The sequence below is a fragment of the Carya illinoinensis genome, chromosome 3 (genome assembly GCF_018687715.1).
Source record: "Carya illinoinensis cultivar Pawnee chromosome 3, C.illinoinensisPawnee_v1, whole genome shotgun sequence".
NCBI lineage: Eukaryota > Viridiplantae > Streptophyta > Magnoliopsida > Fagales > Juglandaceae > Carya > Carya illinoinensis.
In genome coordinates, this window is record NC_056754.1 from 56,314,592 (window position 1) to 56,386,680 (window position 72,089).

The 72,089-nt window shown below is 39.3% G+C and overlaps 3 protein-coding genes and 1 pseudogene across 8 annotated transcripts; 2 read left to right on the forward strand and 2 right to left on the reverse strand.

The window, feature by feature from the left end:
- The first annotated feature begins 14,892 nt into the window (after positions 1-14,892).
- LOC122304092 lies at positions 14,893-15,306 on the forward strand (annotated as a pseudogene).
- Positions 15,307-26,028: 10,722 nt separating this feature from the next.
- On the reverse strand, positions 26,029-27,514 carry LOC122305811. The gene has a single exon (XM_043118353.1). The coding sequence runs from the start codon at positions 27,164-27,166 to the stop codon at positions 26,231-26,233; it is 936 nt and encodes a 311-aa protein (XP_042974287.1). The 5' UTR covers positions 27,167-27,514; the 3' UTR covers positions 26,029-26,230.
- A 37,698-nt stretch (positions 27,515-65,212) lies between these two features.
- On the forward strand, positions 65,213-65,914 carry LOC122305015 (uncharacterized mitochondrial protein AtMg00810-like). The gene has a single exon (XM_043117277.1). It carries the CDS (start codon positions 65,213-65,215, stop codon positions 65,912-65,914), a length of 702 nt encoding a protein of 233 aa, XP_042973211.1.
- A 444-nt stretch (positions 65,915-66,358) lies between these two features.
- Positions 66,359-71,970, reverse strand: LOC122305521 (uncharacterized membrane protein At3g27390). Of its 6 annotated transcripts, none has more exons than XM_043118119.1 (10): positions 71,722-71,970; positions 71,232-71,340; positions 70,915-71,143; positions 70,386-70,522; positions 70,004-70,292; positions 69,707-69,813; positions 69,236-69,401; positions 68,926-69,121; positions 68,576-68,819; positions 66,359-67,342 (listed from the first exon to the last, which is right to left on the reverse strand). In XM_043118119.1, the coding sequence occupies exons 1-10, from the start codon at positions 71,813-71,815 to the stop codon at positions 67,279-67,281; spliced, it is 1,635 nt and encodes a 544-aa protein (XP_042974053.1). In that variant the 5' UTR covers positions 71,816-71,970; the 3' UTR covers positions 66,359-67,278. The 6 variants fall into 6 exon arrangements, with proteins under 6 accessions (XP_042974053.1, XP_042974050.1, XP_042974051.1 ...); XM_043118116.1 differs by lacking the exon at positions 66,359-67,342 and adding an exon at positions 68,019-68,305 and having other exon boundaries at positions 71,722-71,969; XM_043118117.1 differs by lacking the exon at positions 66,359-67,342 and adding an exon at positions 68,019-68,305 and having other exon boundaries at positions 70,915-71,107; positions 71,722-71,968.
- Positions 71,971-72,089: the final 119 nt, after the last annotated feature.

The following is a 72,089-nucleotide window of genomic DNA, read 5'->3' on the forward strand; positions in this document are numbered from 1 at the left end:
ATGAAAAGGGCTATACTATTTCAAGTATCCGAAGTGATAGGGGAAAAGAGTTTGTTAATAAAAATATTGAAACATTTTGTGATGAAAACGGTTTTATTCATAATTTTTCTGCTCCTCGAACTCCTCAACAAAATGGGGTAGTAGAGAGAAAAAATAGATCTTTTCAAGAGATGACAAGAACAATGCTCAATGAGAACAACTTACCTAGTTATTTTTTGGCCGAAGCGGTAAGTACTGCATGTTATGTTATAAATAGAGTTATGTTAAGGTCTAAATTAGATAAAACCCCCTATGAGCTTTGGAATGAGAAAAAGCCCAACATTGGTTACTTTCATGTATTTGGATGCAAATGTTTTATTTTGAATGACAGAGATAATTTAGGCAAGTTTGATGCAAAATCTGATGAAGGTATTTTTCTCGGGTATTCTACTAATAGTAAAGCTTATAGAGTATTCAACAAAAAGACTTTAACTGTACAAGAATCTATGCATGTAGTATTTGATGAATCTAATTCTCCACTCTCCAAGAAATCTATTGATGAAGAAACAGAAGGTATAAATAACACAGAAGGTCTCAATCTCAACAAAGAGAAAGCAATAGAGGAAGTTCAACATGGAGCCATCAGGAAAGATTATCAAAATTTAATACAAGATGCAACCAAACAGTGGAAATTTGTGAAAGATCATCCAGTGGAACAAATTTTGGGAGAACCTTCACAAGGTGTAAGTACTCGATCATCTCTTAGAAATATTTGTAATCATACTGCTTTTCTATCTCAAATTGAACCCAAAAATATTGATGACGCACTTCTTGATGAATCTTGGATTCTAGCTATGCAAGAAGAGTTGAATCAATTTGAAAGAAATGATGTTTGGACACTTGTTCCTAGACCCAAAAATTATACTATTATTGGAACAAAATGGGTTTTTAGAAACAAGAAAGATGAGTCTGGAGTCATTACTAGAAATAAGGCTCGACTTGTAGCCCAAGGTTTTAATCAAGAAGAAGGAATCGATTATGAAGAGACATATGCACCTGTCGCAAGATTAGAAGCTATTCGAATGCTACTTGCATATGCTTGTTATAAAGATTTAAACTTTTTCAAATGGATGTTAAAAGTGCTTTCTTAAATGGTTTTATAAATGAAGAGGTATATGTTGAGCAACCTCCAGGTTTTGAAAATCATATTTCCCCAAATCATGTTTTCAAACTCACAAAAGCACTATATGGACTTAAACAAGCTCCTAGAGCTTGGTACGAGAGACTCAGTGGTTTCTTGATTGAAAAAGGTTTTTCAAGAGGAAAAATCGACACAACTCTTTTCATTAAATATGAAAATGATGATATTCTTTTGATTCAGATTTATGTTGATGATATAATATTCGGTGCTACTAATGAAAATATGTGTCAAGTTTTTGCTAAGACTATGCAGGAAGAATTTGAGATGAGCATGATGGGTGAACTTACATTCTTTCTCGGATTGCAAATTAAGCAAGCAAAAAGTGAGACATTCATCAATCAATCAAAATATATTAAGGAATTACTGAAGAAGTTTGGGATGGAAAATGCTAAGGAAATTGGAACACCAATGAGCCCATCAACTAAACTTGATAAAGATGAATCCGGTAAGCCAGTTGACTCGAAAATATATCGAGGTATGATTGGTAGCTTATTATATTTAACAGCCAGTAGACCAGATATTATGTTTAGTGTGTGCTTATGTGCACGTTTTCAATCATCTCCAAAAGAATCACATTTAATTGCAGTTAAGCGCATTCTTAGATATCTTAGTGGTACAATTAACCTAGGGTTATGGTACCCTAAGCACACATCTTTCGATCTAATCAGCTACACAGATGCAGATTATGCTGGCTGTAAAATAGATCGAAAAAGCACTAGTGGAGCATGCCATTTCTTAGGTCATGCATTAGTTTCCTGGTTTAGTAAAAAACAAAATTCTGTTGCACTATCTACTGCTGAGGCAGAATATGTTGCTGCGGGTAGTTGTTGTGCTCAAGTTCTCTACATGAAGCAACAACTTAAAGATTTTAAACTCATGTATAATCACATTCCAATCAAATGTGATAATACAAGTGCTATAAATCTTTCAAAGAACCCAATACAACATTCTAGAACTAAGCATATTGAAATAAGGTATCATTTTCTTCGAGATCATGTGCAAAAAGGTGATATAATGTTAGAGTTCACAAACACACACGATCAGTTAGCAGATATTTTCACAAAACCTTTACCAGAAGATAGATTATGTATGATCAGAAGAGAAATATGTATGATGCATGCTATGAATATCTCTTAAAAGATAGACCAGAGTAAATAAAAATAGAGATAGATTTTTTTTAATACTTTTACATAAATTTGAGATTCTTAGCCTCATGTTTGAGACGCTCATACTCTTCATACAATATCATGTCATTCTTATTCATGGGAACCGGCAAGCGGAATGAAGAATCTAATAAAGATTTCAATTGTTTATTCTTCTGCCGAATGATTCCTTCCCTTGTGTGAGACTCTTGAACAATTTGTTGAAGTACAACAATTTTTTCTTTGAGCTTTTCAACTTCGTGATTTTTGGCTTGTAGCCGCTGAGAAAAAGCCACAATAGAGGAAGAGTAGCGAGTCCCAAGACTCACCAAGTCATAAATAGCATCAGAATCTGACTTATTAGTCAGATTATTATTTTCTTGCTGCAACATGGCACCAATGGTAGCTGCAGAAAGAACAGAAGGTTGAGATGCAGAATGCCTCATGGATGGATCTAGAGAAATGTTAGAAGAATGAGCCATTGAGAAAAGAATAGAAGGCTTAAAACGAGAATGCTGAAGGAATGCAGATGAGTTATAGAGATGAGATGAAAACTTGATGCGGATTGGATGAACTTCAGGACTGATTTTATAGAGATAGCATAAAGAATAAGACAAACTATTTTCTCTTCAAATCTTATTTAGTCAAAAGAAATACAAGATATGCTGGACACACATTGTCAAAAGTTTTCTTACTAAGCCAGCGAGATTAACAGTAGATTGTCCCTATTTTTCTAGTAAACGATGAACCTCTGCTGTTATCTGCCGATGTTGACCTTGTATCTGAACCCTTTCTCATTCCAGCTCCTCTATTCGTGGTTGCAGATCATGAGCATACCAATCTGCAAATTTTTTCAACTCTTGGTTTTCTTGCTTTAGCCTTTTATTCTCACTATCCTTATTAGCAAGCTTCTGTCGTAACTCAGATATTTGCATGTTAAGATGATCAATCTCACTCACCCTCGCCATTAACCTTCGAGACATGATCGTAACAGAGGCAGCATATTGATTACTGAGCATTCTTGATTCTGCAATAATCTCAGAATCAGCCTTACTAGAAAAACGGTTCACTGCTCCTATCATGGTATTGACGGCCTCAGGAGAGAAGATTGATGATTGATGCGTCAAGGGTTCCTGATTCAAGTCTGGAACATTAGTGGAAGAGAATTGCTCAGCCATTCTATCGTTGTGGAAAAACAGAACTCAGGTCAAGAAGTGATTATTTTTTTGGCATCCGATAGATGAAAATGATCATTTTTTTATAGAAACTCGGAGCCTTCAATTCCGTTTGTCAACAACATCAGGCGATTGTTTAAATCTTCAGCCGTATTAAATTCATAGAGTTAGGCCTCGAGGCTTTGCAGCACTTGTCGGGTCACGGACGGCTCCATTTTTCAACTATCTACAGTGACTATTAAACGCATCATTTTCTTCAGGTCCATTTACTTGTTGCGGATCCTTTTTAATGATGCCAAAAGGGGGAGAAGTGTTAGACTAGAACATTAACATCGTTTGAATTGCTAAACTTATTATATATATTTGGAATTATATTTATACTTTTGCTTGAAAAACTAACGCACATTCTCAGGGGGAGCTTAAGTATTAATTCAGGTTTCAGGTTCTATCAAGTATTTGTCATCATCAAAAAGGGGGAGATTGTTGAACCCAAGATTTCAAGTTTTGTGTAATTATATATTTACACATGGATTTTGATGATAACAAATGAATTCAAAGAATAAAGAAGTCTCAAGCTCAAGTTGTCTACACAATGGAGTCAAGCACATCAAGGAAACAAGCATGAGCAAGAAGGGAACAAGTTCACATTAAAATTATAGAGTAATGTTGTAAATCTCTTCAAAATTCGAAATTAGGATTAATGCTCAAAATTAATATTTTATCATAAAGCATTAAAATACATTTTCCACATGTGCATGAATATTTTTGAAAATTAAATTTGAAAATTTTGAAAGATGATTGATTGTCATCTTTTGCATGTGCATGCCTTGATTAAAGGGTTGAACTTTGAAAATATTGAAGATGATTGATTGTCATCTTTTGCATGTGCATGCCTTGATTAAAGGGTTGAACTTTGAAAATATTAAAGATGATTGATTGTCATCTTTCACATGTGCATGTTTTATTTGAATATTTTCAAAAGTGATTGATGCTTTTTTAGACTTATACAAAAAGTAAAAGATTAGGTTTGAATTTTTTGAAAATGAAAATATGCTCATTTTGTCATATGCCAAAAGTAAAAGATTAGGTTTGATTTTTTTGAAAAAGTGAATGATGTTGTCTTTGACAATTGAGAAAGAAGAACCTTTTATTTGAATTCTTTGAAAAAGTGAATGATGTTGTCTTTGACAATTGAAAAAGAAGAACCTTTTATTTGAATTTTTTGAAAAAGTGAATGATGTTGTCTTTGACATGTGAATCTTTTTAAATTTGAATATGAAGTCTCATATGCCTATAAATAGATCATTTGAGAGCTTCACATTCACAACACCAAGAGCATACAACATTCATTCAAAGCTTTCATTCTCTCTTCTCTAAACATTGAGCCTTAATCCTTGTTCATTTTGAGAGATATAGTTTGCGCTGTATTGTTCTTATTTCACTCGTTGAGGAGTGTTTTCTGATAACCTACCCACTATCAGCTTTTGTATCAGAAAAAGGGTGTATATAACCCTTGTGTGTGTAGAAAGTATTCTACACGAGGAATAGTTGAATGACCACGTGTAAGATGATTGCAAGTGTAGAGGGTGTTCTACACGGATCCTTTGTAGTGGTGTTGTTCAAAGGTGTAATAGGTTTCTATCTCCACCTGAAGGAGGTTGAATAGTGAATTTGGGAATCCTCAAGGGGTAGCTTGAGGCGAGGACGTAGGCAGTGGGGCCGAACCTCGTTAACATACTGAGTTTGCTTCTCTCTTACCCTTACTCTTTATATTTATTGTTATTTCATATTTTGTTTATATTTTATATTATATATTTGATTTATAATTGTTATTTTTTTTAATACAACTCAATTCACCCCCCCTCTTGTGTTAGTCATCTGGGCAACACTTCCCCTCCCTCCGGTGCACCACCCCACCCAAGCTCACCCCCAACCAGCCGGCCATTTGGTCGGAAAAAGCCCAGCAAAGCCGCACGGTTTTGGCTCCGATCCGCCGCCGTCGCTCCACCTCCGGCCACCATTTCTTCACGACTTCATCACCGACTCCTTGCCGTCCTAACCCACCCATTTCCGGCCTCCAACGACCACCGGAACAGCTCCTACGAGCTTAGTTTCCGTTTTGGGTAATCCGGCCATTTCCGGTGATTTCGCCGCCACCCACGGCCAACCACCACTTCCAATAGTTTCACAACCATCCCTAGACCACCCCCTATCAATCTCGTGTCCTAGTTTGTCCCCGTTCAAAAGTGGGGTTTTCAAACCCACGGCCACAGTGAATTTTCACTGTGACGTTGCTTTTCCGGCGCCGTTTGCGACGCCGCTTGTTTTCTAAAATTGCCATATAGCACTGTAAGTATTTTCCAAACTCTATTTTCAGATTTTAATATATATTGCTCATTCAATTATTTACTGTTGTTGGTTGTTGATTCCGGACTGAGTCCGAGGAGTTTCGGGGGTCGGATGGATGGAGGACGGAGTTGCCTGTTTATTTGATTTATGATTGTTGGTTTATTTTATTATGCATTGTTATGGCATTGCATGATGCATGCACGTGGATTTGTGGAATTGTGTGAAAAGCCTGTGTATTGGCGTGAGTGGTTTTACGGCTGCGTGTGTATCACGAGCCCAAGCCGGGATGGTTTATTATCTCGGTGGAGCTCCTCTGGTCACTCGGGAGCGGAATAAACTGAGTGATGTCCCCTGAGTTGTCGAGAGTGATGACGGGAGCGGGGCTAGGGGATGCTTGGCTACGAATGCGCCGGGCGCGGAACCGGGCATCGCCCTACTCACCGACTCCGTGGCCCTTCGCTGGCAAGGGCTAGAGGATGCTTGGCTACGCACGCGCGGGGCGCGGAACTGGGCATCGCTTGTTAAGTGTCACATGCGTGGTGGTACTCTACGGTGTGACACTGGAGCCAGGGTGTGCGGATGACCCCTAGGGGAGGTCATGGTGCACGCGGTTAAAATTGGATAATGGTTTGTGAGGCCAAATGGGACTTTTGGCGTGGGCCAGATGGACTTTTGGCGAGATATTGGGCCGGATGGACTTTTGGCGAGATATTGGGCCAAATGGACTTTTGGCGGCCAAATGTGACTTTTGGCGTGTTTTTTTTGGAAAGGATATGTTTTTGGGCCAAATGGGTTTTTGGCGTGTGTGAAAAACTGGTGTTTTACGGGCTTTGTGCATTGGGCATGTTTCATGCATCTTGTTTGAGTTTTATGTGTTTTTATCTGGTAGTGTTTGGGTTTTACTTACCTGCGGTACCATTTGTGGTTCCGTAGCTTTTGGTGCAGAGTTAGAGGACGAAGAGGAGGAGGCTGAGCCCGAGGATGCGGCTTCGCCGGGTTGCTGATGCTATCTTTTATATTTGTTAAAACTGTATTTGTGTTTTGTAATATTTTATCTATGTACGTTTTAAACAGCTTGTATTACGTTAAGAAAAATTCTGGTACTTAGTTATGACTTTCGTTATCCGCTGCGTGTTTTTCTGTACACATCTGTTGCCTTGCACACACTCGGCACCCGTTGATGGGATGGTGACCCGGGTTGTCACCATCCGGACGTCTCAATTTTTCCGTGTTCGGGCGTGGGGATTTGGGGGCGTCACAGGTGGTATCAGAGCGATTTGGCTCTGGGTAAAACCACATGTCCCGTAGGTAGTACCAGAATGTTTTTAAAGTTGTGTTTTGAAAATTATGTTGAGTATAGTTGTTTTATTTGTGTGAGCTTGCTTGCTTGTTTTTGTTTATTTAGTTATGTTTTGGCATGCTGGTTTCTTTTGTTTCTTGCTGTGGAGTGCTGTTTTGTTTTGTTGGTTTTATGATGGTTTTATTTGTTTTCTTAAAGGAGGGTCAAGAGTGGTGTTCTGACAGAAATATGGGGAGACCAGGGAGACCAAGGAAAAATACTCAGGAGCCACGGGACAATACCTCCAGGGATGACTCCATAGCCGAAGCAATTCGGCAGATGACGGAGTTTATGCAACAGAGTGCGAGGTCTCAACAGGCAGGGCCTTGGCCACCACAAGGACCTTGGCCACCACAAGGGGTCCCTTGGCCACCATCAAGAGGGCTTTGTCCACCATTAGGAGGGCCTTATCCACCGTCAGGAGAGCCTTGTCCGCAACAAGGAGGGTATTGGCCACAACCAGGAGGTCCCTGGCCATATCAGGGAGGGCTTTGGATGTATCCAGGAGGGTCCAGTAGCATGGTGCAAGCCGGATGCACCTATGAGCGCTTCCTAGCGCATCGGACTCCACACTTCACTGGAAATGAGGATCCACTTCAGGCGCAGCAAGTACTTTACGCCAGCTATCTCTTGCAAGGTACCGCTTCTGATTGGTGGGATACCAAGAGGGTGCTGTTGGAATCGAAACTGGGATCTTTCGCTGCGGTGACCTGGCAGCGTTTCAAGAAGGAGTTCAATGACCGCTTCTTTCCCGCATCGGTAAGGAAGCAGAAGGCAAGAGAGTTCTCCAATCTGGTCCAAGGGGGCGCGACAGTGGAGCTGTACGCCCGGAGGTTCATAGAACTTGAGCGGTTTGCTCCTCACCTTGTCGCCACTGAGGAGATGCGAGTAGATCGTTTCCAGGAGGGGCTGCGTCATGACATACGCCGTATGGTGGTCAGCCATCGGATATCCACTTTTCAGGAGTTAGTGGATGTGGCCACCCTTATAGAGCGGGAAAATAATCTGAGTATGGGCTCTCCTCCAGGGCAAAAGAGGCGGAGTTTTTCTGGTGAAGGAAGCAGCTCGGGTTCGCCTCAGAAGTTTGTTCAGCGGACCGGAACTCGACCTCAAGCATCCTCAAGTGTTCGCATGGGAGGACGTATGCCTGTTTGTGGAGCTTGTAATAGAGCTCATGAGGGCGAGTGTCGGACGAGTAGCGGACCCCAGTGTTATCGGTGCGGCCAAGTGGGACATATTGCTCGGGATTGCCCTGTCAGAGCTCAAGGAAGCCGTGGAGGTAGACACGGCGGAAGAACCAACCCGAGACAAGCAGTGCAAGCCCGGGTTTATGCTGTCACACCCGGAGAGGTGGATGATGAGGCACCAGTGACCCATGATGCTGGAGTAATCACAGGTATGGATTAATTTAATTTTTAAGTTGGATTTAATTTTTGGTGCATTTGGTTTCTTCGTTGTTTTTTGGATTTCATGGGTTGTGTGTTTGGTTCAGGAAGAGTCCGTTTGTATGAGTTTTATGCTTGTACTTTGTTTGATTCCGGTGCTTCACGGTCGTTTGTATCTTCCACGTTTGCTCGGGTGTGTAACTTGGTCACGGAACCGTTGCCGAAGGCTATGGTAGTGGCTCTACCCGATGGTGAGATGGTGTGGTGTTCCAAGATTGCCTTGGGATGCCCGTTAAATTTTGAGGGAAGATTCTTGGATGCTGATTTGGTGGTGTTCAAGCTGTTGGGTTTTGATATCATCCTCGGGATGGATTGGCTATACCGATATTCTGCGAGTATTAATTGCAGAAGTCGGATAATTAGCTTTCAGCTTCCAGATGGTGATTGTCTGGAATTTGCAGGGAGTAGATTAAAAGAAAAGCCAATGATTATATCGGCGATTCAGGCAAGACGGGAGATTGCATGGGGAGCGGATGCATTCTTGGTGCAGATGGTGTCCACGCCGTCTGAGAAGAAGTCTTTGGCAGACATTCCAGTTGTGGAAGAATTCCCCGATGTGTTTGTGGATGACTTGCCCGGACTACCCCCTGTTCGGGAGATGGAGTTTGTTATAGACTTGGAACCTGGAGCGGCTCCTGTGCATAAAGCTCCTTATCGCATGGCACCGGCTGAATTGAAAGAGTTGAAGACTCAGTTGCAAGAACTAGTAGAGAAGGGATTTATTCAGCCTAGTACGTCGCCGTGGGGTGCACCAGTTTTATTTGTTAAGAAGAAAGATGGAACCCTCCGTATGTGCATTGACTATCGGGAATTGAATAAGGTGACCATCAAAAATAAATACCCTCTCCCGCGGATTGATGATTTGTTTGACCAGCTTCAAGGAGCAGCCGTGTTCTCTAAGATTGATCTGAGGTCGGGATACTACCAGCTGAGAATCAGAGACCAGGATGTGCCTAAAACTGCTTTCAGGTCGAGGTATGGGCATTATGAATTTAAGGTGATGCCGTTTGGGTTAGCTAATGCCCCTGCAGCGTTCATGGATTTGATGAATCGAGTGTTTCAACCTTACCTGGATTCCTTTGTGGTAGTATTTATTGATGATATACTGATTTATTCCCGAGATGTTGAAGAGCATGTGTATCATCTTAGTCTGGTACTTGAGAGATTGAGAGAACACCAGCTATACGCCAAGCTCAGCAAGTGTGAGTTCTGGTTGGAAGAAGTTAAATTTCTTGGGCATGTAATTTCCCGGGGCGGAGTGGCAGTTGATCCTAGTAAGGTAGAAGCCATTTTGTCATGGCCACGCCCAACTACAGTGCGCGAGATCCGGAGTTTCTTGGGGCTCGCCGGTTACTACCGAAGATTTGTATAGGGTTTTGCTCGCCTATCTGGACCTCTCACAGCGTTGACTCGGAAGAATACAGAATTTGTGTGGTCAGAGAAGTGTGAGAGAAGCTTCCAGGAATTGAAGAACAGGTTGACAACGGCACTAGTGTTAGCACTCCCAGAACCGCATAAGCCTTTCGTAGTCTTCAGCGATGCGTCTAAGTTTGGCTTAGGTTGTGTCCTTATGCAGGAAGGATGGGTTGTATCCTATGCATCTCGACAGCTAAAGGACCATGAAAAGAATTATCCGACGCATGATCTAGAATTGGCTGCGATTGTTTTTGCCCTTAAGATCTGGCGGCACTTCTTGTATGGGGAAGCTTGTGAGGTATTTACTGATCATAAGAGCTTGAAGCATTTGTTTTCCCAGAAAAATCTGAATATGAGGTAGAGGCGTTGGCTGGAGCTAATCAGTGACTATCAGTGTGAGATCAAGTACCACCCGGGGAAGGCTAATATAGTTGCCGATGCTTTGAGCCGGAAGTCTCATTTGGAAGATGAAGCCGAACCGTCAGAATTGGAATCGTTGCTTTGTGGGATGAGAAGGCTTCTTATAGAGAGTTCGCAGCAAGTAGAGATTTTGTCTTCAGTTCTTGATATTCGGGTAACTGATTTTGAAGAATTGAAAGCTCTCCAAAGAAAGGATCCGAAGCTGCTGAACATCAGGAAAAGAGTCCAAAAATCTCGAGGGCCGTTGCACTATAGCCTGGATAGTGATGGGATACTTCGATTCCGAGATCGCAGAGTGGTCCCAAAGGACTCAGATTTCAAAGAACGGATCATGGCGGAAGCTCATGCGGCCCCGTATTCAGTTCATCCCGGCAGTACAAAGATGTATCGAGACTTGAAGAAAAATTACTGGTGGGATGGAATGAAGAAGGACGTTGCCTTATATGTGGAGAAATGCCACACGTGCCGTCAGGTAAAGGCCGAGCATCAGAGACCTGCAGGTATGCTCCAACCCCTCCCTATTCCTGAGTGGAAATGGGATGATATCACGATGGACTTCGTAGTGGGTTTGTCGAGAATGCCTAGTGGGAAGAATTCTGTTTGGGTGATCGTGGACCGGTTAACGAAGAGTGCTCATTTTCTGCCTGTTAACAACACCGACTCTTTGGGTAAGTTGACCCGTTTGTATGTCAAAGAGATAGTGCGACTACATGGCGTACCAAAGAGTATAGTGTCGGATCGAGACCCGAGGTTTACGTCGCAGTTCTGGAAGAGTTTGCAGGCAGCTTTGGGTACTAAGTTGAAGTTCAGTACTGCTTATCACCCGCAGACAGACGGCCAGTCAGAGCGTACCATTCAGACCCTGGAAGACATGTTGCGAGCATGTGTCTTGGAATTCCAAGGGAGTTGGGAAAATCATTTGCCGCTCATTGAGTTTGCCTACAATAACAGCTTCCATGCGACCATTCAGATGGCTCCCTATGAAGCTCTTTATGGGAAAAAGTGTAGGTCACCCTTGTGTTGGGATGAAGTTGGGGAGAGTAGGATAATTGGACCCGAAATAATTCAAGAAATGCAAAGCCAAGTCCAGATCATCAGAGACAAAATGGCGGTAGCTCAGAGTCGCCAGAAAAGCTACGCTGACACCCGGAGGAGAGAGTTGTCTTTTGAAGTTGGTAATTGGATTTATCTTAAAGTCTCTCCCATGAGAGGTGTTAAGCGTTTTGGTAAGAAAAGGAAACTAGATCCGAGGTACGTCGGCCCTTTTCAGATTCTGGAGAGAGTAGGGTCCGTCGCCTATAGGGTTGCTTTGCCAGATTATTTTGGGGATGTTCATGATGTCTTCCACGTATCATCCCTGAAGAAGAGCTTTGGACAACAAGAGCCTCGTTTCGTCGACCCAGCAGGTATTCAGTTGCAACCGGATCTCACTTACGAAGTTGTTCCGTTGCAGATTTTGGATTGGAAGGAGCAACAGTTGAGGTCCAAGACGATACCTTTAGTTAAAGTGGCTTGGGGAGATCCGTTAGCTCAAGACTTCTCTTGGGAGCGAGTAGCGGACATGAGGGAGCAGTACCCGTATTTGTTCGAATGATGAAGGTATGTATTTTAATCTTGATCTCAGTTGGTTTATGAGCGTTTGTGTGGCTTGCTTTAAGTTGGTGGTTGATTTGCAATTTCGAGGACGAAATTGTTTTTAAGGAGGGGAGGATGTGATGACCCGCTTTTAAGTGTATTTTTGCTGAAATAATTGTTTTTATTTTAATTAATATATCAGTTATTTATTTTAAATTATTTGCGTTTTAAAATTGGTTTTTAATTTAATTTAATTTAATTGATGTTGTGTTTTATTTCTTTTAGTTGTTTTGTGGTTTTAATCTCTTTTTGGCGGTTTAGTTTTGTTTTCCGGATGAGGATTAGATCTCCTCTTTTCCCTACACTTCTTTTCTTTTTTCCTTTCTTTTTCTTTTTCCTCTTTCTTTTTTCCTTCTTCTTTTCTTTTTCCTTTCTTTTTCTTTTTTTCTTTTTTCTTTTTCTCTCTTCTCTCTCCCCGCGTTCGGACCCCCCCGAGCTCTCTCTCTCCTCCCTCTCCCTCACGCCGGCGTCCCTTCCACAGCCCAGACTGCCGCCGTCCGGCCACCGTTCGGCCCCCCACCGGTCCCATTCTCTTCCCCTCCCTTCGGTGCACCACCCCACCCAAGCTCACCCCCAACCGGCCGGCCATTTGGCCGGAAAAAGCCCAGCAAAGTCGCACGGTTTTGGCTCCGATCTGCCGCCGTCGCTCCACCTCCTGCCACCATTTCTTCACCACTTCATCACCAACTCCTTGCTGTCCTAACCCACCCATTTCCGGCCTTCAACGACCACCGGAACAGCTCCTACGAGCTTAGTTTCCGTTTTGGGTAATCCGGCCATTTCCGGCGATTCCGCCGCCACCCACGGCCAACCACCACTTCCAATAGCTTCACAACCATCCCTAGACCACCCCCTATCAATCTCGTGTCCTAGTTTGTCCCCGTTCAAAAGTGGGTTTTTCAAACCCACGGCCACAGTGAATTTTCACTGTGACGTTGCTTTTTCGGCGCCGTTTGCGACGCCGCTTGTTTTCTAAAATTACCATATAGCGCTGTAAGTATTTTCCAAACTCTATTTTCAGATTTTAATATATATTGCTCATTCAATTATTTACTGTTGTTGGTTGTTGATTCCGGACTGAGTCCGAGGAGTTTAGGGGTCGGATGGATGGAGGACGGAGTTGCCTGTTTATTTGATTTATGATTGTTGGTTTATTTTATTATGCATTGTTATGGCATTGCATGGTGCATGCACGTGGATTTGTGGAATTGTGTGAAAAGCCTGTGTATTGGCGTGAGTGGTTTTACGGGTGCGTGTGTATCACGAGCCCAAGCCGGGATGGGTTATTATCTCGGTGGAACTCCTCTGGTCACTCGGGAGCGGAATAAACTGAGTGATGTCCCTTGAGTTGTCGAGAGCGATGACGGGAGCGGGGCTAGGGGATGCTTGGCTACGAACGCGCCGGGCGCGGAACCGGGCATCGCCCTACTCACCGACTCCGTGGCCCTTCGCTGGCGAGGGCTAGAGGATGCTTGGCTACGCACGCGCGGGGCGCGGAACTGGGCATCGCTTGTTAGGTGTCACATGCGTGGTGGTACTCTACGGTGTGACACTAGAGCCAGGGTGTGCGGATGACCCCTAGGGGAGGTCATGGTGCACGCGGTTAAAATTGGATAATGGTTTGTGAGGCCAAATGGGACTTTTGACGTGGGCCAGATGGACTTCTGGCGAGATATTGGGCCGGATGGACTTCTGGCGAGATATTGGGCCAAATGGACTTTTGGCGGCCAAATGTGACTTTTGGCGTGTTTTTTTTGGAAAGGATATGTTTTTGGGCCAAATGGGTTTTTGGCGTGTGTGGAAAACTGGTGTTTTACGGCCTTTGTGCATTGGGCATGTTTCATGCATCTTGTTTGAGTTTTATGTGTTTTTATCTGGTAGTGTTTGGGTTTTACATACCTGCGGTACCATTTGTGGTTCCGTAGCTTTTGGTGCAGAGTTAGAGGATGAAGAGGAGGAGGCTGAGCCCGAGGATGCGGCTCCGCCGGGTTGCTGATGCTATCTTTTATATTTGTTAAAACTGTATTTGTGTTTTGTAATATTTTATCTATGTACGTTTTAAACAGCTTGTATTACGTTAAGAAAAATTCTGGTACTTAGTTATGACTTTCGTTATCCGCTGCGTGTTTCTCTGTACACATCTGTTGCCTTGCACACACTCGGCACCCGTCGATGGGATGGTGACCCGGGTTGTCACCATCCAGATGTCTCAATTTCCCCGTGTTCGGGCGTGGGGATTTGGGGGCGTCACATTTATTGAGGTGGTTAGAGTTTGAAACTCTGGTTTTTGACAAGAGGAGAGTGAAAATCTCTAGTTGATAAACAGTCAAGTTGCAATAGGTAAAAATATTTTGATAACAATATTTTTACCTTTCAGCATAGTTAGAATGTATTTAGGTCTTTTTCTGTATACTTCCAGTGTACATGGCTTTGACCTATCTCATTCATATCAATAATATCTATCTTTTACTTATAAAAAAATTTTGATCCAATATTAGTCCCTGATTTTGTAGGGTTTTAGCTAGCTAGCTAGGATTTAGACTTAAAGCAACAAAGTTAAAATATGAGATATAAAAAAAAGTGCAGAGGAATAAGAGAAAGCACGCATTGCCTAATGGCTAATGGTGACAAAGTCAGAAACCAGAAGAGCAAAAAACCATATAAAATTCGCCCATTTAAACCCCCATCAATCTCATCACCCTCTCAACCAAATGAGTCTCCTTCTCCTTCTCCTCCTCCTCTTCCTCCTCCTTCTTCTCTCTGAAAAACCAAAACAGCAAAAACAACTACTATGGTGGTTCTTTCTCAGCCTGCAGCATTAGACGACTACTCTTTGATACAGACACACAAGCCCCCTGGCTTGTTCACTGGAATTCCAGTGGTGGACCTCTCAGACCCTGATGTCAAGACCCTTATAGCTAAGGCCTTGGAATTTGGGATCTTCAAGGTGGTGAATCAAGGAGTCCCAGTGGAGTTCATGAAAAAGCTGGAAGCTGAAGCCCTCAGGTTCTTCAACTTACCCCAGTCTGAGAAAGACAGCGCTGGCCCTCCTGACCCATTTGGCTATGGCAGCAAGAGAATCGGTCCCAACGGTGACGTGGGTTGGATTGAATATATCCTCCTTAACACTAATCCTGAAGTCATCTCCCACAAGTCATTTTCCATTTTCCAGGAAAACCCAGAAATATTCCGGTAAAGTCTCTAAACAGAGTCCTCTGTTTCTCCTACAACCTCTCTCTTTCAAAAATACTTCTGTTTAAAAAAAATCGTCCATCTAATCCATTTCAAATGCAAAAACAACCAAACAAACTAGAGATTCTAAACAAAGCAAAGGTAACATAGTAGAAAAGCATTTAAGCAAGACCCAGAGAGAGGAGAAAAACTGACCGAACGGCACACAGCAAACTAATGAAGACGATTGCGCGACGTGAGGAAGAAGACGACACGAGGATGAAGACGAAGCACGCGGATGAAGACGAGGCACGAGGATGAGGCACGAGGTTGAAGATGATGGCTAGGGTTTCGGAGAGAGTCCTCAGACTGATTTCGGCGTAGAGATAAGAGAGAGAGAGAGAGAGAGAGAGAGAGAGAGAGAGAGAGAGAGAGAGAGAGAGAGAGAGAGAGAGAGAGAGAGAGAGAGAGAGAGAGAGAGAGAGAGAGAGAGAGTGAGTGAGAAGGGTTATATATAAACCCGGGTTAACCGGGTTATAATCCGGAACCCAGATTTCATACCCGGGTCCGGACCGCATACATGCGGTTTTGAAAATCTGGATTTCGACCCGGATAAAATCCGGGCCGAAACCCATAACCGGAAATCCGGTTATCCGGTTTCCGGTGCGGGCCGGGTAAAACTCGGCCCGTATGAACAGTCCTAATCTGGACACAAACCAAGATTCAATTGTAAGTTTTACTTAAATGTTAGTTAGCCCCACAATATAATACATTTATATTTAATAGAGTTAAAATATTATTTCACATATCAAATAAAGTTAAATTATATTATCTAATTATTATTATTATTATTTTCTAAAGAGACGAGGTCACATGTTTAAAACTGACCCCGCTCCATCTTTATTAAAAACCCTCACTTATGACGGAAGAATAAGATGAAACAATCATTGCAATTAAGGACCATCAACCCAAACCTATTATGACACTGTATCCAACAAAACAAAACACTAAAATAAACCTCATAATTATAAACCTAATCCCTATACTATAAATGTAAAGAAGGCAAACTAGCTTTATCGACACGAAAAATTCCTTTCAGCCTATGTGGTAACCCCACAAACTCAAGCCAAACATTGAAGTAATCGGCACCCCAATTTTGCCAAGCCATCGGCCAACGCATTCCCTTCCCTAAAAACATGTTGAACAGTGAAGTTGATCAACCTCAACATTGAAAGTATCTCCTCCCAAAAGTCCTCAAGATACCAAAGACCACACTTTTCCCTCCAGGAACCAATTTACTAGAATTTTTGAATCCATTTCCAACTCCACATTTGAACTCCCAACATTCTGCACTTTCACAAGCCATGAAATAATGCCATCAGCTCAGCGTGATTATTAGTCCCATCTGCAATCCTTTCTGCAAAGGCTATAACGAGATCAAACTTCTCATCCCGTGTGACTCCTCCGACACCCGATCTTCCTGGGTTTCCAATACTGCATCCATCTGTATTTAGCTTCCATCATCTAACTTTCAGTTTCTGCCAAACAACCAACCGAACTGCTATCCTTTTTTTATGCTTAACAGGCACCTGTAAATCAGGCAGTATAGCATCGTCATAGGCATTCCAAGACACTGTTGCCTTAAGTTTTAAACCCACCCAAGCAATCCAATATAGAACCCACTGCCAAAGAGCATCTTTGGACTCTGTAATGCCCTCCATTCTTTTTCACAACTAAAGTTGCCAAGAAATAATAGAAGGAATCAACCCAAGCAGCACTCCCATAGAGGAAGACGTTTTGGCCCTACTAAACCATTGAATTATACGTTGTTTCCATATAGCAGATGGAACAAATCACATACCCAACCGATTAGAAATTTTCCTCCAGACAAACAACGCCATTTCTCCTCTGGCTAGAACATGCTCTAGATCTTCATAAGCTCCTGCTACACAACTCACACATTTTGAAGTAATCGGCACCCCAACTTTACACAGCTTGTCATCCATCGAAAGCCCTCCATGCACTGCCTGCCAGCCCTCCATGCACGCCTGCCACATTGTTATGGATATGTTTTTAGGAAGTCTGGAATTCCATACCCATTGACTCCAAGGTATCTCCAAGCCCCTTACTCTAGTCTTCTCCCAAGCATTTTTCGCCGAGAACTTCCCATCATTTTTCCCCATCCAAATTAATTTATCCAGACCTTGACGGCAATTACCCAACTGCATCAATACTTTAAGGGCCTTCTCCCTACCTAGTAAACTTACAAACAATTCCTCATTCTAGCTGTCCTCCAACTCACAATCTCTTAATGCCATTGATCATCATAAGAATGATCCAATGGCTCTAAAGGAGACCATTTATCCCACCACAAGGAGACATCCCCATCCTTAACTCACCACTGAGAATTTTGTAGAACCTCAGGAACGTATCACATAACCATACGCCAAAAACCCGAACCTCACAATGGATTTAGCAAGGAAATATGATTCCCTTTTACATAATTAGCACGGAAGAACGAAGCCCATAATGACTTCTCACCTATTAATTTCTAAGCAAATTTCATACTAAATGCCTTTTGAACCTCATATAAACTTCTCAATCCAACACCTCCTTCCTTGACTAGTTTGCAAATTTTGTCCCATGCCACCCAAATTTTTTTTTTTGCCTTCCCATCTTCCCCTCCTCCAAAAAAATTACTAGATGACCGATTCAATGACGCAATTGTCGACATTGGGATATGAAGAATAGAAATTAAATGAACCAGAATACTTGATAGAACATGCTTTGCAAAATAAGCCTCGCACCTTTCGACAACAACCGAGCCTTCCAACCTTCAATTTTTCTTTTAATTTTTTCCAGCAATTCCTCTAAGTGCCGATTTAACAATCTACCAACAACAATAGGAACTCCTAAATATTTGATCGGAAACGAACCTTGCACAAACCTAGTAGCTCGTAAAATGGACCTTCGTCTCAGCCTCGAGATACGATCAGAAAAATAAATTGCTGGCCTGTCCTTATTCATTGCTTGCCTCGACCAAGCCTCATAGTTTTCCAAGCATTCCATAATTGACTTTAAGGATTTTTTCCCACCATTAGCAAATATCACCATGTCATCTACATATAGAAGGTGAGAAACTAACGGTGCCCTCTCGGATGCGAGAATCTTCCAGTAACCCCAGCTTGAAAATTAGCCTTTAAAATTTTCGAAAGCATTTCCTCCACCAAAATAAACAAATACGGAGATAGAAGGTCTCATTGTCGTAACCCTCATCCACCCTTATAGAAACCCTTCACCGTTCCATTCATCACAGCTGAATACCAAACATTTGTGACGCATTGTTTTACAAGAGTTTGAAATTGTGACGAGAACTCAAAAGCATCCGACACATGTAATAAAAAGTCCTAGTCGATATTGTCATATGCTTTAGCAAAATCCACTTTCATCATTACATTCCCTCCTCGAACATTTCAATTCAAGCTATGTATCATTTTTTGTGTTAAACTTATATTTTCCAGAATACTTCTACCTAGAATAAACGCTCCTTGTTCTTGAGAAATCAGCCGGGATAAAATAGGAGCCAATCGCCTCACCATCAGTTTGGAACAAAGTTTATAGACCACTGAAAATAGACTAATTGGCCTGAACTTATCAAAGCTATTTGGATTCGAAACCTTAGGAATTAGAACCACATATGACAAAGAATAGAACCGAGGAAGCTCACTGCCTCTAAGAAATCCCAAATAGCTTCTACCACATCATTTTCAACAATCTTCCAGCAACATTTGTAGAAACATGAAGAGAAATTATCTGGACTAGGAGAACTTTCTATCGGAATCAAGAACATTGTCTCCTTAATGTCTTGGATTGAGGGGAGCTCACACAATCTTCTATTTTCCACATCCGAAATTTCCTTATGGATCCAGCTTGACAAATCTAGATATGATCTTCCATTTCTAGCTGCCATAAACCGAGAAAAATGATTGACAGCTTCCACGTGTACAGCTTTTGGAGAGTCTAGACGACGCCCATCATTCAACAACATTGCACGGACACAATTATTTCCTTTCTTTGCTAAGCTTCGAAAAAACTAGGCATTAACATCCCCAACAGCAGCCCAGTGTTGCTTCACAATTTGAGACAGCCTCGTTGTCTCTCTTCTCATCCACTCATCAGGTTCCAATTTGGTTGCAACCAATACTTGCTCATCCTCCTCATTACCCCCGTTCTACAATTTACAATCCAACACCTTGATCTCCTTTTCCAGCTTCGCAATATGGGCATGCGTCCAGCCAAAAACATGTATGTTCCATCTTTTAAGAGCCACTCTCAGTTTTTTTAATTTTCTTTAGGGGTGTAAAAAGAATCCAGTAAACCGGAAAACCGGCCCAGACTGAACCGGTCCAAAACCGGCACAACTAGTTTTGGACCGTTTCGGTCCGGAACAGGTTTCCATAAATAAAAAACCGGCCGGAACCAGTCTGGTTTCAGTTTCGGTTAATTTTAGACCGGACCGGTACTATTTATATATTAATATTATATATAATATGTTTTATATTATATATAATTTTTAATCACATAAAAAATAATTACATATATATTAATACTAATATTCTAATATAGACTATAGTTATACTAATACTAATATAGTTATACTAAATTATCAAAACTAATACTAATAGTCTAATATTAATACTATTATATTGTCTAATATATTATATAGCTAAGTATTAATATTGTCTAATATATTATATAGCTATAACTAATACTAATATATATATACTAATACTAATCGTCTAATATAGGATTATAGCAGATTTTTTTTTTACAGTAGATTTCTTATTTTAGTTTTTGTTTTATAGCAGTTTTTTATATAGCAGAATTTTGTTTATATAATAGATTTTTTTTATAAAGTAGATTTTTTATATTAGAATTTTTTTACATAGCAGATTTTTCTTTATAAAGCAGATTTTTGATAGCAGAATTTTTTTACATAATAGAATTTTTTTGTAAAGCAGATTTTTGTAAATGGTAATAGATTTTTAATAAAACAGAATTTTTTAAATTAGTTTTTTTTAACCAGAATTTTTATGACAAATTTTTATTTTATTAAAACCGAAAAATTGGACCAAACTGGACCAGAAACCGATAAAACCGGAATATCAGTTTAGGAGGAAAATCGGTACGTAATCGGTTTTGAAAAATGCAAAACCGGTGCCTACCGGTTCGGTCCTAGATTTTGTTCAAAACCGGACCGAACCAGACCGGTTACACCCCTAATTTTCTTGCCAATCTCAACAAATCACTTCCACTCATCTCTTCGCCCATATTGTTTTTACATAATTTAAAAAATCATCATGCAGCGTCCACATTTGCTTGAACCTAAAAAGGGAAGGACCATAACGCTTCGACGGTCTATCAAGCCACATCACCATTGGTGCATGATCCGACGACGTTCGTGAAAGATATTCCATACAACTCGTAGGCCAATTATCAGCACAAGCATTATTCAACAACATTCTATCCAATCTTGCCCAACTCCTAGACAACGTTACTTGGCCATTACACCATGAAAAAGGACCACCCATGTAAAACATCTGCTGCAACCCAGCAAGATTTATAAAATTATTAAATTCCTCCATTGCCACTGCTGACCTCGGACGACCACCTTGTCCTTTAGCATCATAACGTATCACATTAAAATCACTTACAACCACCCAGGCATCAGAAGAACTCAGCAAAGCACACAATTCCTACCAAAGTTGTTGTCTTTCTCGACCCAAGCACTTAGCATACACCAAAGAATACCTCACACTCCTTGAATTTTTAGTAATAACCACCGTAAGATGTTGATTAGACTTTGCAATCACTTGATAGTCAACCTGTGACGCCCCCAAATCCTCACGCACGGATACGAAAAAATCGAGACGTCCGGATGGTGACATCACAGGTCACCACCCTATCGACGAGTGCCAAGTGTGTGTATAAGCAACAAATGTGCACGAAGAGACACGCAACGGATAACAAAGTCATAAACTAAGTACCAGAATTTTTCTTGTTTAATACAAAGCTGTTCAAAACTTACATATTAAAATATTACAAAACACAAATATATTTTCAAAGCCGAATACAAAGCATAGACTTTAACTCAGTACTCCGGCGGAGCCGCATCCTCGAGCTCAGCTTCCTCCTCTTCCTCGAACTCTGCACCAAAATCTACGGTACCAAAAATAGTGCCGCATGTAAGTAAAAACCAAACACTACTAGATAAAAACATATAAAACTCAAACAATATGCCTGAAAGAAAAACCAATGCACATGTCCCGTAAAACCGTAATTTTTCCACGCACACCAAAAACCCATTTGGCCCAAAAACATATCGCTTAAAACCAAGCCTCGCCATTATCCTAGATAATGGCCTAAACCACAATTTTCCCAGAAAATGGATCAAAAGCCTCAAAACCAAACCTCGGCATTTTCCCAGAAAATGGCCTGCATTTGAAAACCATAAAAACGATCCAATTATGCATGCACCATGATCTCCCCTAGGGATCATCCGCACACCCTAGCTCTGTGCCACACCGCAGGTAACGACTACGCGAGTGACACCTAAATGAACGATGCCCAGACTCGCGCCCAGCGCGTACCTGGCCAGGTCATCCTCTAGTCCCCGCCACTCTAGGGACCACGGAGTCAACACGACAGCGTTACTGTATCGTGCGATCCGGTCGTCGCCCTGCGACAACCCAGGGGACGTCACTCAGTATTATCCACTCCCGAGTGGCCAGAGGAGCTCCACCGAGATAATAACCCATCCCGGCTTGGGCTCGTGAGACACACGCACCCGAAATCCATTTACGCCAACAAAACACGATTTTCTCAATTAAAATAAAATGCACATGTATGCAATATGTAACGTACGCCTCATGGCACAAATAATCAAGCAATCACAAACAACCAAAACCAATCACTCCGTCCTTAATCCATCCGACCCCCGAACTCCTCGGACTCAGTCCTGAATCAGCCAACCAACAGATAAATATTTATTGTAAAATTAAAATACATTTAAATCTAAAAGTAGGGTTTGAAAAATACTTACAGCATTATACGGTATTTTTTGAAAGTTTGCAGTGTTGCAAACGGCGGAAGAAAAGCAATGTAACAGTGAAATTTCACTGTGGTCGTGGGTTGTAAAATACCCACTTTTGAACAGGGACAAACCAAAGCTTGGGATTGATAGAGAATGGTCTAGGAATATTTATGAAACTAAGGAAAGTGGAGTTTGGCTGTGGGTGGCGGCGAAAACGGCGGAAGAAGGGCTTAAATGCCCAAATAGGAAACTAGCTCGTGGGAGCTGCTCCGGCGACGGATCGAGGCCAGAAATGGGTGTGTTGGGACGGCAAGGAGTCAGTGATGAAGTGGTGAAGAGGTGGTAGCCGGAAGTGGAGCGACGGCGGCAAAACGGAGCAAAAGCCTTTCGGCTTGATGGTGACTTTCCGGCTAAACGACGGCTCCGTTGGTGGTGGAAATTTGTGGGGTGGTTCACCGGAGGGAGGGGAAGAGATTGGTGGTGGTGGTGTGCTTCACGGTGGCCGGCGGCGGCGGGTCTGGGCGGCTGGAGCTTTCGGCGTGAAGGAGAGGAGAGAGAGAAAAAACGCACGGGGGAGGGGGAAAACGCACTGGAAAGAAAAGGGAGGGAAAAAGAAAGAAAAAGAAAAAAGAAAAATAAAGAAAAGAGAAAAAGAGAAAAGAAAAGATGGAGGAAAGAAATGAGGTCCAGTCCTCACCTCTGGAATCCAAAAACTGAACCAACGAAAATGATTTTAAACACTGTATAACGACTAAATAAATTAAACACAACATCAAATAAATTAAAAACTAATTTAAAACACCATAATTTAAAATAAATAAATCAATATATTAATTAAATTAAAAATAACCCTTCAGTGAAAATACTCGTAAAAGCGGGTCATCACACAACCCCCTGGTTCCAGAATAACCATATTTTGCCACCTTCCTCACTATTTGATAAGCCATTTACAAACTAAAAATCCGTTACAACTCTCTTTAGTTCTTCCTCCCTTTGAAAATGTTTTGCCAAAGCCACAACTTTTGGATTAAACTTCCTCACAATTTTTCCCAGCCTCTGTTTCGAGGTATTCAAACCTCCTATATTCCAATAAAGAAGACTACACATTACAAATTCATTAGTGCGGCCTTGCTAGGAACCCGTTTCGAACTTCTAGTTTTTGTAAATTTATTCTAGATCTCACATCTTTTGGAATCAGAATAGCATTCTTGATCCTTACTCCGATTAACCAAAACTCCCACATTTTCTCCTTCCAATCTCGAACCCAACATCTCCCCTTCATCATCCACGGCATGAACGACTTCCTCAGCAATACCTTTAGCAGCACTACTAACAACTTGTTGAACACCCTTCTCTGCACACCAATGATCCTTATCCACATCATCCATACTGCAACCTTCACCCTTATCCTTTCCCTTACCCAACTCCATCAACTGTACACCATCCAACTCACATTCTACCTCCATAACAGCATTAGTTAGAACCTCCTCTGTCACATTACAAGGAATCAGATTACCAGAAACCATTGCAGCATCAACTAGACAAAGCACCTCCTCAACCATATCAACATCCTCTGCCTTCGACCCAGAAACCTCAACCTCTGCCTCTCGAGCAACAGCATTCTCACATACATGACGTAACACCTCACCCTCATTGTCTTTGCTGCTTAATCCAGACGCCCCCTCCGTCTCCACCATTAACTTCCTCCCCAGAATCTCACCCTCTTCTAATTCCTCCATGATAAACCCCTCGGCACCTTCCAAAGAAGATACTAACTCCTTACCATCCTTCTTCACCAATTGTGTTTTCACCTCTTCAATACTTGGCTGACCACCCCCCATTTGTTGCTCCTCCTTCGACACCCATTTGCTACTCTCCTTGTTTCCACCCAAATGTTTATTTCTCCCCGATTGTACCCGTTTACATTTTTGTAGATTATGCCCCTGAATCTTGCAATGCTGACAATACACTGGCAAATTTTCATACACTACTTTTTGAAGTCTACTTCCCAATTGACGAGGCACCTCAATCCAAAATGAGTCAATAGGATACTTGGCAACATTCATCTCAATACAGACTCTCGCCGCATCTGTCCGTATAGCACATTTGGTAGAATTGTCACTGCGCACATACTTCCCTAACGACATAGTGATATTCTACAGAAATGATTCATGATACAAATTCGGTGGAAACCTAGGAAGAGTAATCCAAACTGGAACCTTTGGCGATTCCTAACCCTCTGTATAGTCCGTCGACCAATGAAACGCACGGTATGGAACCCCTTTTACTTCGCAAGTTTCCCTAGAAAACACTATCTTAAAATCCATCTCATTGGAAAACCGAACAAACATTGACCTAGGAGACGCCATAGCAGAAACCACAGGCTGAGAAGCAAGACCCCATCTTCTACGAATACAATACTGAATATCGTCCAATGAAGGACGTTGCCTCAAGAATTTTAGAACCAGAGAATACATAAATGGAGAAGCCGATTTTGCAATCTCCTACTTCGAAAAACTAATGTAGAACTCCCCATCCAAGACTTTCGAGGGCCTTAACGGGATCACAACCTCAGGAATAGGTTGTGGAGCAAAGGCCACCAGGTCTGCAAAAGATCGGTGAACATAAATCGCCAAGGAGCTCGGATGGCCCCCGACGACAGGCATTGTGTGCGACACCCAAAACCTTAGCAGAGCGTTGAAATTTCCCTTGCCACGTAGATAAAAGTTACTTTTCTTAGAGCTTACCACCCACATTATCTAATTAATACTCTTATTTTAACACATAAAACTCATTTAACCCAAGATATTAAGAGTATTAATAAAACATAATTGACCATTTATCACGCCACTAGTATCGGCTTAGGTCGAGCTACTCTTAATTGGAAAACACTCTTAACTATCATAGGACGGCCAATCTTAAGCTAGATTGAACCTAGCCACAATGGGATCGATGCATGGCCTTCCCATTATTGTTAGGTTTGGCCATGGCCATCCCGGCCGTAGGGTGGTAGCTATTGTTTCTTCTTAAATTTTTAATAGTTGAAATTAAAAATATTTAAGAGATGATTTTTTTTTTTTTTTAGAATTTTGAGGGTTCTTATATACTCTATATATAGAGATTGTGTGTTTAGGAATGAAAACTCCTTTGCCTGTCAAAAACACCTAAACTTTAAAAGCCATTTTGAGAACCAAACATGAACTTAGTAATGAGTGTAGAGCATCGAAAATGGGAGAAGCGAATTCCATCAGTCGAGTTTTTTGGTGCCTATAGCATGACTTTGGTCTCGATCTACTCCTTCCTCCCACTTTTATTTGGTCATTTACGTGTTTCTTCTACTTTCGTTTGTAGAAGATTTGAAATGCTCCAAAATTCACGACGCATACTAGCTAGTTTCCAGTTACCTTAGTTGAATTTTGAAAAATAGAACATGGAGGTAATTAAAGGTACCACTCATGCAGCAGTTCTATTAAAGTTATTTTGGTCTGCATTACCACGCGCACATACAAATCCACCGACTTATAAAGCGCTGTAGATGATAACACGCACCTGTATTCCATACCCCTACAGCCTAACTATATGTGGATATATAATACGTACGTACCAACCCTAGCTAGATAGCTTGGCAATGAATAATCTATCACGCCAAGTAGAATTGGTGGAAACACAGTGCAGTCCATATAGCTGTTTTCATTTCCCGAAATCAATTCACATTTTTTTTTTTTTTTGCAACAATAATTAAAGGGGTTTAAGAGTACCCATGAATTAATGTCTAATTAATTAAACTTACAAATGCAGCTGTTCATTGTCATTTTGCTAAAACGGTGTTGTTCAATTAAGAGAAGTGATCAGTCTCTCTTACTAGTCAGTCAATTTTCCAAGCATGAAGAAAAAGACTGAATTCGGAGGCTGTTAGATTACTCTTAGTAGAATAATACCCACTGGAGCTTCCATCGCTATCACCACCTCCTCCATGGTTGCTGCATTCTCTGCTGTCACTGTCACATTGATCCGGTGCGCCTGGCTTGAATATAAACAAACCATGCCCCAGGCCAGGGCTACTAAATAGCCAGTCATGTACATCCCAGAACACTTGCACCGGGTGCTTGTTAACTTGGACGGTCTGGTTCCCTCTGAACTTCCATTGTAAATTCCGAACGTGAATCAACACGATCCCATCAATGCTTATCCACATTTCGGGGTCTCTAGGTCCCGATGTCGAGCTCTCCACAACAATTTCGTGTTCTTTTCTCTCGTCCAATTTAGCTCTTGTAGAGAAGCTTCTCTTGGCGAATACGTTCTCTCTCTTGTAAACTAGCACAGCATCAACAAGGGCCGGCCTGGATTTTGTTCTCTTATATGCCTTTTTCTTATAGTCTCCCAATAACAACACCACCTCTTCATCTGAAACTAGAGCAATATAATAATCCGCAAACGGTTCAGGCCCGCCGGAAAATTTGGCCGAACGGAGATCCCAGTAGACCTCCACTTGATTCCCTTCCACCTCAAATGACTTATAGCCTTTTTTGCTCCAAAAATGCCAAGGCTTGAGGTCAATCTTGCAAGAAAAATGATAATCGCCTTCTAGACTATCCACCTTAATGCTGAAGGAATGGTTCATGAGGTTCTTACACCATAAAACCGTCACATTACGCCAATATCCTGCAACATTGGCTAGGTAGACGCAGGTGACGGTGCTCTGAGCCGTTTTATTTGTTAAAGGCTCTTCATAAGTTATTCTCTCAGCCAATGGCGATGGTTGATTCAATGACTGAGCTCTAACAGATCGTTGAAAAGACATTTTTTTTCGTTCTAAAAAATTGTGTCCCTATATTTCTCGGATATATGCTTGGATCTTAAGAAGCCAAGACGCTGAGAAAGGTATTACCTTTTTCCTGGTTATCCCATCATAATCAATCGACATGGATTCTAATCCGCATGTTATCTTACTAAGCGCTTCATGACATGACTAGACTAATCATAAATTCTTTACTTATCACGACATGGACGTCTTACCTCAAGATCAGAAGTTTTGAGGAGCATTGGCAGAAAAAGCTATCCACCAAGACTTACTCCGAGGACCGATATGATCAATTCTGTTTTTGAAAACTAAAGGCATGCAGTCGACGCTTGATTCTCAGGAAATTAGTTTTCCACAGATCTTTGGGGAAGATAGAAAACAAGGAAGGACAGTCACGGAAGGTTGTTTTTTGTGGAGAAAAACAAGGAGGGACATACACGTAAGTCTCTTTGTTAGGGGCTGAAAGCTCAGGCTTACCGAAAGAGAAGGGGTTCTCGGAACGTCCGACTCCTTACAGGTAACATTCAGTTCTTTGTCCAATCAACGTCAAACGACTTTTAAAAATTTAGCATTCTCCATCTGTCAGCTGTCAGCATTGGCGGAATAGGGGGGCCGTCAGGGCTGTCCCAATATATATAAGCACTTATTCTATATCTTTTAAGAATTTATGAGAAGTTAATTTTCCCTTAAAAAATCCTTAATTATCCTGAAAATGATAATATTAATATTATTTAGAAAGACTTAAGAATATTTAGAATTTTTTTTTATTAATTATAATTCACAACATAGCCCCAAGTCATAAATTTGAAGTTTTCTTAAAAACCTCAAATTTTGGCTCTGAAAAATGTTTTAAAGGCAAACACTACAAGAAATTTAATTTTAATTTCGTCTCTAAAAGTACTTTTCTGAGATGAAATTTTTAAGAAAATATGGAAAACCTTATAAATCCGTTCGAACTAAAACATAGTAGTTCAAACTGGAGATTCTGAGACGAATTAGGTCGTCTCCAAAAATCTATACCGTTTGAACTAATGAAATTTAATTCGAACAGAAAATTAATTAATTCGAATGCAATATTATTTGTTCGAATGAGTATTAACGTGTTCGAACAGTATTATTTAATTGAAAAGATATATTGTTAAAATTGTAAGAATACATATTTTTTCTATTAATTTTTTATCATTTCCAAAGTAAATAAAAAGTTCTATATATTATATATTATGATTTACAATGAATTAAAATATTTAAAAATTCATAAATTAATTTTATGTAATTAATTTAAAAATATTTTAGTTAACTAAATATTAATTTAAAGATAGTGTCATTTTTTCAATTATCGTGAACACTAAGTCTAATGAGAAGAAAATATAATTAACAATAAAGAGGTTAGCAAACACTAAAAATAAAAACTATGATGCATTAATTACATTCCAAAATGAGTTAGACGTTCTATACAACATAAAAAAAGTAAAAAAGTTACTAACAATATTTATTTATTAGATAAATCAAAATCCTCCTGTAAAGTTTGCAAGCGTCCTTCTAGGTCCTTAAACTTCTCCATCATAGGCTGAATGAAGTCCCTCAATAAAATGTCACGGTGCTCCGCCAATATAGCTCGTACCTCATCCGGAGTAGCCCTAGCAGGGTGTCTCTCAATAGGGGCAGCAGCAGTAGAAGCTGGATCAATAGGCGGAGGCTGATCCTGTAGGACTGCACGAGTCTTCGGCAAGTGACCCTTGCTCTTACTGAATGTGATCTTGTTAACGGGCCCCATCTGTGGCGACCTCCGCTCAGTCAAAATCACTGTAACCCCTGAATGGAGTAAGAGGTTAGATATCAAAAGCGCAAATGGTAGACTACCTCCACCCGAATAACGTGACTCAGTGCGAATGCGGAGGAAGAAATATAATGCCAGATCAATCGGCTCCCCCTGTGCTAACCGTAACAGAAATTTGGCCTGCTCGATCCCGAAATCAGTCTTGTGTTTTTTCGGATCAATGTTATACCCGACAATCAAATTAAGCATTCTGAAAAATGCTATACAGTCGGCCTGTCGGATCACTTTACTGCCATCATATGGAGGAGCCTCAGGGTCTCGCACTAGGTCATGAACCTGATCGTCTGTGAGACCATCATCAGGTACCTCATCACCGCTCTCACTATCATCTGAGCTAGCATCCAGCTCTGCGGTCTGTACATCCGGCGTTGGCGATGAGGATGCGACTGTTGTGTCCTCTCCAGATGGTGTAGTTGCTGCTCTCGCTGCTGCTGCTGCAGGATAGGCACTGGGCTCTCGCCGCAAATCTAGAAACTCAGCAATAACGCGGGGAGAGAATATAATACTCACTCCCTGGACTACTAAGTTATAGCATAGAGCATCACTAGACTGCTCATCCATGGCACGGTAAAACTCACCGACCATCTCAGGATATGCTGTTGATTGAGCTGAAATATTGCACATTTTTACTATTTAAAACCAATGTATTTTAAATTCATCATGACATTATTATTGGTTTTAAATGGAAAAATGGTTAAAATGAATAAATCAAAGTTGTGATTTTAATTGATTAAAAGCATGAATTTCTACTTGAATTCTACCAACTATTGATTACTTGCATTCTAGTTCATAATTTTTCTAGCTTTCCATTATCATTTGCATTTGTACCATTGTTTTTCTTGTTCTTCATGTTCATAAATTTTCTTGAGCTATCTTTTCATCTTTTGGGTTCAATTCATGAACCTCAAAAGATAGAAGCACTTCTTGCTATCTTTGAATGGAAGTTGCTCAAGCTAATTTTTCATTTGTGTTATTTTGTTGTTGAGTTTTTTTTAATCTCCATCTCCATTTTTCATGCATACCATGGTTCATTATGTTCATGCCTTGTTCATACTTTGTCTTGAGCCTTCCCACCATTTAAACAATTCCAACTCCATCTAACCTCATACACGGCTACACCAATCACCCCACATCATGCTCACTTAAACCATGACCCACCATAGCCCTCCAACAAGCCACCAAACTTGCCGTCCAACCCATCCCCCATTTCCCTCAAACCTAGCCACCACCTAAAAAGTGGTCATTTGCTTTTCCATTAGCTAATTTGCCCTTAGTCATTTCGGCTAGCTACCATCTCACCAATGGATCCCTTTTCACACTCAAATAAATCCACCAACTCATTTCCAACCCACCTAAATTATACATTAAGAAGAAGGCTGCTGGTTTGGCTTAACTTACATTGGTTGTTGCAGCTAAATTAAGGTGAGGAACATGTGATGGATTGGAAGAAGAGGGCTGCTGCTGTCCACCGAAACTATATGAAGAAGAAGGCTGCTGCTCTCCACCAAATTTAACATTGAAAAAGTCATAAAAGGCTGCTTCCTTTCCATTGAATTGGACAAGAACCGAAATGAAGAAAAAAAAGAAAGAAAACATGTGACAAATTGAAGAGAAGCCGGCTTTGTTGAAGTGTGAAGAACATGTGATGAATTGAAGATGGATTTCGGCTGAAATGAAATTGAGTGGAGGAATGAGTTTGCAACTTGGGGCAGCTATTTATATATATATATTGCTGGATGAAGAAAAGAAAGGAGAGATGCCATGCTTGACTCTTGAAGAGAAGTCGGCTAGAGTGAATTGTAGTTGGGGGAATGAATTGAATTAGTTTGGACCGGTCAAAGCAGTAGGTGAATGAATTGCTGTGTGCTGAAATTGAAATAACAAATTGAAGAAACAAATTGAGGAAGTCGGCTGGAGAGGCAATGAAGAAACCGAGTATGAGTTAGGCAAGGAGTTAGGCATCAAGTTAGTCAACAAGTTAGGTAAGAAGTTAGGCAAGAAGTTAGGCATGTTGGACTTGGTTGTTTGGTTTGAATTAATAAACCAATTGAATAAAATAATTGAAGAGGAATGCAATACAAGACATGGCAATTGAAGAGGAATGCAATGCAAGACACAAAATAATTAAAGAGGAATGCAAGTGGCCGAAATTGAGGTGTGAAATGCAAGAATGAAGTGTGAATGCAAATTGAGTGTAAATGCAAGATTGAAGTGTGAAACCAATTGAATGAGAGATGAAGTAGCCAAGATGTTTGGCTATAAAATGGGTGCACTCCGAAGCTTAAAAAAACAATGGAGGACAACTCAATCTTAGAAAAACACAACTCAACACACACAATTTTCTGCTATGTACTTGAAAGAATTAGCTCCTTTTTTGTTTTAAGAAATTTTGTTTCTCATTTTAGTTTCAAAACTTTGTTGTTTTAGCATTTTTTTAGTGTATTAATATTTGTTCTAGAATTGTATTTCATTAAGTGTAATACCTTAATTTCCATTAAGTTACTAGTTTGTTTCATTCCTAGTTTGTTTCATGTAACAAAAGAAATTGTTTTAGAAGTTTTAATCAAGTGTGCTATTTTGTTTCATAAAGAATTGTTTTAGAAGTTCTAATTAATTGTGTTACCTTAATTTATTGCAAGAAAGGTTTGATTTTAAGCTTTTGTTTTTGTTTTTGATTTTTCTGAACATCATATGTGGAGAGCAGAGGAATTGTTATAGATTTTTTATTAAAGGTTTAGAGATTAATTTTCAAGAGTGATACGTAAGAAATTGTTCCTTTTTGTTTCGAATTTCAATTGAATCGTGAAAGGACGTTTTCGTTTAGACTTTTCGTTCCCTATTTTATTTAACTTCAGTTTAAAGTTTATAGAATACTTTTGAGTTTTTGTTTACTTATTTCGTGTTATTTATTTTTCTTATTTCTTTAAGTTTTCATTTAATAGTAATTACAACTGTTATGTGTTATTTTGAGAATTCGTGATTTAATTACAAAGATGAATTCTAGAATCTTGGTTTTGGGCATTTTAAATTTTCCGTTCATGTTTTGTCAATTACTTTCTAATTTAGTTTAATGCTTAATTTAGTTTTATTAATTTCTGAATTTAATTTATTAGTCCTTTACATTCCAATCCAACAAACAAGAAATTCAAAAGACATGAATCTAGTCCATGACTAGTACCCTTTTCCATCCATTGCATATACCATCATTTTATTTTCTCTTTGTGAAGTTTTTCACATTTTTTTCAACAAGTTTAATTTTAAGCAACTTTCCCTGAGGAGACGATCTAGGAATTTATTCCTAATTATTACACGACATCCTCCTGCACTTGGGATAGCATTAGTGCTACTCATTTTTGAGTGAGTCAGCTGTGCCCCTCTGTCGACAGATTGGGGTCCATCCACGATCGGTGATGATGTCATGTATGCTCCGCCCCTCCCAAGTGAGGTCACGGAAGTCACCTAGAATGATCTCCCGCTCAACTAGTATAGGCCTCACGGCCGGCTGTGAAGGAGCTGCGGAGGTACTTTCGACTGTCTGGGATCTGGAACGTTTTCTTCCATTGCTGCTTGCATTAGTATACTGTTGATGTATAAAATATATATGTGATCTAATTAAAGTGAATTAGAGGAATGATGATGTGCTGTCATGTTTGACAACTGCTTATTCGAATGGCCTTTAATTCCATTCGAATTAAATTATATTCATTCGAATGAAATTTCAATTCATTAGAATGAACATAAAATTAATTCGAATGACCTCAGATAACTCCATGCGAATGAGCCTAAACTCCATTCGAATAAAATTATATTCCATTCGAATGAACCTAAATTTAATTCGAATGGACTTGATTTTCATTCGAATGGAATTTATATTTATTCGAACGGACTTGAGCCAAACAGACATGGCTGAGTCGACTTAGTCCCGAACCGACACATTCATTTTTCACAAGGAATCCAATATTTTAATCAGTAGAAATGATTTAGGTGTAAATCCCCATCATTTCTACCGATTAACGTTGTGTCATTTGGCTCCAAAACAACAAAATGGGGTCGGATTGATTCAAAATCCGACCCCCCCAAAACTAACCAAAAAACTAATAAAAATAAAACTCATTTAACCCATACCTCTTGTTCTAGGAGATTTGAGGAGTTGGTCGGAGTTGGTGGCGGTGTTGTGGTTGCTAACGGCGGAGGAATCGAAGAGTAAGTTTGAATGAGAGGAGGCACAAAATGAATGGAGAAGAAACTGGTTCGCGGCTTAAATAACGTAATTTCGTTCGAATGGAAGTATAATTAGTTCGAACTAAAAGGGTATAAGTTCGAATTAAAAGGGTATAAGTTCGAATGAATTATATAATACTTCATAAAAATATATATAAGTACAAGAGGTAAAACAATACGTTTTATATTAGTAATACTAGTATATAATACTAGTATTAGTACTAATAAAAAATTTGTCACTAGCATATATAATATATATAAGATAACTATATATAGATAGTATAGAGTTTTATACTAGTTACTTATATATATTGTAAGTAACTAGTATATATATATATGTAATAGTATATATATTATGCATTAGATAAGTATAAAATAGTATTGTGTAAAGCATTGCATTATAAAGTAAATATAGTAAGTATATAGTAAAACATTGCATTAATTATAAGTATAAAAAACATATTTCTAATATATTTAGTTTGTATATTAATAATAAACCAAGTACTTGGACTATATTATAAAGTATTACAGTATTATTAGTTTTCATATTTTGATGCTATCTATACTTTAATATCACTTAGTATTATACTTATAGTGATACTAACTATAAGTATAACACTATTAGTGATTGTAAATAAAATATTATACTATTTTAAATACTTAATATTATAGATTGATAAGAAACTTAGTATTATGATATTAGTGACACTTAGTATTATATAGTGTATATAATTTTTACATATACACATAATAATATTGGGTGTATTATGTGCATAGTTATATATTTCTCTAATTATCTGTTCGAACTAATATAATGTAAGTTCGAATAGAGATAATTCATGTTCGAACAAATTTTTTTTATTTGGAGGGAAAATTCGCGCCAAATTAACGGTATATGCTGGAGAATATTCATTTTTTTGTTCGAATTGGAAAAATATTAATTCGAACGGGAAAAAATTGTGGGAAAAATTAGCGGTTTTTGATTTTCGTGTTCGAACTTATAAAAATTTAGTTTGAACGGAAATGCACATATTATTAATCCGATCCTTTCACTTCATTTTCACTCGGATTGAAGATTGAGAAAAAGAGAGAAAGCATGGCAGAAGCTGTGAGAGAGTGTTGTGGAGAGAGAGAGCTTGAAAGCATTGAGAGAGAAGAGATTCTTGAGAGAGAAAGGAGAAGGACAAGAGGTAAGTTGTTTTTTTTTTTTGTATTTTTCATTCCGATTTTCGTTTACAAATATCTTAATATTTGTTGCATTTATTTGTTAGGATAGAACAACAGTTTAATGTGTTTTATGTATATATAGGTATTGTGGATTGACTGAAATTTGAATTGCTAGTACAAGAGATAAGTTTTATTAGTTTTCTAAGTTGTTTAATAATCATATTTAGGGATATTCATATAGTTTTCAATGTATTGTATTGAAATATGGCATCATGAATGTGAAAATTATGTTTTGTGGTTCAGTTTTGTGCTCTGTTTCGTGACTGGTTTCTGGGTTGGTTTAATTCGATCGCTCTGAATACCGTTCGAATGTATTTTTATTTGTTCGAACAAAATATAACTCGACCAGCGTTCCATTCGAACTTATAGAGTGTTTGTTCGAACAGTTTCACTTAAATACTTATTATTTGCAGTGATAATTAAATAGCAGTTAATACTCCAAATATAATAATAAGATAGTTAATTAAAAAATTATAATTAAATATTTGAACATAAGTAAGTACTCAAGTATTAATTAAGATGATTAATACATAATGTATAATTAATTATATCTATGATAGTGTTTAATTAAATAGCTTAATACTCCAAATATAATAATAAGATATTTAATTAAAAATTATAATTAAATATGTGAAGATATTTATGATCTCAAGTATTAAGATGATTAATACATAATGTATAATTAATTATATCTAAGTACACTAATTAAATAGCTTAATACTCCAAATATAATAATAAGATATTTAATTAAAAAATTATAATTAAATATTTGAACATAAGTAAGTACTCAAGTATTAATTAAGATGATTAATACATAATCTATAATTAATTATATCGATGATAGTGTTTAATTAAATAACTTAATACTCCAAATATAATAATAAGATATTTAATTAAAAAATTATAATTAAATATTCGAAATAAGTAAGTACTCAAGTATTAATTAAGATGATTAATACATAATGTATAATTAATTATATCTATGATAGTGTTTAATTAAATAGCTTAATACTCCAAATATAATAATAAGATATTTAATTAAAAAATTATAATTAAATATGTGAAGATATTTAAGTACTCAAGTATTAAGATGATTAATACATAATGTATAATTAATTATATCTAAGTACACTAATTAAATAGCTTAATACTCCAAATATAATAATAAGATATTTAATTAAAAAATTATAATTAAATATTTGAACATAAGTAAGTACTCAAGTATTAAATATTTCAAAATCTTTAATGGCCCATCATGTATACTTGTAATGTAATCTTCCCATATATTTGTGATGTATGCTTGTTATGTTTACTACTGAGTGTTTGGATTTTGTAGTTATTTTACATGCAGTTAAACCTTAAACCCGTTCGAGAGTTGTGGCCAAATATTCTCTTAAAGAATATTTGGGTATAACTCTTGAATTGTCCAAAGTGGACAGTTTGGGATTCTATCATCTATATGGCATATATACTTAGTTAAAACTCATGTGTTAGTCAATTTAAATTTTGGTTTAATATTTTCCTACATTCTTCGAGTATGTAGTTCATAAGTTTCTCGGCTCATGAATAGGGTCGACGACTTATCGTGACTAGCATACTTAGAGAATTGTAGGGAAATGTTGCCGAAATTTTTACTAACATACGAGTTTTAGATTGAGTATATATGTGATATAGATGATAGTCTCTCGAATGGGATATGACCAACTACCTTAAAAGTACAGGGTAATTAAACACGTGTATTGTAATAGTTGAATGATAGTGTTTATCCCATGATTTGGGTTTTCTTTTATAGATGGATAAGAGTTGGATGTTGTTGGGAGATAGTCTTGGTCGAGACTATATGCAATATGCACAAGGGGTGAAGTCTTTCTTAGAATTTGCTTGTGGGAGTGTTGATAGTCGAGGATTTATAAGATGCCCATGCAAGAAGTGCAAAAACCTTAGTTCATATAATATGACGGCTATGGAGGATCATTTATTCGTAAATGAAATTGATTTTAAATATTCACATTGGGTTTTACATGGAGAACCATTTTCCAAGGAGTTAGATTTGGCAGTCATCTCAACTAAATGGATGAATGTAACGAGATCGACACGGAGGACATAAATGTTGATATTTCTGATGATAGTTATGATAATGGAGAAGATATGACTGAAATGTTAGGAGATCTTGGTGCAGACATATTTGGTGCCAGGGTTGGAGAAGGAACATCTACCCAATCATTTGAGGGAAATGAAGACTTTGGATCATTGTGGGAGGATGCACAACGAGAATTGTACGAGGGGTGCACCCGTCATAGCAAGTTGTCATTCACTGTTAGGTTGCTCCATATAAAGTCTATTTGTCATATTTCTGCAAAGGCTATCGATATGCTGTTTGAATTATTTAAAGAGGCTCTGCCAGAGGATAACGTAGTACCTCAAAATTTTTATGAAGAGAAGAAATTGAAGCGAGGGTTAGGATTTGATTATAATATCATCCATGCATGTAAGAATGATTGTGTTCTCTTCTGGAAGCAATATGCAGAATGTGAATCATGTCCGGTGTGTCTTGAGTCAAGATGGAAATTAGATAAGCGTAATGTACCCCAGAAAGTGCTAAGACATTTTCTGCTTATTCCTCGACTTCAAAGATTATTTACTTCCCGGATGACTGCGAAAGATATGACTTGGCATTATACAGAAAGAGTTCAAAATGATCAATTTCTCACTCATCCTGCAGATTCCTTACAATGGAAGAAATTTGATGACGAGTATCCATGGTTTGCTGAAGAACCTAGCAATGTATGTCTTGGTTTAGCAACTGATGGCTTTAATCCATTTAGCAACATGAGCACTTCTCATAGCACTTGGCCTGTCATAATAATGCCTTATAATTTTCCACCATGGAAGTGTATGAAGGATCCTTATTTTATGATGACTCTATTGATTCCAGGGCCAAGGTCACCAGGAAATGAAATAGATGTATATTTGCAGTCAATGATGGAAGAGTTGAAAGAGTTGTGGGAATAGGGTGTCAATACATATGATGTGGCCGCTTCGCGTGAATTCAAAATGCATGCTACAGTACTTTGGACAATAAATGATTTTCCGGCATACGGGAACTTGTCTGGGTGAAGCACAAATGGAAAAATGGCTTGTCCTGTTTGTAACAAAGATACATAGTTTCAGTGGTTAACGAATGGTCGGAAATTATATTTCATGGGACACTGTCGATATCTACCTCATGATCATAGATGGCGAAACAATAGGGTAATTTTTGATGGAACGGTTGATAGTAGGTCATCACCGCCAGAGTATTCTGGCAGTGATATTCTCACTCAATTGGCAGATGTCCCAGACAACAGATTTGGAAAGAATGCAAGATGTCGAAAGAGGAAAAGACAAGCAGTGGAATTGAATTGGACCAAAAAAAATATTTTTTTTGAGTTGCCATACTGGTCTACCTTAACACTGCATCACAATCTAGACGTAATGCACATTGAAAAAAATATATGTGAGAATATTTTGGGTACCCTGATGTCAATACAAGGAAAAACAAAAGATACAGTCAACTCTCGTAAAGATTTGAAAGAGTTGGGAATCAGATCAGAGTTGCATTTGCAAGATACTGGGTCATCAGCTTATATGCCCCTTGGATGGTATACACTTTCAAGTGATGAGAGAAAGAAATTCTGTGATTGGTTCATGACAATCAAATTACTCGATGGTTATGCTTCGAACATTTCAAGATGTGTCTGACCTCATGATTGGAAGATAACTGGTCTAAAAAGTCACGACTGCCATATATTTTTACAGCGATTGTTGCCAGTTGGTGTGCGCGGAAAGCTTACTCCAGATGTTCGTACAGCTATCACAGAATTAGGGCAATTTTTCAGAAATATTTGCAGTAGAACGTTGAAAGTTGATGCCTTATTAAAAATGGAAGCTGACATTGCATTGATATTGTGTAAATTGGAGAGTTTGTACCCGCCTTCATTCTTTGATGTAATGGTTCATTTGGCTGTGCATATCCCTCGTGAGGCTTTAGTTGCAGGCCCCGTTCAGTATAGATGGATGTATCATATTGAACGGTTTTTGGGAAAACTTAAGCGATCTGTGGGGAATAAGGCTCATCCGGAAGGATCAATCGCAGAGTCATATATTCATAATGAGTGGCATACATTTTGTTCAATGTATTTTCGTGGGGTTGATACTAGATTTACGAGACCGGATCGAAATTATGAAGGTGGACAAATGAGAGTTTTGTCAGCATTTACCGTGTTTTTCTAGAAAGTACGTCCTATAGGTGCACAAGGGGGCTATGACCTATGTGGGCGAGAGTTTGAAAGAGCTCGATGGTATGTCTTAAATAATTGTGAAGAGATTGAACAGTATTTGAGGTTCGTGATGATCATCTAATTTGGCAGTAGTATTAATTGCATTTCTAATAATATAGTATATATTGATACAAATTAATAACTCACATTAACATATGCAGCAAACATATACAACTATTTTGCACGAATGGTGTGACTGACGTAGAAAAAGCGCACGAAGAAGAATTTGCCTCATGGTTTGAATATACGGTATTATTCGAGAAAAAATTATGCTTGAAAGTATTTTAAACTTTATTTAATTTGTAGGTGTCATCATATTTATATATGATATTGATATAAGTAGAATAAAATTTATTTATGTAGGTTGCATCGAAATATAATGAACATTCAGGTGAAATCTCACCAGAAGTATATGCTTTGGCATGTGGTTCGTCTAAGCGGGCTATCCAATATTCAGGATGTTTGGTGCGTGGATATAGATTTCACACAGCAGATAGAGAACGATATAGGAAAACTCAAAATTGTGGGGTTGTTGTCGAAGGAAGCCATGGGGATGATAATATTGATTTTTACGGAATTGTGAAAGATATCATAGCATTAAAGTATGTGGGGGGATATATGGTCTGGTTATTTAAATGTAATTGGTGGGATGTCTCAAATCCTAGGTTGGGAGTGCGTAAGGATGAATATTTTGTAAGTGTCAATACATCTCGCAAATGGTATGAGGACGACCCATTTGTTCTCGCATGCCAAGCAAATCAAGTTTTTTTATTTAGATGATCTGGAGTTCGAAAATCCATGGAGTCGAGAAATTTGCGCCAAGAAATGTATATGATTATATTCCAGAGGCAGACAAACCACATGAAGAAGTTGATAGTCCAGACCATGAAGAAGCATATCAAGAAAATGAATCAGACATCAATCTATTTGTTGATCTAAGCCATTATGACATGGTCCCATTGCGCAGAGAAGATGTTCAATCCGAAGTAATTGAAGGTGACATGTCGGAAGAACATGAATCAACTGAAGTGTCTACTGAGGATGAGAGCGATTGGTCCAGCAATACTGATACCGAATGATTTTCAAACAGATATTTGTGTAGGTAAAATTCTTATAAAAATATTTCATGTATTTTGTTCGAATAATAATTTATTATAATTTCAAACAGATATGCCTCCTAAACGCAAATGAACACGTGAGCCATCCCCACCACTTAACGAATCCCTGTGTGCTTCACCTGCCAACAATGGTGGGCCACCGTCACCAGAACCAGAACAAGGTATTTTTTCACTGTATATATTTTAAATAAAATTAATTTAATTAAAATATATGCTTCAATTTTTGTATATATAGCTGTTGTAAACCAGTGCCGACTTAGAGGCATTACGAGGGGTGTCTGCATAGAAAAAGTAAGGAAAGTGGATAAAATTAAAGTTGATATATCTGATGATCACACCGGTGGCTCTGGGGATTCGGCAGCTTGACTTGCTTCTTATATTGGTACACTTACTCGCACGTATGCACTGATGGCTACATCCTCCTGGGCTAAAGTTTCCCAAGATGTGAAAGACCACATCAAAAATCATTGTCTGGTAATAAGTTACTTTGTATAACATTTTTATTTAAATGCGAATGTTTGAAATTATACTAATTGTTTATAATTCTTTAAAGGACGAGTTTGAACTAAATTTTGGTCGGCGGGAGGATCGACTAACGATTGAAGAACTAATGTCGAATGCATTCCGGAGGTACAAAGGTCGATGCCTTGCACACTATCAGAAGTTCAGTACTACGATAGAGGTGCGTCAAAATCCATTCCAAGCAATGCCACCAAACGAATGGGAGAAAGTTTGTGATCTGTTTGAAGATCCTGCTTATCAGGTAATTTCGCTACTATCTTTTTTTTAATAATATATAATAGATGTATTAAATAAAAATTATAATACTTTTTTTTAGAAACGGAGTACAGTGAACAACGCAAATAGATCAAATTTAACGATACACCATCACGCGGGTTCTCGATTTTTTTATCGCTTGTAAAAAAAATGGTTAGTTCTTATTGTCTCCATTAAATCTTAATATATACACTTTTTTCGTATAAATTATGATATTAATTTTCATTTTGCAGCAAGAAGAAAATCCTACTGATTATGATCTGACCCAATTGTATGCTAAAGCACATAAAAATCGTGATGGTGTTTGGAGCAATCCTGAGGCAGATGCAAATTATGTAAGTTTAAGTTTATTTAATTTCATTGTCTAAATATATTTTTGTTACATATACTAATTTTAATGTTTTTCTTTTTCCAGGACAAGATGATATCTCTTAAAGACACTGTTGCGGATCCATCTGATGAATCATCTGTCAACGATGTTCAAATCTTTTCTCAAGTTCTTGGATCACGTTCTGGATATTTGAGGGGCTTAGGACGCTGCGTGAAGCCATCCTCAACATCTTCATCATCTTCTAAAGCCAGATCGAATGACGACAAGACTAAAAAATTAGAGGAAGCTGCACTTGAGATAGAATGATTGAGATCGAAGGAGAAAGAGTTGCTTACCCGATTAGATCAAGCAGCAGATTTAGAAGCTAGATTAGAAGAGAGGCTACAATTAAATAACCAAAAAATGTTTGAACAATTTCAATTAATGATGTCTCAAAACCCACTACCACCACTACCACCACAATCATAATTCATTTGGTTTTTTTTAATTGCCTTTAATATTTATGATGTTTGTAAACATTTGAACAATTGATGTATATAGATTACAATTTGATGTATATAGATTACAATTTGTATTAGTATAAATTTCATTTTGTTTGATCAATGCCTTTCGAATGGTAAATTACCATTTATGCATACATTCGAACAAAAACATATCCATTCGAACCAAAAAATTCCCATTCGAACAAAAATATACCCATTCGAACTTATCGGGAAATACAATCCATGCGTTCGTTCGAATAATTAAATACTCATTCGAATAAATTCATTTCTAAAAGTCCGTTCGAACAGAAGATTTCTGTAAATATTTTTCTTCGAACAGTTAATATTTTTCTTCGAACTAAAGTCACTTACGAACTTGTTTGTTCGAACGGACTTGGTCAGATATAGTTATTGGTTCGAATTAACATTTCATGTTGTTCGAACAAAAATATTTTCGTTCGAACTTGATTCTAAGACGACATTTTTTTGTCTCAGAAAAAATTTTCCATTCGAACAGTTTCGACCGGTTCCGCCCAATTTCATCCCTAAAAATACTTTTTGGATTTTTGTCTCTGAAAACTTTCTGAGACAGCCTTTTTGAGACAAAATAGAGACGAAATTTTTTCATCTCCCAAAACTTTTAGGGATGAAATTTCCATTTTTTGAGACAAAATTTTTTGTCTCAAAAAATCATATCTCTTGTAGTGAAAAGACGTTACATATTAATTAGAAATTTCATAAATGTCTAATATATTTATATTTTCCTTTTGGTCTTCTTCAAACTTTTTCTTATTTGTTTTTACTGTTTATTTATAATAAAAGAGTGAGCTTAGACCCTACTAATACAAATTCATGTTATCGATTTCGACTAAGGTGTCCCCTCTACAAATCCCATGTTGGATTGAAATGGCATTATTACTTTTTCTGGTCCGACCAAGGTGCCTTTGCAAGAGATCCAAATTAGGCTAAAATACCCCTGCCACATATTTGGATCGACTAAAATAACCCTACAATAAATTGAATTAGACAAAAAACCACCTTGATGGAAATCAAACTAACCAATGACAACCATAAATTCTTCAAAACCAGCTTTATCTTGTCTCACACACCATTCTTCATCTACCCTATTCTTGTTTTTCATTTTTTGGTTCTTTCTCTTCTCCTTTTGGTTTAGACTTCTTCTTCAGAGAGATTGGAGGGTCATGTTTGTTTGTTGACCATGGCGCGAGCCACGACAAAGATGGACGATTGTATCGATGTTACTAGATATTACCACGACGCGACCTGTAGATGGCATTTTTTCGGTGGGTATTTGTGTTTTTGGCTTGATGGTTTTGAGATGGAGATTTTTGGTGGCAATTTTTGTGTGGACTTGATAAGATACTAGTACGCGTTAAATGCTTGGGAGTCAAACTTCCATTTTAATTTTTAGCAATTTGATCAAGCACGGTTCACGAGTACGTAATGCTAGCAAAGTGCTCAAGATGTTGTTGCTCGCCCTGGGCAGTGATTGCTTTTACTTTGCATGCCCCATTGTCTAATCCTCTTTCTTCACCTCTAGGTTCAAGCTTTCTTTGCTCACCCCCAAGGGTGTGAGCTCAAGATTGAGGTCGGATACTTTTGGAGATTGGATCTTTGCACATGATTGGGGTATTCTTTGAGATTGGGGTATGCTTTATACACCGAGAGACAAGCTCCATGCCACCTTCATTTTCTCATCCTATGATCATTTTTCCATCCCACCTTCACATTTATGTTCCCCTAGAATGTTATGCGAGCTTGTACCTGAGCTCCCATGGCCATTGGGCAACATTCCCGAGCATATAATGAGAGGACTTTTACTTGTGTTGAGCATGTTGAAAGCCACCCAAGTGGCCTGCTGCACATGCACCGTTAGGTGCTTTGGTTTATTAGACCACCCACTCTCCAGCAGTTTTGTTAGGCTACCCACTCTCTCCCAAGTCAGAAATAGCTACAAATGGTAGGCTGCTCTCTCCTATTTGCTTAGTTGCAAAAGAGTGCAGTGGGAGAAGAGAGAAAGAGGGACGTGAGAGAGAAATAGAATTTTGTAGAGTTTTTTATAAATCTCGTACAAATTCTATAAAAGAGGCTCCAGTGGACATAAGCAATTTGCTGAACCACTTAAATATCGTCTTCTGTGATTTTTGGACAGGCCGAAGGCACAACAATTGGTATTAGAGCTCTGGTTCGAGTTGTCCAAAACTTCAAGTTGATCAAAATCAATTTTTGACAACTCCAGGTGTTCCTCGCGTCGAGACGAATCTGTTGCCACAAACTGAATCTAAAACAGAGGTTGGAGGAGCCCACACGGGCCCCTAGAAGATCGGCGCGTGCCTCTGCTGCAACTCACGTGCCCCATGCGCATTGGAGGTTGAAGATGACTGAGCCACACGCTCCCACATGCGCCAAAGGAGGAAGATGCGTGATAGACATGCTCCCACTTGCCGCCACGCGCCCTACAGAGGTTCAGCGCGTGTTTTACACGCGCCCCCACTCGCCCCACGCGCCCTAGAGAGTTTCAATGCGTGTGATCCACGCGCCCATGCGCCGACCAGACGCCCTACTTAGCGCGTGCATCCCACACACCAGACGATCAGGACCGTCCGTTTTCGATCCATTTTGGGCTTGATCTAAGCCATTTGGAGTATGATTTCAACAATCAAATCGTGATTTCTAACTATTTGGATCATTCCAGACTCATCCGTACGGTTGAAATTTTGAAATTTTGAGTCTAAATTTTCTAGATTCAAATGGAAGGATCTGGAAGAGATAGGAACTCTGAAAATGCCAGTAGTTCTGGGCGTTGGTCTACTATGTCAAATGCTAAGTTTGAAGTTGAGAAGTTCGATGGAACAAGCAACTTCGGCATGTGGCAGTGTGAAGTCATGAACATTTTCATCCAAAAAGAGTTGGATATTGTGTTGGGAGGAAAGCCAGATGATATGACTGATCAGGATTGGAAGAAGCTTAATACTCAAGCTTGTAGTACAATCCGATTATGCCTTACCAAAGAACAAAAGTATTTTGTCATGAGAGAGACAAATGTTAGGGTACTTTGGTAGAAATTGGAGGATAAGTTTATGAAGAAGAGCATTGAGAGCTGTTTGCACTTGAAGAAGGAGCTCTTCAGATTCTAATTTCGTGAAGGTATTTCAATGTCTGAACATCTGAATAGGTACAACCAAATTCTTGCTGATTTGTTAAACTTGGATGTTGAAATCCAAGATGAAGATAAAGCTTTACTTTTGTTAAATTCCTTGCCTGATACATATGAGCATTTAATTACTACTCTATTGTATGGGAAGGAAAAGATTAGTTTTGAAGATATATCTAGCTCTTTAATTAGCAATGAGTACCGCAAAAAGGATAAGTAGGTACAACAAGATATATCAAGTGAAGCTCTAACAGCAAGAGGGAGACCACAGTCAAGGTATCCCAGAAAGAAGAACAGTTTTCAATCAAAAACTCGGGCCACATCACGTGGTTCATCAGTCGGCAGAAAGCTCGCCAGAGACGAGTGTTCCTTTTGTCGCAACAAAGGACACTGGAATAAGGATTGTCCCAAGCTGAAGGGACAACAGCAGAATCAATCCTCCACAGCCAATGTCGTGGACAAAGATGATGATTCAGATTTTTCCTTGATAAGTTCATCATCCATTTGTCATTCCGATGAATGGATTATGGATTCCGGATGTACCTATCACATGTGTCCTAATCGGGATGGTTTACTGATTTAACAAAGATTGAGGGTGGAGCAGTACTTATGGGCAATGACAATGCCTATAAGACTCAAGGAATAGGTAGCATTCGGTTAAAGCTACATGATGGCAGCGTCAAGACTCTAACAGAAGTTCGGTACGTTCCGGACTTACGAAAGAATCTCATCTCACTAGGATCTCTGGATTCAAATGGGAGTTCAGGTGGCAATGAAGGGCTTGAGGAGAGGAAACTTGTACTTCTTGCAAGAAAGTACTGTTGATGGAAGAGCTTCCACAGGCTGTGAGAAGCTAGATGAGACTGATGCTGACACCACCAGTCTTTGGCATATGCGTATGGGACACGCAGGAGAAAATTTTTTGCAAACACTAGTGAAGCAAGGCTTACTCAAAGGTGCCAAGACTGGTAAACTGTCTTTCTGTGAGCACTGTGTATTAGGGAAGCAGAGGCGGATCAAGTTTGGAACCGCAGTACACAATACACAGGGAATACTTGACTATGTGCACTCCGATGTTTGGGGACCTACCCAAAATACATCTTTGGGAGGTAAGCATTGGTTTGTAACTTTTGTTGATGATTATTCTCATCGTGTGTGGGCGTATACGATGAAAAATAAAGATGAAGTGCTGAAAATCTTCCTTGATTGGAAGAAAATGGTTGAGACTCAGACCGGTAGGAAGATCAAGTGGCTCAGATCTGATCATGGAGGTGAGTACACTTCAGACCCCTTCATGGAAGTATGCCGGAGGGAGGGAATTGTCAGACACTTCACGGTACGAGGTACACTGTAGCAAAATGGTGTGACAGAATGAATAAATTGTACTTTATTAAAGAAAGTGCGATGTATGTTGCTGAATGCTGGATTCAGTAAGAAATTTTGGGCTGAAGCTGTGACATATGCCTGCCACCTCATCAACCGACAACCCGCAGCTGCCAATGACGGGAAGACACCCATTGAAATGTGGAGAGGTACACATGCTACTGATTATGACTCTTTACACATTTTCGGATGTCCTGCTCACTATCATGCTAAAGAAAGTAAGCTTGATCCTAGAGCCAATAAAGCAAAATTCTTGGGCTTTAGTACTGGTGTAAAAGGTATAGACTCTGGTGCATAGGGTCCAAAAAGGTGATCATCAGTAGAGATGTTACATTCAACGAATATGAGATGCTTAAGTCACATAAGCATAAAGATTCCAGTGAAGGCAGCAGTGATAGCAACCAACAGACCGAGACGAGAGAAACATGTACCGACACATTTTGCAGACTATGTGACATATGCATTACCAGCTGAAGGGGGTGAGATTCCAACCACTTACAGAGAAGCCGTACAGTCCAGTGAACAAGTTGAATGGACAAAGGCGATGAATGAAGAGATGCAGTCTCTTCACTAGAACCAGACTTGGGAGCTTGTGCCGCTTCCAAAAGGAAAGAAGACAATTGGCTATAAGTGGATCTTCAATAAGAAAAATGATCAAGCTGCTAAAAATGGAGTGCGATACAAAACTAGGTTGGTAGCCAAGGGCTATGCTCAGATAGAGGGAATTGACTACAGTGAAGTATTCTCTCCTGTTGTGAAGCATTCATCCATTCGGATATTGCTAGCTTTGGTTGCAAAATATGATCTTGAGTTAGCACAGCTTGATGTGAAAACAACCTTCTTACATGGTGATCTGGAAGAGGAGATTTATCTGTCTCAATCAGAAGGATTCAAAGAAGCTGGCAAAGAAAATTGGGTATGCAGTCTGAAGAAGTCTCTCTATGGCTTGAAGTAGTCACCTCAGCAATGGTATAAGCAGTTTGACCGCTTTATGATGGATCTGAAATACACTCGTTGCCAATACGATCATTGTGTATATTTCAGAAAACTTGCAAATGGATCTTTCATTTATTTGCTTTTATATGTAGATGATATGTTAATTGCATGTAAAAGCAAGGGGGAGGTAAATCATTTAAAAACTCAGTTAAGTAATGAGTTTGAAATGAAAGATCTGGGAGAAGCACGAAGAATAATGGGGATGGAGATCAGCAGAGATAGGGTGAAAGGTATAGTTCACCTTACTCAGAAGCAGTATCTGAAGAGAATACTGCAACGATTCAACATCGACTCGGAGACGAAGCCGGTGAGTACTCCTATGGCCCCATATTTCAAGCTCAGTGCATTGTAGTCTCCTAAAACCGATGAAGAATGGGGCTACATGAGGAATGTCCCATATGCAAGTGTTGTTGGAAGCTTAATGTATGCCATGGTGTGTACACGACCTGATATCTCCCATGCCGTTAGCTTAGTTAGTCACTATATGCATAATCCTGGAAAGGTTCATTGGCATGCGGCTAAGTGGATTCTACGATATATTTCAGGGACCGTAGATGCTGGTTTGAAGTTCGAGAAGAGTGAATATAGTCTAGTAACTGGATATGTTGACTCAGACTATGCAGGTGATATTGACAAACACTGATTGACAACTGGATATGTGTTCACTATGGCTGGAGGACCAGTTAGTTGGCGATCAACTTTGCAGTCGACAATTGCACTATCATCAACTGAGTCTGAATACATGGCTGTAACAGAAGCCGTGAAAGAAGCTACTTGGTTACAGGGATTGATAATAGATTTGGGCTTTAAGCAGCAAGAGGTTTCCGTTTATTGTGACAGTCAGAGTGCAATTCATTTGACCAAGAATCAAGTATATCACTCTCGAACAAAACACATAGATGTCCGATTTCACTTTGTACGTGAAATATTAGAAGAAGATGACATCAAATTTCAGAAGATTGGCACTAAAGATAATCCAGCAGATATGTTGACAAAAGTCTTCACAGGAATCAAGTTCCAACACTGTTTGGACTTGATTAGTATTGTATACTGCTGAGCACCCTCGGGTGCATTGGAGCGTATTCGATAGCAGAGGTCTCTCATGTTAAAGAAAGAGGTGCATTCATTTGAAGAATGAATCAATTTGCAAGCAGCTTGGTATGGCACACTTGGGTGGAGGGGGTGATTGTTGAAAGCCACCCAAGTGGCCTGCTGCACATGCACCGTTAGGTGCTTTGGTTTATTAGGCCACCCACTCTCCAGCAGCTTTGTTAGGCCACCCACCCTCTCCCAAGTCAAAAACAGCTGCAAATGGTAGGCTGCTCTCTCCTATAAATAGGAGAGAGCTCAGTTGCAAAAGAGTGTAGTGGGAGAAGAGAGAAAGAGGGACGTGAGAGAGAAATAGAATTTTGTAGAGTTTTTTGTAAATCTCGTACAAATTCTATAAAAGAGGCTCCAGTGGACGTAAGAAATTTGTTGAACCACTTAAATATCATCTTGTGTGATTTTTGGACAGGCCGGAGGCACAACAGAGCAAAGTACTCACCTGCAGGTGTGATATTGTTTCATTTATTTGCTTGAATTCTCACCCTAGAGAGTAGCATGTTTGGGAACGAGTTCAATTTTTGATTAGTTTGGTTCGAGCAATTTTGCTCACTCTGGGTGCAAGAACTTTTGCTCAGTTTGGTCGAGCAATCTATGCTCACCATCCTAGGTGATGTGCATTTATGATCAACATCGCCTTTGTTTGACTTGAGCACACTTAGCCCTTGATTGATCCCCTTCATGCTCTTTCATGATGCATGCCAATGGGGCAACCACTATTCTCTTCAAGTTGTTGCTATAACTGAGGTACAAGTGCTCCACGCTGGCTTGGAATGTGAGCTATTTCCCTGGGGTAGGTATATTGTTGCTCGCTTCAGGATTCGTGCTCCCCTTGGTCACCCTTTAGGTGAGTAGTGATACTCGCCATGGGGTTCAAGCATACTTCGTGCCCAGTGTGGCGACCACTTGTTGGTCACCTTGCCTTTGTGGTGCGAACATTGTTACTTGCCAATGCAGATGGCAAGCACTTTCTTGTGTTGAGAAGTAACACCCAGCCTAAGCTCATGGAGAAGCCCAGCCAGTCTGAAGAGTGACCCAAAATGATGTCTTTTTGGTCAATAGTCTATTTCTCTTTTCCCCTTTTCCCCGGCACCTCTTTCCTCTTCCCCTTTTCGTTACTCCTATTCTTCATATTTCTGTTTCTTTATTGACCTTTTTCTCACTCACCCTGGCTTCTCCCCTCACTCGTTCTCTCTCTCTCTCTCTCTCTCTCTCTCTCTCTCTCTCTCTCTCTCTCTCATTTCCTCTTTTCTCTATAAAGATGCTCAATACCACCAACTATCGTTGCTGTAGCCCAAGAGTTTCACCACTAGCACAATGTCGTCGTTAATTTCTCATTTTCTGTGCCCCTCTCTGACTACGATTAAATTTTGTGCTATACGCCTTCCACTAATGCCTTTGTCTTTGGTTATATAGTTGATGCTAGTAAATCCTTCTTTATTGTCTTTGTTTGTGCCTCGTTCTCTCTCTCTCTCTCTCTCTCTCTCTCTCTCTCTCTCTCTCTCTCTCTCTCTCTCTCTCTCTCTCTCTCTCTCTCTCTCTCTCTCTCTCTTTCTCTCTCTCTCTCTCTCTTGTGTGCTTCCTATCTCTAGCCCATCGGGTTCTCCTTCCTGCACATTCTTTGTAAGTTTTGGGTTGTGACCAACATAGGCGGCTGGAGTTACCGTGTGCCTCTTACCACCAAGGTACACCTCGGTCCCATTTTTGCCACTTCGTTAGATTTTAGTTTTGTACGCCATGAATTATCCCACCATTCGAACTTGGTTTTGACATTTTCTGTGTCATAAGGCATCTAAACCATCCCTAGGTAGCACCCCCTCACTCTTGAATTCGATAAAGCACTGCAATGCGGTTTGGGTAAGGTACAGTCTCATAATTGTACTGTCATTTTTGTGACTTGTACATTTGATACCTACTGGAGGTTGGGTCATCTCTGTTTGTATGTTAGAAATGATAGATTATGTGATTTCATAGTTGGTTGATATTTAGATGGTTTGCTGATTGTACTATTGTGGATGGAGGAAGGAGACTTGAAAATGTAGGCTATTGTTTGACTATCGAGAGTAAGTGTATAAATAGTAATGTGCATGCGGTGTGGTTAAGCAAAGCTGAGGAGGTTGGGCTAATGTATTTGTGGAGTATTGAATTTTGGATGGTTAAGCACTATGATGTAATCAATTTAATTATGGGCTGGTTATGGGCTCGTATTGAACTATAGTTTGGGTTATGGGTTTTCGTTAGTTATGCTGGTTTTGGACTTGTATGGTTGTTAACATGTTAGTGGATGTTTTTTGGTTTAGATTGTGATACTACTAGAGTTCGGGCTCAAGGCTTAAATAATATATTGCAAGAGTCAAGTAAGCAGTACTCCTATGCTAAACTTTGCCTTAAAACTTAGTTGATTTAATGAAAACTTGCATGTTTGTTATGAAAACAATGTCGGTCGCTTTTCTACACTAGTTCTTTATATCTGAACAACAAATTGAAATATATTTTTGTCATTAGTGGTGTAGACATGGGTATTTTTTTTTACACTCTAATATCAAATGTATAACAAGAGCGAACATGAAATCTGAAATCTTGGACATGATTATATGATTTCTATCTATTAAATACTCGATTATGATATGATGTTACATTTGAAAACCCTCTGGCATGACATTTTGCTTTTGCTTCTGTCTCGACCTTACCATTCTGTTTATGCTTGGTTGGCCGTCGAGATTTGCACAACCTTACTACTGGAGTTAAATAGGATATCTGTTCTGTTATGATGATGTTCAATTATGCTTAAGGCAAATGACTTATATATATATTATACTATTGTAAATAAATGTTTTATGAATTATGGCTCTATTATTTTGGTATTTTGTTTTGTTTTGTATTCTGTAATTGGCTCATATTTGCACACTAGTTTATGTTCATTACTTGCTGAGTTGGATAACTTACCCAATTACCTTTAATATTTTTCAGATGATTTTGATGGTTCAACTGGGGATTAAGAAGGGATTTTGGATAAGATTTTAATGTTTTAGAATTCTGTGAATTTCAATACATCAATTTTTATCAAATACTGAGGTTTATATTTTGCAAACTTTAGGGAATGATTGTAATGAGATTTAAGGTTTTGGAGTTTTGTTTGTTTTAGGTTGGAGTAAGATATAGGTAGGAATGGGTAAAGTAAGGAATTGGAAATTTTCTTTTAAAGTGTTTATGTACTTAAATTGATGCATGTGCTTTTATATCGGTATTTTTTTAACCATTTAACTAAGTCTTAAGCTTTCAGAATGATGCCTTGTCACCGTGTTCATAACCTTGCGGACTTGAACAGATCTAATAGTGATGAGGAAGTCAACTTGAGCGCTTCTGAAGTAATATAAGAAGTGGCGCAACAAGTGATGGAGGAGATCGCTTAGTTAGAATCCCCAGGTTGCAACCGTAATGTTGTTGAGGAGGATTGTACAATCGAATAGTTAATCAGATGCACCCACCTTCATTTGATGGAAGAGGCAACCCAATTACGGCAGAGGATTGGAACCATGATATAGAGGAAATACTTCGAGTTCTTAATTGCACAAATAAACAAAAGGTAATGTATCCCATTTAAGTTGACCGATAAAGCTAAGCATTGGTGGATTGCAAAGAGGACTATTAGGGAGGCGGATGGGAGAGAAATCCTTATTACATGGCCCCACTTTAAGCAGACGTTCTTCAAATGTTTCTTCCCAAAATCGATTAGACATGCTAGAGCCAAGGAGCTTGCCAACTTGGTTCAAGGGACTATGCGGGTGCATCAATATGTTGCCATATTTGTAGAGTTGACGCGCTTGGTACTTGCTTGATCCCTAATGAAAAGAAGAGAGCCCAAAAATTTGAGGGTTTGAATCATGGAGTATACAAATGAGTGGTGGGCTTTCAAATTCAAAGCTTATCAGAGTTAGTTGACAAGGCAATGGTATTTGAGCAGAGCCTCGGAAGAAATGCAGAACTTCAAGATTAGAGGAAAAGAGCTACACCATAGGGGTCCCACTTTGGCAATGATTAAGGACTGTAGAAGAAGAGAAACAAAGGGATCATCTCAAGCCAGAGGCAAATGTAGGGTAATCAACCAAATAACCTCTGTAAGTTTCACAATCAAGCATGCATTGGATAATGCAGAAGGGAAGCAGGATTGTGCTTTCGATGCGGTAAATCAAGCGATTATATTAGAGAAAACCCATTACAGTTGGATAGTAGAAGGAACCCCAACCTACCTTAGATTAGCAGATCAATGACACGGGCAACAATTAGCATAATACAGTGCATGCACAAGTTTATGCACTAGTGCCTGGAGATGTTGAGGATAATAATGAAGTAATCACAGGTACTCTACCTCTTTTCTCCAAAAAAGTTACTATTTTATTTTATGCTAAGTTTTGTACCTCAAAGCTGAAAGGTGGGGAGATGGTTTGTTAGTATCGACCGCAACGGGAAACTTGATGATATGTAGTAAGATTCTTTATGGGTGCCCAATCTCCATTGAAGGGAGGTAAATGGTAGATAATCTAGTGGTGTTTCAGATGTTTGGGTTTGATGTAATATTGGGGATGGATTGGCTAACTTTCAACTACACTAGTATTGACTGATTTAAAAAGGAAAAGGAAGTGCTGTTCAAGCCTCCTAAGGGAGATGTGTAACGCCCCGGTCTCGGAGGTTCGGAGAGTTAGCTCCTGTTATATAAAATTATCTCCACTAACACAATTATATATACTCCAGAGACTTCATAAAAATATTAACTTATTTTTTCAACACAAATATCTATGTTCCTCCACATGGATACCAAATAAATACCTCAATAAAATAAATTAAAATCTCTACAGATTGGCATTATCTACAGCTGTGGAAGGTGAAGTGGAGAAGTTGTTGAATGTGGGTTGTTGTGGTAGAGGAGTATGGATCAATGGTAATGTGCACTAGTGGCTTGTGGAGGTGCAGTAGGCTAGGCCTTGGGGCAGTGGCTAGTGGATGGTGACTGCTACGTGGAGGAGGTGATTGGCCAAAAGCTCAGGCTGAGGTAAGGCTAAGACAACTTCTATATGCAGGAGAGAAATACATGCATGTATTTATAGAGGTGATTGGAAAAATCCTAGAGGAAAGCAAAAACAAAAAAAAGGAGGGGGAACCGTGCATGAGAGATGTGCATGGCATGGAAACGTGCATGACGTGGAAACTAGTCCCTGGGCTTTCATGGGCTTGGGTTTTGAGCATAGTTTGGGCTTTTTTTGTGAGTTATGGGCCTTGACCTCTAAAATTAATATAAGTAGTCCCACAAATTTCTCAACCCATAAAAGATTCCACCTAATCCAAAAGTATTTGATGATTTTAACTTAATCATTAGCCCCAATCTTAAACTCATAGCCTATTCCATAAATTAATTGTTAATTTCAAGTAGGTTTTGATACGTATAAACCCAAAAATTTTAGAATTTGGTCTTGGTGTTGGGCTTGGGTTTTACAAGATGAATTTTAGTTTGTGGGATCACGATTGCATTTTCTCCCACCAGTTATATTTGATGTTCATGTTGGTAAGTTACTACAAATAGGTGTTAGGGATTCTTAGCCTGTGGTTGATGCATCGAAAGAAGAATTGAAGTTAGAAGACATTTATATTTTGAGAGTATCTAGAAGTATACTTTTTTCTTTTCATCTATATTACCACTAGAGCGAGATGTGGAGTTTGCCATTGAGCTAGTCCCAAGCATGACACTTATTTTGAAGGCCCCTTATCGAATGGCATCATTTGAGCTAGCAAAACTCAGAGAACAGTTGCAAGTCTTATTGGATAAGGGTTTTATAAGGCCTTGTGTGTCACCTTGGGGAGCTCCAGTTCTATTTGTGAAAAATAAGGATGGGTAGAGGAGAATGTGGATTGATTATAGGGAATTTAATCGGGTGACCACAAAGACTAAATACCCACTACCCTGCATAGATGATTTATTTGATCAGCTTTAGGTCGCTTAGGTATTTTCTTCACCCATAAGGAATTAAATGAGACATATAAGATGGTTTGAGCTGATCAAGGACTACGATTGTACCATCAACTACCACCTTGGCAAAGCTAACATAGTAGCTGATGCACTGAGTTGAAAATCAATGGGGCTAGCAATTGTAACTCTCATTACTCAATATCAATTATTGATGGATCTAGAAAGAGTAGGGATTGAAGTTGTAACCAATGAACAATGGGCTTTCATGGCCAACCTAATAGTCCAGCCAATTTTGATAAAGAGAATTAAGGCCACCCAAAAAGAAGACTTGGGGATGGTAAGACTCGTAGCAGAAGTAAAAAAATGAAATAAGCTTGAGTTTAATGTTTCTAAATCTCTGATGATAGGGTATTAAGGTTTAGGGGTAGATTGTGTGTGCCTAATAATGGTGAGATAAAAAGGTAAATCTTGATGAAGCACACCGTTCTCTTTATACAATCCATCTAGGGAGTACAAAGATATATCGAGACTTGAGAGAATCATTTTTGGTGGAACGGTATGTAAAGGGAAATTGCAAACTTTGTAGAGTAATTCCTTACATATCAACAAGTGAAGCCAGGACATCAAATACCAACAGGGTTGTTGCAACCACTTTAGATTCTAGAATGGAAGTGGGACTTGGATGCGATACTCACCTTTGGTTGAGTTCGCCTATAGTAATGGTTATCAGGCAAATATTGAGATGGCACCCTATGAAGCATTATATGGTAGGAGGTGTCGATCTCCCTCGTATTAGACAAGGTGGGTGAAAGAAAAATTTTGGGGCTAGAGATCATTCGTTTACAATTGAGAAAACAGAGATCATTCAGGCTAGAATGAAGGTAACTTAGAGTCCATAGAAGAGCTATGCAAATAATCGCAATCGCCAACCAGAGTTTAAGGTTGGGGATAATGTGTTTCTAAGGCCTCATTTGGATAGTGAGATTAGATGAAATGATTTGTGAGTAGTAGTGAAATGGTTTGTGAATAATAGTGAAATGGTTTGAGTTAATATGTTTAACGGAATTTTGAGAAATGAGAGAGAAAAAGTTGAATAAAAATATTATAAAGTTAAAATATTGTTAGAACATAATTATTTAATACTATTTTTATTTCGAGATTTGAAAAAGTAGAATTGTTTTTTTGTAGTTTTTTGAAAATTTTGCAAAAGTTGTAATGATTAGATGAAAAAGTTGAAAATTTGAAATTGAAAAGTGTTTGTGTTTGTAGTCTTTGATATTGAGATGAGATAAGATGTTATGAGATAAGCTAGGATGATAGATTCTTGCTATCCAAACCAAGCCTAAGGGTTTCACCTATGAAATGAGTTATGAGATTTGGAAAAATGGGCAAGTTGGGCCCTAGGTATATCAAGCCATTTGAGATCTTTGATTAGATTGGCCCACTAGACCTAGCACTAGCACTAGCACTCTTGGGAATGCACAAATTGTTTCATGTGCCTATGCTGAGGAAGTACATTCCTGTACTTCATATTATAAGCTACTTCGTATTCAAGAAAATTTGACCTATGCTAAAGAACCAGTGTGGATTTTGGAGTGGAAAGAGCAAGTCTACGGCTTGAACTATTTCTTTGGTCAAGGTGTTGTGGAATAATCACGCTATTAGAGAAGCTTCTTGGGAATTTGAAGAAGAAATGCGAGTCTATCCACACATGTTTGAGATGGATCTTGATAACCCATAACAAGTTTTGTGTAAGGAATTTTTATAAGGGGGAAGGCCAAGCCCATGGAGAAGCCCAGTTATTATGAAGAGTGACCCAAAATGACGTCGTTTTGGTAAGTAATCTATTTCTCTTTTCCCTTATTTCCTCGACCATTTCTATTCCCCAACGATGCTTCTTTCCTCTTCCCCTTTCCATTACTCCCATTCTTTCTATTTCACTTTCTCTGTTCACCTCTTTCTTGCTCACCCCAGCTTCTCCCCTCTCTCTCTCTCTCTCTCTGATTGACACTCACTGTTGCTAGTAGTTGTCACTGTAACTCATCACCACTTGCACATTGCCATTGATAAGTTCTCATTTGCTTTTCTATGTTTTCGTATCTCCTGGCATTTCTCTCCCTCTCTAATTTATTTTCTCTATCTCTAATTCATTTTGTACTACACGCCTTCTACCGATGCCTTTGTCCTTGTTCCATTAACGTTGTTGACAAGTCTTTCTCTGTTGTCTCTGTTTGTGTCTCATTCTCTCTCTCTCTCTCTCTCTCTCTCTCTCTCTCTCTCATGCTTCCCATCTCTAACCCCTCAGGTTCTCCCTCCCGCAGTCACACTCTTTTTCTAAGTTGTGTCACTTGACCAACAGAGGCCATCAGAGTTATCATGTGCCTCTTGCTGCCAAGGTACACCTCGGTCTCTTTTCGCCACTTTGCCCGATTTTAGTTTCACCCACTATATTATTCCACCCAATCCCCATAAGTATCTGACATTGATCAAACATACATGCTTTGTAGGACACCAGGGACGAGCTTTATTTCCATCCTGCATTTTTTCATCCCAACTTCATATTGTTGGGTTCCCATCATTTTTTCGTATGAGCTTCATTTTCCATCCTAGCACATTTTTTTACAATACGTTCATTTTTCTTTTCTACCTTTCATTTTCTGTCATAGCTTCATTTTTCTGTATTACTTTCATTTTCTACCCTATATTTGATTTTTTTCCCGAGGTTCATTTTTTATTCCTACATTTCATTTTCCATCCCAACCCATCTCATCTCAACCTCCAAACACCACTCAAGTACAAATACTTTTCAATTTCAAATTTTCAGATTTTTTATCTAATCATTACAACTTTTCCAAACTTTCAAGCAAAACACAAAAAAAAAAAAAAAAAAAAAAATCTAACTTTTCTAATCTCAAAACAACAATAATATTCTAACAATATTTTAATTTTATAATTTTTTATTAAATTCCCTTTCTCAAAACTCTTATCTTAACTCAAACCATTTTACTACTATTTATAGATTTCTTATCTCATCTTAATATCCAAATGAGGCCTAAATCTTTTTTGTTAAAAGATGGTAAACTATCATCTATCTTTAATTATTATAAAATGCAAATCATATCTTTAATGGATTTTTTCTTTCTCAACAAGTAGACTTCATTTGAAACTTAGTAGAAATGAAACAACTATTCTTAATACAGTAGAATTAAGGGCACAAACTCAAAAGGAAGAAAGTATTCTAGTTGGGAGGATCCTTTCCACTATGAAATCCCAATAGACATTGAGGGATTCTGTTCAAGGGTATGCTACCTAATAAATTGTTGGTTGCTACCCATTGCGCAATGAAATGCACGCATTGATTATGAAAACGATGTAATGTTGTTGCTGTGCACTCCTCAAAACTTTGCAGCAGAAATTTTCTATCACTGATGATGCCCTCCATTATTCAGTCAGTGTTATGTTGTGGCTGCTTCAAGGCTATAATGAATTTTTGTGAATCTCCCTTTATGATGATCTTATTTAGCGGTCTTGAGTGTGCCTCTTTGACTCCTATGAACGTTGCCATAGCTTCTCATTGATTTGGATTGCAATTGTTTGAGAATTCTGTTATTACAAAATGGATTGCTCTATTATGAGTTCTACAAACTGCTGCTGAGGTGCTGCCATTAGATCTAACTGCTATGTCAAATGTGATTGATGATGGAGACCTTTCAGGAAGATTATTCAATGTTTTCCACTCCCATGCAATGCTAAGGTCTCTATAAGTATTCTGGATTCTTGTCACAAAATGGTCGATAGAGGTGATTTTAGACTCATGTATACTTTTATTTCTACGAAACCACAAATTTTCCATCTCAAAGCTTGTATAAAGCTGGAATTTATGAGAATCTTCTTGTATGATATGCAATCTATTTGTAGGATCAAGAATGGACTTTATCCAGTTTGAGATGCCATCTCCACCTGCTATGGAAATATCCAAGGGCCAAGGTGACTTTCTCCATAGGATTCTAGAATAGGGACACTTGAGAAAAAGGTGAGAGGTGGTTTGTTCTTTTGTGTGGCATAAAAGGCAGAGAATTTGGTCTTCATCTAGGGTGATACAAGTCTTAAGTAAGGATCTTGAAGGTAAAATATTATTAAAGACTCCACAAGAAAAGTTTTACCTTGTCTTGGATTTTTAGGGACCAAAGTTTTCTCCAGGCTGTTGTGGGTTGTTTAGATGGTGTAATATTTAAGTGATTTGCTAGAGCCATGTATGCAGATTTGACAGAAAATTTACCAGATGAGTGATGACTCCATATTAGCTTATCTTTGGTATGATTGAAGTGATACTAGGATTTTTTCAATTTCAATGGCTGTTTCTTGGGAAAAAAGGGTCTAGAGAAAGATTGTGTTCAATCTTTTAGGTTCCTTAAGGACTAGCTCAGATACTGTCATTCTGTGGTCTAACCTTGGAATGTTTGAGGTTGGCTTGGGGATAGGAGGTGAAAGTGTGGGTATCCATGGTCAATCTAGACTTTAGTATCCACTCCATTATTAATTAGAAAGCAGAAACTAGCAGAAATGAAATCTCTTTGCTTCAAAAGGCCCTTCCAGAATCTTGAGTCTGTAGACTTAGGAAGGATGGTTAACCAAGAGGAGTCCTTCATATATTTTTTGAAAAGTAGATCTTTCCACACAGAACAATTATCTACGAGAAGGGACCAACCAAGCTTGCTCAGAAGTGCTTTGTTATAGAAAATTTCATTCCATATAGTCGAAGGCATTTTCCATGTCAATTTTGATTGCCATTTGAATCTCGTTTCCTCTCTTGTGCTTTAAATGGTGGAAAATTTATTACGTAACAATGGTTTTTTCCTGGATCATTTTTCCAGGGATGAACGTTGATTACTCTGGAGAGATAATTTGTGGAGGATATGTTTCAGTCTGTTTGCTAGGATTTTTGCAATGATCTTATAATAGACATTTGAAAGACTTATTGGTGTATACTGGTGGACAGTATTTGGAGATTTAGTCTTTGGGATGAGGACAATGTAGGTGTGGTTCATCTCCTTTAAAAGTTAACCACTGATGAAGAAGTTTTTGATTGCCATTGAGAGGTCATGTTTGATGATGTTCCAGTAGGTTTTATAGAAAAACCCGTGAATCCATCAAAGCCAAGGGACTTAGAGGAAGGGATTTGTTTTATGGTTTTTATGATTCCTTCATCTGTTGGTATTTTGCACAAGTTGTCATTGTCCATGTTGGAGGTCTTTTCTATGAACAGGTTTTCCAAGTTCTTTGGGAAGCTTGGTTCAGTGGAAGAGAATATTTTGTGGAAATGATCTAGGAACATGTCTTGGATGTTTGTAAGGGTCTGTTATTCACAATTTGTTTAGATTTTTGAGACAATGGATATGATTTCTTCTTCTTTTCATGGTTGATGACATGTGAAAAAATTTGGTATTTAAATCCGTGGTGGTTAGCCATTACAGTCTTATTTTCTGCCTCCACAAGATTTCCACTCTCCTAAGTTGTTCATTGAGATAGACAGTTAAGCTTTCCTCTAGACTAATGGATTGGTCAGTAGGGAAAGTTGGGCATTAAGATTTTTTATCTGAGTTTGTATATGTCCAAAACATTTCCTGTTCCAAATTTTGAGGTTGTTCTTGACATTTTTGAGTTTTTGTGTCAGCACATAATCTAGGGTGCCTGATATGCTAACATTCCAAGATTTTTTTTTTTTTAATCACTTCCAAACTAGAGGAATATTTGGCCCAGAAATCCTCAAATTTGAAGGGCTTTGAAGATCTCCTTGGACATGAGGTGGTTAAAAGGAGATGGGCATGGTCAAATGAGTTTATGGGGAGGTGGATGATAGTTGCATATGGGAAAAGTGTTGTCCACATTGGATTTGCAATTCCTTTGTCTAACCTTTCTCGAATGTGCATGAGTCCATATCTTTTATTTGTCCATGTGAATTTAGGTCCTGAATACCCTAGGTCAGCTAAGCCATTGTGGTTCATAAAATGTTGTAGTCCCCTGCGTTGCAATGGTGAAGCAAAGGGCTTGCCTCCACTTTTTTTCTTTTTGATTTAGAATTGAATTAAAATCACCAATTCCTAATGTAGGCCTTGGAAAGGATTTAGTGATGATGTTGAGCATATCCCAGAAATATGGTTTTTGGCTTTGTTGTGCTGGATAGTAAGCTAGAATTAACAACCAAGGCATATGAATAGGATCCGAATACACCATAAAAGCCATAGCATTATTGGATATATTAATAGGTTCCACATCTATATCGGGATGCCACATACACAAAAGACCTCCCCATTTTCTCAGGGGAGGGATATGCATATATAAAGAAAAACCTAGCTGATTAACTACACAAGCAATATGTACATAAGAAAAAAGTGTTTCCTCTAGGAAAACTAAATTAGGTTGGTGAGTCCTGATTTGTGCCCTAAGGTCAAACATTACAGAGGAATGCAATCCCTTTGCAATCCCAGCAAATGAACTTAATTTTTGGTTTGGTGACAGGATGCTACCTCGCCATACTAGAGGGATAAACAAGATTCTGGGAATGGATTTGAGAATTATTATCATCTGGTTGGACTGTGCTTGAGCTGTTCTGGTGACGTCCTGCTTTTTTTGCTTTCCCCGTGTTCTTTTTTTTTTTTTCCTTCCATGAGCTTTGTGTACGGAGCATTGTTGCCAGCATTTAGGTTTCATCTTCGCTGGGCTTCTCCTCTTCCTGAAAATTTTCCTGTAGATGGTTTTGAGTGAGCATAATTCTCTTCTTTGGTAGCATCTCATCCTCCTTGTGGGTTAGTCCCCTCTTCATGCATTTGGTTTGGTCTTCTAGAAGGGTATTGGAGATTTGGGAGTTAGTTTTTTGTTTCGAAGAACTTGAGTTTGAGGATGGTGAGGATGATTTGTCGTGGGCTTGTGGGATGGATTGGGTTTTGGTCTTGGGCTCAGAGTTGGGTTCTTTGTGTTTAGTTTGTGTTGCTGGGTCCATAAGTGTATTAGGGTCGGTGGATTTGATGTTACCCTCATGGGTTACATTGTCTCTTTTTTCATTGATGAAGATGGGCCTTGAGAGATTTCTAAAATGTGAGAGGATTTGCTGGTATACAGATGGGCTATTAATGATGGTGTTTATTGCTGGCCTGCCAAGGATTTGGGTACTGTGTGGGATGGTATGTGGTTGGGTGAGATTTGTAGTTGATGAAATGTGTGTCTGGTGCGATGGCTTTGAGGGAGGGATTGATCGATGTGAGGGAGTTGCTGTTGGTGGGCTCGACACTCGGGTGATAGGTGATGGAAGAGGGATTGAGCTGCCAGCATTTATTGGGGCCACCAACTCATTTATGGTCCACTATTCAGCTTGAGTTACTATAGTCCATTTCTTGGAATCTTGCTCGGCTGCTTTAGGCCTTTGATGCCTGGTTCTTGATGGATGTTGCTGATTCAGACTTGGATCATTTTGCAGAAGATGTTGAATTAAAGGACACAAATGGACCTACAATGGCCACGGTTCCACCTGATAAGGATGCAGCAGTCACATGAGGCCACTCTACCAATTCTGTTATGCATTATGAGTTGTCATTATTCTTTTATTCATTTATGTTATTTTACATTTGTAATCTATAAATAGCAATGCACAGACTCTATACACAAGTAATATATGAAATCTGTTTGCAGTTATTCTTTTCAGCTTTCTTTGCTCTCAGACTCTACTTCCTTTCACGTTCTCTACATTACTGTCAATATGGTATCATGAGCCATGACAGATACCCCTTCAGACTCTGAAGAAGAAGTTGATTCCAACATGCCTTCCAATTCCCAAACCGATCCTCACCATCCTGCTAGCCCATATTATATCCAGCCAGGTGAAGAAGCATCTTCTCCTTTAGTTCCCGATTTACTTACCAATGAAAACTATGTGACCTGGGCTAGAACTATGCATCGTGCTCTAAATATAAAAACCAAAACTGGTTTTATTGATGGCAAAATCCCCAAACCCTCCAACTCTGTAGATCCCTTGTATACACCTTGGGAACGCTGTAACGACATGGTGATAGTTTGGATTCAACATTCGGTTGGCCTTGAACACAGATCAAGCATAGCTCATGCTGAAACTGCAGCGGCTGTTTGGAACAATCTCAGTGAGCTTTTCTCAATTCAAAATGCTCCAAGAATTTTTCAGCTCACCAAGTCGATCTCGACACTTACACAAGATGATGATTTGATTCGTCAATACTATAACAAATTGAAAAGTTTCTGGGACGAACTGGAAATCTATGAACCCATGCCCTTATGTACGTGTGGAGCTGTCAAGACACTGATGGACTATGCTCACAGAAGCAAGGTTATGCAATTCCTCATGGGATTGCATGACTCGTTTGACGCTGTTCGTGCACAAATACTCTTGTATGATCCTCTCCCAGCACTGAATCGTGTCTTATCTCTTGTACAACAGGAGGAAAGGCGACAACAACTTCATTCACCTCCTGCCCCGATTGCAATGGCAGCCAAAGGCCCTAAACAACGTAATCATTTTTCATCACGTAAGGATCGATTGTTCTGTTCTCACTACAACATTTTAGGCCATTCACTGGAACGATGCTTCAAAGCCAATCCCAATCTTCCCGTATGCACACATTGCTGCATACCAGGACACACTAAGGACAAATGCTACAAGCTGAATGGCTTCCCTCCAGGTCACAGAAACAATTCTAGATTTAAATCTTATGCTAATCAATCTTCACTTGAACAGGGGCAACTCGGCAATGGGCCATCCATTACTCAAGAGCAGTACAACCAGCTTATCACCTTGCTCCACCCCTCCCAATCCCCAGCAATCACATCTGTAGCCAACCAAGTTTGTTCCAGCTTATCAACCACCGAAATTTCTCCCGACTCTGGTATACATTCTTGCCACTTCACGAACACATCACACACCATCACAAAATCTTATTGCTCTTGGATAATTGATACCAGAGCTACAGATCACATGATCTGTAGCCCGCATCTCTTCACACACAACGTGTCATCTGTTTCACACACAATCAAACTACCCAATGGCACCTCCACCATGGCCACGCATGTTGGTGATATTCATCTATTTGATCACTTCACTCTCAAGCATGTGCTATGCGTACCTACCTTCTCCTTTAATTTGATCTCGGCTAAATCCTTAACTACACATTCCAATTACTGTCTCATATTTTTCTCTAACTCTTGCTATATTCAGGACCTTTCATCCTAGAAGACGACTGGCATGGGGACAGTGCATAATGGCCTTTATCATCTTCAAAATACAACACCAGCTCCCAACGCTTTGCAAACTTTTCTTTCTACTTTATGTTCTAGCTATGTTAACACTACAACCGTTTCAAAATTTGATGAATACACATTATGGCATTACAGACTTGGACACAGTTCCATGACACAACATGTATTAAATGACATTCAAAAACCAACTTGTCCATCTCAAATTCCTTGTGAAATTTGTCCACTAGCAAAGCAACATAAACTTTCATTTCCTCAATCTAATACCACGGTTACCAAACCTTTCGATTTAATTTCAGTTGATATTTGGGGACCAAATTCAACACAAGCCTACAATGGCACCCGATACTTCCTTACAATCGTGGATCAATTCACCAGATGCACATGGATTTATTTACTCCAAAACAAGTCACAAGCTCAGACATCACTCCAAAACTTCTTTTCCCTTGTCTCCACACAGTTCAACACTCCAATCAAAAAAATTAGGACCAATAACGGTGTTGAATTTCATATGCCAACATTTTACAATTCCAAAGGCACGCTTCATCAACTCACATGTGTTGCCACTCCCCAGCAAAACGCCCTTGCTAAGCATAAACATCAGCATATATTGAACGTTGCTAGAGCCTTAAAATTTCAATCGGGCCTACCTATGAAGTACTGGACAGAATTCATTAACACTACCATTTATTTAATCAACCGAACACCCACTCCTAATCTGCATTACAAGTCACCTTTTGAAATGCTCTACAACCAAAAACCCACATATTCCCATCTCAAAACATTTGGATGTCTTTGTTTCGCATCTACACTAAATTGTGGCCACTCCAAATTTGAACCCTGAGCTCAAAAATGCTTGTTCATCGGCTATCCATATGGAGTAAAAGGTTACAAACTCATGGACATCACCACCAATCAAATCTTCCTTTCCCGTAACGTTGTATTTCACGAACACATTTTTCCTCTCAAACATGCCTCCATTGACACTCAAGATTTCACTATTTCCTCATCCGTCAACCCACATATTATCCCAACTAACCACCTTAATCCCACATCTCCTACACATATCACTTATCCAACACCCACTAACACTAACTCCATTACACCCAATGCACCCTCCTCACCCAACATCACCGATGATAGCCCATTACCATCCCCACGGTGATCCACTAGACTTCAAACCGCTCCTGCATATCTCAAAGATTTTCACTGCAATATACTGTCTCCATGCACGTCAGACTCCAAGCTGGAAGCCACTGGATCCTCTTCCAGCAAAGGTTTGCGTATCCCATATCCCTTATCATCTGTCTTATCTTACACTTCCATATCACCATCATTCAAAGCATTTACAGCTTTCATCTCCATCCATACTGAACCCACATCACACATTCAAGCACTTCAAGAACCCATTTGGCGTGAGGCGATGGAGCAGGAACTCACTGCATTAGAGCTTAATGAGACATGGTCTATCATCGAATTACGCCCTGGCAAGAAGCTGATTGATTGCAAATGGATTTACCGCTACAAATTCAAAGCCAACGGCTCCATCGAACGTGCTAAAGCAAGATTGGTGGCAAAGGGCTTCACGCAACGTGAAGGAATAGATTTTCATGACACGTTCTCCCCCGTTGCTAAGATGGTTTCCATCCACACTCTGCTTGCCATAGCTGCCATTAAAGGGTGAGATTTACAACAGTTAGACTAAATAACGCCTTCCTGTAGGGAGACCTCGACGAAGAACTATACATGTGGCTCCCACCAAGTCTCGCTTCCTCAAAGCCAAATCAAGTCTGTCACTTACAGAAAAGCATTTATGATCTTTGACAGGCCTCCCGCCAATGGAACATGAAGCTTTCATCTTCTCTGGCCGAGTTTGGATTTGTCAATCTAAGTCAGACTATAGTCTGTTCATCAAACACACGACCTCCTCCTTCACAGCTCTATTGGTTTACATCGATGACATCATTGTCATGAGCTTGAACCACACATCCACGGATGAAGTCAAGAAGCTTTTGTCCACCAAATTTAAGATCAAGAACCTGGGCTCACTAAAATATTTTCTTGGAATGGAAATCGCTCGTTCAAAGAATGGCATTCAAATTTGTCAAACCAAGTACACCTTGGACATACTTTCTGAGATGGGCTTGCTTGTTGCCAAACCCTCCCCTTTGCCAATGGAACCGAATATCAAACTTCATAAAGACCAAGGTGATGTTTTTCAAGACCCTACCCAGTATCGAAAATTGGTTGGTAAATTACTCTACCTAACCAATACACGGCCTGACATCAGTTACATCGTTCACCTTCTAAGTCAGTTCATGGAGACACCACGAGTACCCCATTATGATGATCTCCTTAAGATTCTTCGATACCTCAAAGGCAGCCCAGGCCAAGGTTTATTTTTCCCCACTACTTCCTCACTACAACTCACAGCATACTGTGATGCCAACTGGGCAAACTACCCCGACACCAGGAGATCAACAACCAGATTTTGTATCTTCATTGGAAAGTCTCTTGTTGCCTGGAAATCAAAGAAGTAGAACACAGTTTCACGATCCTCTGCTGAGTCGGAATATAGAGCCATGGCTGCCTTTGCATGTGAACTTACATGGCTTTGGTATTTTCATCAAGATCTTCTCATTCCAATTTCCACTCCCGCTACCTTGTATTGTGACAACTTAGCTGCATTGCATATCGTTGCCAACCCCGTTTCCACGAGCGCACTAAGCACATCGAACTAGACTGCCATCTAGTTCGTAACAAAGTAATGACTGGACAAATTGCCACTGCCCACGTCCATTCTTCTGAGTAGTTAGCCGATCTCCTTACCAAGCCCATGCATGCTCCAACGCTTACTCGGTTATTGTTCAAGATGGGAGTAATAAACATATACTCTCCATCTTGCGGGAGGATGTTGAATTAAAGGACACAAATGGACCTACAATGGCCACCGTTCCACCTGATAAGGATGCAGCAGTCACATGAGGCCACTCTGCCAATTTTGTTATGCATTATGAGCTGTCATTATTCTTTTATTCATTTATGTTATTTTACATTTGTAATCTATAAATAGCAAAGCACAGATTGTATACACGAGTAATATATGAAATACGTTTGCAGTTATTCCTTTTCAGCTTTCTTTGCTCTCATACTCTGCTTCCTTTCACGTTCTTTGCATTACTGTCAATAGAAGATGATGTGCTCCTTCACGGTTGGTTGGTTGGTTGGTTTTGATCCATCAGCATACATTTTTTTCCTTCCCCTTTCCTTTGCTGGCTGAGGCTTCCTCTGGATGATGGGCTTTTGGTTTTCAGATGGGATTTGGCTCTCAAATACAGGCTGGAGGGAGTATGGCCCTTTGAATATCTCTGTCTATTAGGTGCTGCTATCAGTTCTTCTGGTGGGGTCGAAAAGCTCCTGGAAAATCATTGCGCCTGGTTGATGTAGTCTCCACCCTCATCCATGATCCGTATTTTGAGCTATCTGGAGGGACTGTGTACATTGGACATGATTGAACTATATGGCCGTGTCTTCCACACCTGTAACGGAAGTCGGATAGACATTTGTATTTGATTAGAATTTTCCGCTCTTCTCCATTTGGTCTAGCTAGTTCGATTCCGTTTGGTAGGGGTTGTTCTATGTTCAATTTCGCCTTGAGCCTCAGATATCTTTGCAGCGTTACTCCAAATATAGAAGCTTTATCAACTTATAGTAAATTCCCAGCACTTCACCTATCCGTTCCGCATTCTTATTTGTGAGCATATCCATCAGTAGCCCATGAATTTGAATCCAGAACGCTGAGTAGTTGAGAGCAATTTCATTGATACTGAGTTCAGGAGGCCAATGCCTTAGTACCATGTGGAAGCCTTTGAAGTTCCATGGGCGACTGGCTAAGATCCTATCTTTATGATGCTGTCGTGGGAATGTGAAAAGGAACATGTTGGTGTCGATGTCTTCTATCATGAGGCCTATCACAAAGCACCACACTGCTCTTATTGTTGCATGAAAGGTGTCTTGTTAAGAGGTTTCATGGAGATCAGCTTGCCAAAAAGAGTGAGATTGGAGAAGTGATTCGTTAGGACATTTTCTGATTCCAGTTGAAGGTCCTTCCATGATAGAGCTTCTGTTTGTGTGATGAGCTTGTCTATGTCAGATGAACTTGAATACATTTGCCTTGTTGAAGCTGGTTGTGGTTGTGTGGTTTTGGTTTGGAGGGGGATGAAGGGTGTTTGATGGTGGTTAGGGGGCGGAATGACTACTGAGAGGGGACTAACTCGCTTAAGAGGTAGAGAGGACTCATCTAGAGAGAGAGAGAGAGAGAGAGAGAGCTGGAGAATAACCTTTTTATATCTCTAATTGATTGATATAATAATAATATTTTTTATACTTTAAATTGAAGTGAAACCAAAATGATAGAGAGGACCAAAAATATTTTACAGAAGTAAAGTTACAAATTAATGTGATTTGTTGCAATACAACATATTGTACAGCCATTTTTCAATACAATAGATCTAACATATAGTTATATAAGTTTGCGAGCTTCACTATTATGAAATCTCTGTGAACCTAGTACAGAAGCTCGTGCATCAATGGATATGGTTAATGCTGAAACAGGAATCCGATGGCAAAGTACGAAAGAGCACATATCCCTTAATACCATGGCTATTATTCTTTGGAAGATGCAATTTTACAAGCTCATGATTTATACTACATTTCCATTGTCATAGGTCCTATGTTCTTTGTTTAGAGTATCATCTGAACCTTTCTCCTCCTCACTTTGAATGCAGCTCCTGCTGTCTTTTAAGATTTCCCGCATATGATTAGCTGAAGCACTAGCCTGAAGTGTTTCTATGTAAAGCAACTTCACCAAATTCCTAAAGCGACGTCGGAAAGTTGGTATCCGGGACATTGAAGCTACAATTCCTTGTAGTCTAACGAAAAGGGGAAAGGGAAAGGAGGGGGGAGAAAACCAAAATGAGTCTCATGGACGCTATTACATTAGTTAGGAGATACATATTAGAAAATTAAGTCCCCGCCAGGACCTTTTTTGTTCCAGTAAAATGCATGTATGCATGCACCGATATTGAAGTAGTAAAAGGGCTAAAGTCAGTCTTCTCTGGAGTAAATAGTGGATGCCCAGGGAATATATTAATTTATTTTTAATGTAGAAGACATTAAGAAAACATGATAAATAACCATACCTTCTAATTATGGATTGCAACTGTGCCCTTCTAACTATGTCACTCGAAGCAAATTCAGTCCCATCCCACTCCTCGGGCTTTTCGTTTCTGCATCTAATAACAAGCTCTCTCAGGCAGTTTTCCTCAATTTCATCTAAATGGACTCTCTTTAATTGCTCTTTTATGACTAATAGGGGTCCAACGAACCACTCGAACACTTTATCCCTTGGCCCGTTCATCGTCGTCAATTCCACTTCATGATCAGCTGGAAAACTCAATTACATGCATGATATATATATCTTGATTAGACGTAGTCAGTTAGCTATGTACGTGAATGTAAGAAAAAATTATACAAAGCTCGAGGGACATACAGATCACCAACCCAGATGAGTTGGACTTTCCTGATGCAAGCAGGCACTGCAATATAGACCAAGCAGGTAATTGAACGCCCAACTTCTTACAATTACCCTTCAGCATGCATTCCTCGATGTCCTCGAGAGTTATCAGACCATCATGGAGGAGAATTCGACCATTCACCTCGCAAGATTTAAAAAGCCAGTCCCATACCTGTGAGACTTAAATACAAACAATTCATTAATATTGTATAATTGTATTCCACACAGTTCACAGCTAAGCGTACCAAGAAGATCGAACAAGTGTACCTCACGTACGAGTCCTTACCTGCATAGGTTTATATTGCTGAATTTCCCATTTCAATGTACGTGATTTTTCTGTGATTAATTTGGACCTGTATGAGTTCTCCCTCCCATTCTTTGAGTCAGTATTATGATTCTCGGCTAGCTTTTTTCTCTCAGTACTGGGGCCCATGTTTCTACGGTATTCAGGCCTGGCTGTCACAACTTTGTCTCAGATTCATCAAAAGGCAATTCGCGAGCGTTTAGTAATAATTAAGAATACGAGGTTGCAAACAGGATTTCAAAAACTGATGTACCCACTTCCTCCATCCTCAATGCAACATTTCACTAACATAATACTAAAACATGTTTGATTGATTTCCTCTTAATATCAGGAGAGATCTAAAAGAGAGAGAGAGAGAGAGAGAGAGAGAGAGGAGAGAAAAAGAGGGGGGTGGGGGACGGGGGAGAGCAGAACCAAAAACTACGGAACTGGGTAGCAATCCCAAAATTGTACCGCGGAAGGCAGGATCCCTCCCTCAAGTAGAGTAAATCATTTGCATATTCATCGAACAGCGAAACCACAGACACAATATATGCAAGTCCCATCAGAAGTGAGCCTTCCTGGAATTTCAGAAATCTCGGTTCAGATTGAAGTCATAGTTTAAATTCATCCGCATATTAAATATCATTAAATATCATACAGCACGAAAACCTAAATTCATCGACATGATAAGAAAAAACATAAATTTATTTACGGCCTCAAAACCTAAATTCATTGACATGATAAGAAAAACAAGTTGTGACAGATCACCTGATAGACAATAACTCCGCTGTAGAGCCCCAGAAAGAAGCTGGAGACAGTAGCACCTATCACGCCTCCCACAACTGCCAAAGGCCATAAGATGATAGCAAGACCAGCAAACGGAACACATACTGTCTCCAAAAAGGGTCCTTCTCTGCCTATCAAGTCTTCCAACAGCCTCTTCCAGCCCTTGAAGAGCATGTAAGGGCTTTTCCACAGAGCAACAGCGGTTATTAAAATCACATCTACCGGCAAACCAATCAGACTTGCCAGCAAACAACCTGGCAATTTTGATAATCTAGCAAGGGAAAATGGAATTATGTCTTAAAGAGTTAGTGAAATTATGCTTTCTTCAGCATACGGAAAAAGGCTAAACAAGAGTCGTACTCACTTTATGTCCGTTGGCCTTTCATCCGGAAGCACTGTCTCAATTAATTCATCCATGTAGGAGAAGTATGAATGGAAGCAAAAGTCTGTGAAATCCTGCACTACTGTGCAGCCTACTTTAATCGTGGACCAACAACCATCCTGGTGTAGAAAAAGCGAGCCACTGACATGAATTGCTAAAAATTTAATGCCAAAACAAGTTAGCAAAGCTTTATACCAGCTATTTGTATGGATAAGCCAACAACGAAGATAATGCAAGTCCCGTCAGATCAGTGATGACTTTTAACCACAAACCATATTTAAACCGACGAAGTCAAGATGTAAATACGAATAGATTGTTCAGAAATTAAGGAATAATAGTCAAAACATTATCAGCTCCTATTTGGGATATTCCTGATTAGAATTATAACATTATAACCGAAGATATTACTTGTTATGTAATTTTCATATTCAGGTTAAGACATATGTATGGATTTCAGTGAAAATGCTAGTCCTGAGAAACAAACAGAGCGAAAGCATAAAGAAAAACTTACAACAAAGCAGTGGTAGAATTTGTCGGTGACATTCCCTCCAACAGCCTCAAAAGTTGCAAGAAGGGGCGCAAAACATCCATATGCTACTCCGCCTAAAAGGCTTCCAACAATTCCAGAGATTGGCCAAAGGACCAGAGGCACTGGTAATGAAACTAGCACCACAACCTTTAGAACAGGCCCGAGCTTTTTGGTTCTGAAATTATAGGCCAAAAAATGGAACCGTTGAGAGCTACAAGGCATGAAAACAACTTGAGAAAGTGAACCACCATACAGATTACATACATCTAAATGCTATGTAACGAATACAGTGAATTTACTTTGCCACACAATAGTAAGTCCAGACAAAATGTGCAGTCCATAGCCCCATTATAACTGCCGAGTTTCCGATCAATATGATGCCTAATACTGCTGGTCCAACAAGTGCCGCTGCCAGAGGAATCAAATTATAAGAAGGAAGCATCAGACGCCAAGCCATTCAATTATATACGTATACCATCGACATCAATTATATATATGTTTATATATATATATATACACGGTAATAGGCCTCGATTGCATGAGTTCAGACGAAAATATAACTGAAAGTTTATTCAGTCAAACATATGGGTATGCGCAATAACAGCTCTGCGTAGATACCAAACCAATAACAGAAATACCCCAAAGGAGAAGAAGAATTAGAAGATCAAGAAGAAGTAGAAGAAGATCAAGAAGAAGAACACTCATTAATTTAGCAAATGAGAGAAAAGAAAAAGGTGTCTTAGTACTCGAGTACACATGAATATATAGACAAATACAATAGGATGATACCTTTGAGGAGGCCGAGGATGAAGAGCAACAAGAAGAAGGGAAGAAAAGAGAGAAAGCTCCATAGCTTGGCCAAGAAGCCTGCGGGAACCTCCATGACAGGTAATTGCGGTGGTGCCTGGAGGGCATAAAAGGAATGTCAGAGTAAGTGCAAATTTTGTTATGAAGATCAGAGAGCTGCTTCGCTCTTTTTTATTTCTTACATATCTTGCTTAGTCCTAAAAGGAAATTATTAACGATTCAGTGTGAAGAGTATCAGAGAGGAGGAGAGGTATGGTTATTGAAGTGGGCAACTGCCAGATTGCCCACGTGGCAGGAGGTGGTGACCGAGGTTGACAAGTGGCCAGCCATGCATGGATGATGTTGTAATC

Coding starts and splice junctions, on each gene's coding strand:
- LOC122305811 (XM_043118353.1), bottom strand. CDS start 27,166: ATGTCTTTTCAACGATCTGTTAGAGCTCAGTCATTGAATCAACCATCG.
- LOC122305015 (XM_043117277.1), top strand. CDS start 65,213: ATGGAACATGAAGCTTTCATCTTCTCTGGCCGAGTTTGGATTTGTCAA.
- LOC122305521 (XM_043118116.1), bottom strand. CDS start 71,815: ATGGAGGTTCCCGCAGGCTTCTTGGCCAAGCTATGGAGCTTTCTCTCT. Junction 69,402..69,706: donor GAGGGATCCTGCCTTCCGCG/GTACAATTTTGG, acceptor TGTGACAGCCAG/GCCTGAATACCGTAGAAACA. Junction 68,306..68,575: donor TTGCAATCCATAATTAGAAG/GTATGGTTATTT, acceptor CCTTTTCGTTAG/ACTACAAGGAATTGTAGCTT.